The sequence below is a fragment of the Pithys albifrons genome, chromosome 32, assembly GCF_047495875.1.
Source record: "Pithys albifrons albifrons isolate INPA30051 chromosome 32, PitAlb_v1, whole genome shotgun sequence".
Classification (NCBI taxonomy): Eukaryota; Metazoa; Chordata; class Aves; order Passeriformes; family Thamnophilidae; genus Pithys; species Pithys albifrons.
In genome coordinates, this window is record NC_092489.1 from 1772482 (window position 1) to 1839366 (window position 66885).

General features: G+C 49.1%; 3 protein-coding genes across 5 annotated transcripts in view; 1 reads left to right on the forward strand and 2 right to left on the reverse strand.

Moving 5' to 3' along the window:
• Positions 1-27000, forward strand: part of LOC139684146 (uncharacterized) — an 800710-nt gene extending 773710 nt beyond the window's left edge. The window contains 1 exon segment of the mRNA XM_071579747.1: positions 25847-27000. Coding sequence (XP_071435848.1) covers positions 25847-26623 — 777 coding nt within the window. The 3' untranslated portion in view covers positions 26624-27000.
• LOC139684152 (zinc finger protein 300-like) lies at positions 8025-10904 on the reverse strand. The gene is made up of 2 exons (XM_071579753.1): positions 10829-10904; positions 8025-10639 (listed from the first exon to the last, which is right to left on the reverse strand). The coding sequence occupies exons 1-2, from the start codon at positions 10848-10850 to the stop codon at positions 9816-9818; spliced, it is 846 nt and encodes a 281-aa protein (XP_071435854.1). The 5' UTR covers positions 10851-10904; the 3' UTR covers positions 8025-9815.
• A 16468-nt stretch (positions 27001-43468) lies between the features above and the next one.
• LOC139684155 (zinc finger and SCAN domain-containing protein 30-like) lies at positions 43469-59321 on the reverse strand. 3 transcript variants are annotated; one of them, XR_011699860.1, is made up of 5 exons: positions 59134-59321; positions 52029-52107; positions 51144-51840; positions 47804-47882; positions 43469-44849 (listed from the first exon to the last, which is right to left on the reverse strand). XR_011699860.1 is itself a non-coding variant. In XM_071579758.1 (4 exons), exons 2-3 carry the CDS (start codon positions 52078-52080, stop codon positions 51179-51181), a joined length of 714 nt encoding a protein of 237 aa, XP_071435859.1. In that variant the 5' UTR covers positions 52081-52107; positions 59134-59321; the 3' UTR covers positions 43469-44849; positions 51144-51178. The 3 variants fall into 3 exon arrangements, 2 of the variants coding, with proteins under 2 accessions (XP_071435859.1, XP_071435857.1); XM_071579758.1 differs by lacking the exon at positions 47804-47882; XM_071579756.1 differs by lacking the exons at positions 43469-44849; positions 47804-47882 and having other exon boundaries at positions 50356-51840.
• Between the last annotated feature and the right edge of the window lie 7564 nt (positions 59322-66885).

Consider the following 66885-nt stretch of genomic DNA (forward strand, 5'->3'; position numbering starts at 1 on the left):
AATCCCAGGGAAAAAAGAAGATAGCCTACAAACGCTGGAATTAGCAGCTATTGCCTGGGCACTGATGCAATGGAAAGCAGAACCCTTGAATGTGGTGTCAGACTTGCAGTATGCAGTGGGAGTTGCAAATCGCATAGAAGATGCCCTAATAAAACCAGTGAGGAATCAAAGACTGTTAGAATTGTTTTTACTTTTGCAGCGTGCGCTCGAGTTAAGATTACATCCATGTTGTATAATGCATATACGGAGTCATCAGACCTCCTTGGGTCTTGTGGAAGGCAATGCAAAGGCAGATTCCCTGGTTAGCTTAGGGATGCAGAAGCCAGCTAGTTCTTTTAGTATGGCTCAAGACAGTCATTTAATGTTCCATCAAAGCGCTAGGTCCTTCAGATGTCAGCTTGGGGTTCTATGGGAAGATGCAAAAAGCATAGTAAAAGCATACCATCAATGTTGTCAGTTTGGACCCACTCTGGGTATGGGGGTGAATCCCCGAGGCCTACAGGCAGAAATACGGCAGATGGATTTTACACATGTTCCTGAATTTGGGCGACTCAAGTACGTCCATGTGTCCATAGACACTTATTCTAGCTTGGTTTGGGCAACAGCTCAGACAGGAGAGAAAGGCCTACACATCATTAGGCACTTGACAAACTATTTTGCCATTATGGGAGTGCCACAAACCATAAAGACAGAACACTCCTGCTTATGTAGGGGAGCAAGTTCAGAGATTCCTTATTACATGGAGTGTTAAGAATGTAACTGGCATCCCCCACCTCTCAACAGGTCAAGCAGTAGTGGAGCGTGGTAACAGAACCCTTAAAATGTAGAAACAGAAAGGGTCAGAAATTCTTGACCCCCAAACTCACCTGTGCAAGGTGCTGTTTACCCTAAATTATCTGAGCCTAAGCAGAGATTCAGAACAAACCCCAGTGCAGTTACACTATAGCTCCCGGCAGATATCACCCATATAGGAGGTGCAAGTAACATATAAAGACTCCCAAACAGGTCAATGGGTAGGTCCTAAGCCTCTATTATTCTCTGGACAAGGTTATAGTTGTGTCTCCACAGATACCAGACTTGTGTGGGTGCCCAGCAAGTAGACTCAACCTGCTCCAGCTGCTGCACCTCCGAATGAGCCTGCCCACATATCAAGCAACAACGAGGAATACAGCAGCTAGGTGAAGAAGTGGCCGAGTCCGCCAGTACACCAGGCCTTTTTAATGAAGACCCACGTATCAAGATGTTAAAGGTTCTTGGACATGGGGGACCAGGTGAAGTGTGGGAACTAAACAGAAAAATATATAAAAAATTGTGTATGTCTCACCAATTAAGGGTGTTTGCTGTCATAGATATAGTGTAGTGAGAGTAAAGCAATAATATCGTGTCTCACATTAGCAATCACCACCCAAGGTGGCCTTCTGAAAGTTATTATCAAGATAATCTGTCTCTATTTTGTAGTATAGCTAGAACTCTTTTTAATATCCTAGGTAAAGAAGTTAATCTCGCCACTTTTGAGAATCCCCAAAATTTTGAGTAATCCCCACCAATATCTGCATTGAAGTAAGTTTTGTTGCAGGTACAATGAACCAAAGAGTTATTAATTGCTTCTATTGTGTGTATTTGTTGTGGATCTTACTTAGCCCCGGTACAGCCACAACCCTTCAAAGAACAGAGCCTGTTAGCAACATTTGGGTTACTAACAAAACTGGAGAGAATTTTTTCTGTCTCTCTATGGCAACACCCGGAGACTCGTTTAAGACATGCTTAATAGGGGTCCCAACATTTCCCCCTGAATGGTTTAAAGGACACGTAAAGAATGAAACATTGTGTACAATGAGCGATGCCACAGCCAAAGCCAACAAACCAATATCTGCATATAACTACACTGCTTGGTGGCAGGGCGCGTTAATTATGGCGTTAAATAGAACTACAGTAGAACCCCAAGAGTTAGATCTTATTGCATCAGCATTCCCAAGTTTTGGAGCTGTGCTGTTCAAAGGAAATAAAGAGATTTTCACCCTATTAGAGTCCAGTGAAATTCGACTGTCAGCCATACAGACAGTATCACCGAAGTCTTCCGTCTGTAGAGAGGTTCAAGAAAACAGCTATTGTCCTCCAGAATGTCTGTACTCCGACATTTGGGGAAACAATACTGCAGGACTAGCATTACCAAGAGGCATGTTTTTAATTTGTGGAGATAGAGCATGGCCTGGTATCCCCAGTAATCCAGTTGGAGGCCCTTGCTATCTTGGTAAACATACTCTGTTCAAGCCTACCATAGCTCAAATGTTGAATAACACCTTATGGAACTGCACCAAGGTATGGCGTAGTAAACGATCAGTATAGCAACTAGGGCAAGAGTGTGATAGCAAAGTAACCTTTTGGAGCACTCCCGTCAATATCATCACATCAATAATATCTGGAATAGGCACTGCAAAATCTTTATGGGTAATTCAACAATTGGCTTTCTGGACAGCAAAAGAACTGAACATAACATCAAAAGTCCTTTCACCACTGATGTAGATGGTGTCAGGCATGCAGTGTTGCAAAATAGGGCGGTCACAGACTTCCTGCTGTTAGCTCAAGACCATTGGTGCAAAGACTTTGAAGGAATGTGTTCTATGAACTTATCTTGTCATTCCCAATCTATACATAAAAGCCTTGAGCAACTGCAGGAAGGTTTCCGACAATTGACAGTTTCAACTTCTCCCTTCAGTGATTGGCCTAAATCATTGGGCATTACTGGGTGCCTGCAAGATTTGCTTTGACAAGGTATTGTGTGTTTAGTTGCTGTTTTAATTTGCTTGCTTGTGCTTTAGGTTGTGTAAAACAACTACTGTTAAAGGCAATCAACCAGGCCTGGGTTGTGCAAAAAGAAAAGAGGGGATTTATAGAAGAATATTTGAATAGCACAGGCCACAGCATGTTGCTTGAGGCCTGCTTGCACAACCCTGCCTGTGCAGATTGCAGCAAGCCCATCGAGTCCTTGAGTCTGTGTCAAAAGTAAACAAAACTTGCAGCAAACAATAGCAGCAGACAGATAGCAAGATGCAGGTGGCCACAAACCGGCACGGACAGTGACACAGAGGCTCGTGGCTCAGCGGGAAGCACCAATAGAACTGTTAAGTTAGAGGCATGCCCTAAGTGCAGGAACCAATCAAAGTGTGTTGTGAGGCACATGGACAGTAGCTATTATCCAATAGAGCGCTTGTATTATCCGCGTGCTTTTAAAAGTGTGAGATATAAGAAAGTATGTAATAAACAATAAACTGAGCATTGATGATTACCTCTGTGAGGAGAAAATCTTTGACTCTGGTGCCAGAACTCCAGGGCTCTATCGACCTTTTTTCTATACCTCCATCTCTTGCCTGGCAGCTCAGAGTACCATGATGCTGAGGTCACTGAGGGTGCAACAAAGACCATGATACTCCCGGGGAGCACTGTGGTCTGCTGACACCTGAGCAGGCGCAGGTGCCCATCACGGGCAGAGTGGGAGCTTTAGATAAGGTTCATCAGGGAGATCCTCCCACTGAGTGACGAGGTTCCAGAGATTATTGCTGCTTCATAGATCCTTATGGTAATAGGTTTTAAAGATTGTTTTTGTTACAAAGATTTGTAGAATGGAAATACCTTCTGGAGTTTGTTGGTTTTGCTGCTCTGCTGTAAATAAATCCTCTTGGTTTTTCACAGCCCAGCTCTCTCTGCATTTGCTTTGGGCACACACAATGTTTGCAGAGTTGTGGTTTCCACTTGCTCTGGGTTCCCAGGGCTGGAGGTGTCTGGGGGTGCTGGCACAGCCCCCCGGGGTGGGGGTCCCTATGCACAGAGGGCTCCCACTGTGGAAGGTCCCAGCCCTGGGCACTGCTGGTGTCCATGGGCTGGGGCAGAGCAGTGTCCCCAAGAGCAAAGCTATCACCAGCAGAGAGGGGGCTCTGCCATGGGTGACCCCTGCAGCGCTGCCCCCAAAGCAGGCAGGAAACCTCCTGCTGCCCTTCCTGCTGCAGCCAAAGGGACTTCTGGGCCGAGAGCAGGATCAGACCACAGGGATGCAAATCCCAGTGGATGCCCCAAAGGCCATGCCAGCCTTGGGAATTGCTGGAGGTGGGATCTAACGCACCGCCCAGCATGGATCACCTGGATTGTGGGTCACCAGGTCTGTGGCCAACATGGATCACTGTCCTAAAGCAATTGTTGAAGCAATTATACTAAAGCTACCAAAGAAAAAATAATTATTAAGTAGGGATTTTGATAAGTGAAAACACTGTGAAAATAACTGCTAAGAGAAGGGCTTTGCATCTGTTAGCAGCAGGTATTTATTTCTGTGCAGGAAGCAAGGCAGCAAAACGCTGCAGAGGCTTGCTCACCTGGCAGGTGTCAAAGTAGGCTATTTTATACATTTAAACATAATTGATTACAACATCTCACTGGATATTGATTACAGGTGGGGTCTGGGCGGAGCTGGGGCCGTGTTTTCTTCTGGCATCAATTTTGGGCAGGAGTCCTTCTGTTCTTCATCCCCAAAAGGAGGGTCCCAGGTAGTCTTCCTCTCCTTGACCCAGCTCGCTTCCTTTCATAGGTGACCCAGCCAAAACTAATAGAAAAAATCTTGGCTAGCTACCATTTTGCTGTATCCAAATGTCCACCATTACCTGATTAATTCAGCTCTAGGCTACGGTACAGAGAACTGAGCAACAATCATGTCCTAGTAAAGAGAACAGAACATGCTTGGTAATAAGGCTGGAGCAAACAGGCCTGAAACTTAGGGAGGGGGTTTGGGTATTGGCCCTTGTTCCTTCTCAATTTGTTGTAACTTGCTCAGACCAAGGCTCCTGGGGAGATCTCTGCTCTCATCTTCAGAAGTGACCCTGGGAGGACAACTTCACCCAAGGGAGGAATCTCCACACCCATAGCCCAAAAAGGGATTTCTTGGAAGATCCTGTCCCTATGAAAGTGGATTGGACCTTTACAGTGTAAAGAGATTGACTGACAGTCATTGGACTCCAGTGGCTGCCTCACCATCAGGATGTTGATTTGGCATTGAACCCAGACTGGTTTCAACATCTCCTGCCTTGGCCTGTGTGGGGGGTGACAGTGAGTGCATCCCTTAAGGAAAGCTGTTTGGAGTGCACCTTAAAGAGATGAGAGCTACCCATTGGGTGTGTGTGGCTTGTAGCCAATGAGAGGCTGTGGTGTATGTAAGGTGAAGTGGTTAACCAATTATGTGGTAGCATGTTGGATGTGAGAGGGTATAAGAAGTGTGGATGTTACTGAGAGCTGGATGTGAGATGATGTGATAGGAACTGCTTCTTCTACTACTACTACTAATGAGCTGTGAGGATCTGTCATCTATCTTGAATAAACTCTCTAAGTTATAAGCCTTCTGGTCAAAGTCTTCTGATGTCTGCTGTGCCTGAGCTCTTCTGACCATCGATCCACCGTGCACCCCTGCTCGGGACTAAAAGGTGACCCCAATAGGCCTGACCCCCTCTCAGCTCCCCACCCACACATTTGCAAATGGGACATTGTCTTGGTCACATTCCAGGGGGGGATGTCCTGCCACAGTGTCCCAGTATGTCTTGAATTCCAGGAGGCCCTGTAGTGTCCCAGTGGCCCCTTCATGCCATGCAGGGCCAGGCAGAGGAACCCCAAACCGGAGCCCCCAAACCCCGTCAGCACCTTGGAGGGGGAGGGGGGCGGTGTCCAGTGACAGCTCTGGGGGTGGGGTGGGACAGGATCTGGGAAACGGCAGTGGCTGCCGTGAAGGGAGCGGGATGGAGTGGGATGCACTGGGGTGGAGTGGGATAGACAGGGATGGTTTGGGGTTGAATGGAACACCAGTATATACTTGGACTAGGACTAGGACCGAGCGGGACCAAAACTAGGCAAAAGGATCATACTGGGAGAAACTGGACCATGTTGACGGTGACTGGGATCCTACTGGGAGTGACTGGGAGCATATTGGAGGCAGCTGAGTCCATGTTGGGAGTAGTAAGGATGTACTTGGAGCAAATAGAAATTATATTGGAATGGAGGTAAGTGGTCTCACACTGGGAGCACCTGGGACTGCATTGGGGGTTACCGGGAGTAGCTTAGAGCACCTGGGATCATGGTAGAAAGACACAGGGAAAAACAGAGAGTGAGTGGGAGCAGACTGGTGGCAACTAGGGTATATTGGGAGAGACCAGGTGTGACTGCTGTCATACTGAGACTAACTGGGACTTGTGAAAGATATGGAAGTTTCTAGAGTGGCTGTTTGAACTGAGCTCTGGAAAACTGTCCTGCCTGTGCAGGGCAGCAAGTCCTGATGTTCTCCAGGAGCCCAGCTCTGCTCTCTGGCTGGTGGTTTCCCTCATGCTGGGCAGTTTGAACCCAGGCAGGTGAAGGCCTACAGGAGGTTGTGGGGCTGCAGTGCCGAGGGGCTGTGCCCCGAGGAACTCCTGCACCAAGGACTGAGAGACCTGCCAGTCTCTGCTGCTGGGGCAGGATCATGTCCCGTGCTGGGCACCTGAGTCCAGAGGAGCAAGGAGAAAAACAGGTTTGGTGCCCAGGATTGTGTCAGGAGGTTCAACAGCCTGGGGTGGGTGTGGTGGCCTGGGGGGTGCGGGGTGGTCTCTCTTTGGCCTTGGTTGTGAGATCTGCAGGGGGCAGTTTCTCCTGCCGTGTTTGCACCCTGGTGCTACCCCACTGCTGGGCCCCCGGGCAGCTGGGTGTTTGTGGCCTGAAGTGTTCTCACATACACCAGATGTACATGAGGGGGACACTGAGGTGTGTTCTCTTTCCCCAGACCCTGTGTCTGGGAAACACTTCAACCTTCCCTGCAGCTGAGCCCCAAACCAGAACACCAGGGAGTTCTCCCTGCAGGCACACAAATGCTCCCTTGCTCTTCTCCAGGGCATCCCCTTCCCCAGGTGAGTGTGTCCACTTCAGCCTGAGCAGTTGGTCCTGGGTCCCACCCTGTGATCCCTGCAGGGCCCTAAGCTGGAAGTGCTGCCCTGGAGAGGGAGGGTTAGTGGTGTCCTGGGGCCATATCACAGGTACAAAGGGAAAGAACATTGAGGAAAAGAAAAGGACAGGGAGCCACGAGGACAGACTCCTCTGACAAAGTCACACCAATTTTCAGGTAAATCTGCCCCAGACAGAAATGCATTTCCTTCTCTTGTCTGTGCTGGCTGAGTGTGGTGTTGTGCTGGTTTAAATATAAACAGGCAGGAGAAATGGACCAATCACAAGAGAGATTATAAGTCAGAGTTACAATTTAATGAGAGATGTTGCCATAAATACACAGACACAAAGAGAAATTGCTTTAAACTCACAAAACCCAGCAGTATAACCCAGTGTCCTGGGGCACAAAACCAAAGGGGTTTGTTAGCCCTTGTGCTGAGACCTGCGTGGTTCCCCCCAAGTCCAAAGCAGAAAGAAGTGAGAAACCTGTTGGTGCAGATGATGGCTGTAGTCTGGCCGAGAGTGGCGGTTGTACTCTAGCCAAGAGCGGTGGTCTTCTCCTGTTGAGGTCCTGCCACTCCTCTGGATCCAACAAAACCCTTCCCAAGGTCTTACCAACCACTTATGTGCCCTCAGGGAGCACCCAGTCCCTCCCCCTGGGCGGGGACTCACACAATGGGTGATTAACTCTGGGAGCCAGGGGGTATTGTTGAACTGTTGATGGCCCATTAGCAGCCAGACATGTCAGGCCAGAAGATTGAAAGGGATGCTTCCCTTTCACTTAAGTCCTGCTTTAATGTCTCCCCTTAAATGTGCCCTGGGAACTGTCTGGGGTTGATGTGGGGGCTGTGAGCAGTCCTGAGCCCTGCAGCAGTCCCTGAGTAAGACAAGGAGCCCTCCCAGGGGCTGCTCCTTCCCCCCAGCCCTGTGAGCAGCTCCCTGGGCCGGCTGAGAGCTGCCCCTGGCAGGCAGCAGAGTCCCTGCCCCAGCACAGTACCCTGGGCTGAAGGACCCTGCTCTGCCCCACAGCCCTGGGCATGCCTGGCTGCACCCCCCGGCTCCACAGCTACTCCAAAGTGCCCCCCAACAGCCCCCTCCTCACACATCCCATCAGCTGGGGCTGGGCCAGCTTTAGGAGGTGCTTCCAGGAGCTCCCCAGAGCAGTGGGCACAGCCCCAAGCCTGACAGAGCTCCAGGAGTGTTTGGATGATGCCCTGGGGCACAGGGTGTGACTCTTGGGGATGGGCCTGTGCAGGGCTGAGGGTTGGACTCCATGATCCTTGGGGGTCCCTTCCCACTCAGCACATTTTGACATTCTGTGACACCAGCTGGGCTGGTCCCAGTGCAGGAGGAGCCTCATCCCCCAGAAAGAACTGTGGGTGCCCCCTGTGTGGGGAGGGGTCCCAGCCCCACCACAACAGGCCTGGAGGAAGGGGGGACACCCTCCTGTAGGTGGGATGTCCATCAAACCTGGGCACACCACAAGCCACTTTTAACACCTCAGAATTGGGGATTATAACCCCCCTCAGCCTCCAGTGGAGCCAGGGGGTCCCTGCAACCCGCAGAATGACGGGGGGACTCCCAAGAGCCATTTTAAACCCCTAAAATTTGGTTGAAAACAGCAGGATCCACCTCTAAATTGGGTCATCTCACTCCACCCCAAAATGTGAGGGATTGACCTCAGCCCTTGAAATAGAATGGGGACCCCCAAAAGATTTTTTTAGCGCCCAAAATTGGTGGAAAGCAAGAGGATCCCCCCAAAAAGAGGATCACTGGGTCCCTCCCTGTGGTGCCCCACTCCAAGTGCTGGAGACACACGTCACCTCCCCATCTCCCAGTACCCCCTCAGGAACTGGGGGCACTGCAAAAACTCCCTCGGGATTACAAACTAACCCAAAGCCTCCTCAGGAACAAGAACTACCCCAAAATCCCTTCAGGAAAGTGGTGCCCCCTGGCCTCATCATCCCCAACATTCGGCTGTCCTATTCCACACCTCATGCCATCCCCCTCTAGGTCCCATCTTAACCTTCCCAGCCACATCCTCCCCTTTCAGTTTAAATCCACTCCTCCAAATTTCCTCCCATCCCGTTTATCTTGGATATGAAGTCTCCCCTCTCTAGTTGTGACTTCCCACAGGTGTGTTTTCAGTGGCTGTTGGAGAGGATTGAGTCCTTTTGAGGTTGCATTGAGCCATAATTGATCCTTCTCAGCTGATGGAGTGCAAAGTCTTAGAGAGAACTCAGCCTGGACCCTGCATTCCATCTAAAACTCCCCCAAATACCCCCAGAACCCTGAAATCCTCCCAAATATCCCCTTGAAACCCAAATTCCCCTCCAAAATACCAGAAGATAGTCAGGATTTAGATGTCTTTGTTCAGTTTCTTTAGTTTTACTCTAATTTCATGAAGGGATGAAGATGGATCAAAAGAATATCAAAGCAAAAAAAGGCACCATGTGATTATCTGTGGGCTCAGGTTGGGTGGCCCTTAGAGAAGGGAGGGACAGAGAGAATTCTAGTCATGGAATTATCTACACTGGAAAAGACCTCGAAGATCATCCAGGGTTGCTGGATGCCACCAGAAGAAACAATTGAACACAGCACTTGACATTTTTGGGGGAACTAAAATTAAAACATCCGCTCTTCCCAATGAATTTCCCATGTTGGTCTGTGTCCTGATGGATGTTCCTCCCACTGCACTCTCCTAAGTGCTCACAGAAAACCAGGAGGATGTGGAGACCACCAGCCAGGTGTGTTCCCAGTGTGGACCACCGGGAAAGTGGGTGCCCAGGTCTGTTCCCAACGTGGGTTCTCCAATGGGTGATGGAGAAGCAGCCGAAGCTTTTCCCGCAGTCACGGCACTCATAGGGCTTCCCTTACTGGTGGGTCCGTTGGTGTTTGGTCAAGGCAGACCTCTGGGTGAAACAATACCCACACTCATCACACACGTATGGCATCTCCCCAGTGTGGATGTGCTGGTGGGTGATTAGGGTGGCTTTATGTTTGAAGCTCTTCCCGCAGTCGGTGCAGTGGAAGGGCCTCTCCCTCGTGTGTGTGTGCTGATGTATAAGCAGACAGGACCTACTCCGAAACCCCTTCCCACACTGAAAACACCCATAGGGACGTTCCCCAGTGTGGATCATCTGGTGACAGGTCAGGTAGGCGCTTTTGCTGAAACTCTTCCCACATTCTAAGCACTTGTAGGGCTTAGTGTGGCTGCGCTGGTGGAGGATCAGGTGTGAGTTCCAGATGAAGCTCTTCCCACATTCCAAGCACTTGTAGGTCTGTTTCCTGGTGTGTTTCTTTTGATGGCAGATCAGGTCAGATCTCCAGCTGAAGCTCTTCCCACATTCCAAGCACTCATAGGGCCTCTCACCCGTGTGTATCCGTTGGTGGATGAAGAGTCTGGAGGTCTGGCTAAAGCACTGCCCACATTCCAAGCACTTGTAGGGCTTCTCCCCAGGGAGAAACTGAACATGGACCACCAGATCAGGGCACCAGCTCAACCTCTGGCCTCCTCCCTGGCCCAGGCTGGGACCCTCCTCCTCAGAGCATCCTGGGTGGGGGTTAAAGCTTCTCCTCCTCAGGGATCTCTGTGACTTTTCCTCCCTGGTGACTTCCTGTGCCATGGAGCTGTTCAAAATGGCCTCTGCCACCACGTTCTGCTGGGGGGATTTGTCCTCCATTCTCAGCTCGGGGCCTGGGGCAGGAAGGAACAAGGACACTCAGGGCATTTGCCTCCGGCCCACAAGGGAAGGCCAAGGACATCCCCCCAAACCCGGCCCCGGCAGGACGGCGTCGGCAGTGGGGTTGTCCTGCAGCCGGGGCCATGCTGGGCTGGAAGATGCAGCACAAGAGAGGGGCAAAGGGGCACTGACTTCCTCCTCACCTGCCTGGGGGTCCCGGGGCATCTTCCTCTTCCTTGCAGCCTCCTCCTCCACCCTGCCAAGCTTTGGGAAGGAGAAATCCTGGTTTGTGGGGAAAAACAAGGTGTGAGTGCCTTGGCTTGAGAGTTCCTCCTGCCCAAGTCCATCTCTAGGAGTCACCGGGCAACTTTTGTCCATAAAAACCTTCAAAACACCAAAATTCAGCCCAAAACAAGCCATGATTATACTGGGAGAGACTGGAGGTGACTGGGATCGTCTGGGGAATGTATGGAACCATACTGGGGGTGACTGGGACCACAGTGGGAGCAAGTGGGACTCTGCTAGTGGGGAACTGAGATCATACTAGGAACAATTGGGAGCAAGTGGGAGTGACTGGATCTATACTGGTGGCTACTGGGCATGACTGAGACCATGGTGGGACAGACTGGGATCATACTAGGACTGTACTAGGGGCAACTGAGTGGGATTAAAACTGGGAGGACCGGGGAGCAACTGGAACCATGCTGGGGGCAACAGGAATCATACTGGGATCACACTGGGAGCAGTCAGGACCATGCTGGGGGTGACTGGGACATACTGGGAGCAAATGGCATCATGTTGGAGGTGACTGGGATCATACTGTGAGTGACTGGGAACATGCTGGTGGCAACTGAGATATACTGGGACTGAGTGGAACCATAGTGGGAGTAAAATGAAGCAGCTGGGAGCATGTGGGGGGGGCAACTGGGTTAATATTGGGAGCAATGGGATACAGACTGGGGTCATACTGGGATCATACTGGGAGTAACTGGAATCATACTGTGAGTATCTGGGAGTGACTGGAAAAAAATCACCCTGGGAGCTAATAGCATCCTACTAGGATAATCCTGGAAGTAAGTGGGACCATGTTGGAGGCAACTGGGATAAGACTGGCAGAACACCTGGAGGAGCTGGGCCCAAGCTGGAGGACACTGGGATCACAGTGAAGGTGATTGGGATCATACTGTGAGTGACTGAGACAACACAAGGTTGGGGAGAACTGGGATATACTGGGAGCAAGTGAGAATATGCTGGAGGTTACTGGGACAGCACTGAGAGTGACTGGAAGGGGCTATGAGCAACTGGAATAATGCTGGAGGCAACAGGGAACATGCTGGAAGAAACTGGGACTCACTGAGGGCCATGTACTAAGACCACAACTGGGGCAACTGGAGTCATACTGGGAGCAACTGGGCCCATATTCAGGTCCACACTGGGAATGTTTGTAACCATACTGGAAGTGACTGGAATCACACTAGAAGTGACTGCGATCAACTGACAGTAACTGGGTCTAAACTGGGGACACTGAAGAGGGACTGGGACCCTGGTGGCGGAAACTGGAACCACATCTGGAGTGACTGGCACTATACTGGGGCCAACTGGGGCCATGTTGTGAGTAAGTGAGATAGAGTGGGAGCAGCTGGGCTCATACTGGGAGTGACTGGGCTCATACTGGGAGTGGCTGGGCTCACACTGGGAGTGGCTGGGCTCTGGGAAGCACAGGATGGGCAGCAGGGGTAGGGAAATCCCCTCCTGCTGCTCTGCATTCCCAAAATCCTTGTTCCCAGTTCCAGCTCTGGCCCTGACCAGCAAATCTGCTCCAGGATCCCTTTCCCTGAGGACACTTCCCTGCCCTCTCCCCACCTTGCTGCCTCTGGAAATCAGAACTTTGGAGCCTCATCCCATTGTTTCCTCCTCTTCTTTCCTATTATTTTGGGATCCCACTGCATCCCCTTTACCCAAGCACTGGGATTCCCCTGCCCTGCCATTCTTTGTTTTGCAGCCCCCACACTCCTTTCTTTGACTTCGGGATCCTCCTGCCCCCCCTTTCCTGCACATCCTGCCTTTCCCAGCCCCTAGATCCCCATTTTCCTTGACCCCAGGGACCCTCAGGCCCCCATTCCCAGCCATCCCAGCTCACCTCACCCCCACACCCCCTGTATTTGACTCCAGGACCCCCTTGCTCCCCCTGCCCACCCATCCCACCTCTCCCAGACTCCAGAACTCCAAAGTGGAGAGACCACAGAGAGCAAATTTCTGGGAGGGTTTTTTGGATCTGAATCTTGGTGCTTTGAATTTCTTTAGCTTTCATCTGCATATTTTGGAGGAGTAGTTTGCCCAGTTTTGATGGTTTGGGGTTTCAGGGGATCTGTGCCAGGCACCTCCATTTGGAGGCATGGGAGGATCCCAGGATTTTCCAGCATCCATGGATGCTCCCCAAGCAAAGCCCCTTTGGGGGTGACTCCCTTCGTTCCCTACACTGTGGTTGCTCCTCACGCAATCACACCATTCCCTTCTCCAAGAGCATCATCCCCAATTTCCCCCTTTCAGCTTCTAAAAAAAACCACAAAACAAATAAATCCCATTTTCCTTTTTGGGGGTGCCCACATGTCTCCCTCAGCTTCAGTTCTCTTTGTTTCAGCTGTGACTTCAAGGTCCCAGTTTGGGGCTCCTGGATTGGTTTGAAGGATCTGAGAGGGATTTGGGGGCCTTGAGGTGGTTTTAGGAGGTCTGGGGGCAGTTTGGGGGCCCTGGATTTGTTTGAAGAAACTGGGAGGGAGTTTAGGGGTGTCTTGAAGTGGTTTGGGTGTCCTGGGGTAGTTTGGGAGGCTCTGGGATGGAGTCAGGGCGGAGGCTGAGGGAATTTCGAAAGGTCTGGGTGCCCTAGAAGGGGTTTTGGCGGGTCCTGCGGAGTCTGGGGGGGGAGGGAGGGGTGTCGAGGAGGGGACTTAGGGCAGTCTGGGGGCAGTTTAGAGGTCCGGGGCAGTTTAGACAGTCTGCGACAGATTTTGGCGTCTGGGAGGGGGTTTAGGGGGTTTGTGGGGTGTTTGGGAACCCTCGGGGTGTTTCAGGGGTTCGGGAGAGTTCGGGAGAGGATTTGAGGCATCCTGAGGGTCCGAGAAAGTTCGTGGAATACCAGGTGGAGGATTTGGGGCTCTCAGGGGTATTTTCGGGGGGGATTTGGGGCGTTCTGAGGCGCATCCCGGGGTGGGGGGAGGGGCTAACCCGGCTTCGTCACCTTCACGGCCAGCAAGGCCCCGAGGGGGTCCCGGGGGTCTGTGAGGGGTGGTTGGGTCCCCCCCAAAACCCGCCATGAATCCCCGAATGCCCCCCCAAATATTCCCATATCTTTCCGAAATCACCCGAAACTCGCCGCCATTGCTCACCTGTTCCGGCAGCGCCCTCGAGTCCCGCCCTCCCCCTGCGCCGCCTCTGATTGGGCGCTGCGCCTGCCTCTCAAAGGTGTAGCCAATCAGCGTTCAGAAACGCAGCGCGCGGTGACGGCTAATGAAAGCCCGCGCCATTTTGAGCCTGTCCCGTACTACAACTCCCGTCATGCACCGCGGCCCGTTCTGGCCAATCACAGGCGAGACTACAACTCCCGTCTCCCCCGCGCCCAATCGGGTCGGTCCCAGCCGGTTTGCGGACCCCCCAAGTGCCCCCGGACCCCAAAATGCCTCAGAAGTGCCCCCGTGACCCCAAACTGCCCCAGAAGTGCCCCACGAACCCCAAACTGCCCCAGAAGTGCCCCCAGAACCCCCAAGTGCTCCACCAATACCCACTGAGGACCCTCAAATTCCTCCTCGGACGCCTCAATGCCCCCCCAATTTTATCCAGGACTCACAAGTGTCCCCTGAAAGACTCTTCGGAGCCCCAGACTCCATCCTCGGACCCCCAAGTGCCCCCCAAGTGTCTCCTCAGACCCCCAAGTGCCCCCCCAAGTGCTTCATAAATTCCCCCCCAGACCTACATGAGATCTCCAAGTGCCCCCCAACTGACCCTCAGACCCCAATTCCACCCCAACCCCCCCTCCAATCTCCCCAGCCCCCCTTCCCATGGGGCCCTTTCCCAGGATTTGGGGCTCTAAAGGATGCACTTGGGGGGCCAGGAGGAATTTGGGGGCACTTGAGGGGCTGGTGAGTTCGGGACGGGATTTGGGGCAGGATTTACAATTTGGAGTGGGATTAAGGGAATTTTAGGTGGAATTCAGGGAATTTTGGGTGGGATTCAGGGAATTTAAAGTAGAATTCAGGGGATTTAAAATGAAATTAGAAGAGATTGGGTGGAATTAAAGGAATTTAGGGTGGAATTAAATAATCTTTGTGTGAAAGTAAGGGGGGGGTTGTTGAATTTTAGGGATTTGCGATGAAATCCTGGGGATTCTAAGAAACATTCATGTATTTTTGAGAGGAGTTAAGAGATTTGGGGTAGATTTAGGGATATTTGGGTAGAAATAAAAAAATTGATGGAATTAGGAAGTTTTGAGGTGGAAATAGGGAGATTTGGAGAATTTTAGGACAAATTAAAGTAATTTTGGGTGAAATAAATGGGATTGGAGAGATTTAAAATTAATTAAGGGAGTTCTGGGTTCAATTAATGGGGATCTTCAGTAAAATTAAGGGGATTTGGGATGAAATTGAAAATTTGGGGTGAAATGAGATCAATTTTATGTGAGGGAATTTCCAGTGGAATTCAGGAGATTTATGGTAAAATCTCAGGATTTTGATGCATTTATAGGGGTTTGAGGTGGAATTAAGGCAACTTTGAGTACAACCAGTGTGGTGTGAGGTGAAAGTCAGGGGAGGTTTCAGTGAAATTAAAGGAAATTTGAGAGGAGTTACGAGACCTTGAGGGGAATCTTGGAGATTTGGGGAAAAACTGGGGGGATTTGAGGTGAAATTCTGGGGATTCAAGAACTGATTAAGGGACTTTTGAATGGAATGAAGGGATTTGGGAAGGAACCAGGAGGCTTGATGGCACCATAGGAGATGATGGGACAGAGCAGGTGAGATTTTTTGGGGTGTGAAGTCAATAAATCCCCTTTTCCCAATGATTTCCCAATATCTGTCTGTGTCCTGATGGATTTTCCTCCCCTGAACTCACCAAAGTGTGCACGGAGAACCAGGAGGATGTGGAGACCTCCAGCCAGGTGTGTTCCCAAGGTGGGTGTAATGGTTTTGACCCATGGCTTCCTCAGTAACTAGGTGTAACTAAGGAAGCAGACATCACAAGTATTCCACACCTGTTTTCCACGTAACAGAGGAGGAGTTTAGTTTCCTTTTTCTGGGGAGCTGGGTGTGGGAGAAGCCTGGATGGTCTGTTCTGTTCTTGTGGTGTTCCTGACCTGGGACGTGGGTGAGATCATTTCATGCTTGCTCTCCTTTAATTACATTTGTCTGTGTCATTTATTTAGGTTTAGTTTTGTTTCTTCCTCTTTTCTGGTTAACAAGTTGTTTGGTTTGTTTTTCCCTTTTTTCCCTTCTCCCTTTTCCCTGGGGGTGGGGTCCCACGTGGTGTGTACACATGGTATATATGTGTTTGCAAATGTCAGGAAAATATAATTCCTTTTTAATTCAGTTCAGTTTCTTTTGAGTTCTTCTCTTTTCAGTTTTTTTCAGTTTTTTTTTTCCTTTGCTACGGGGACTCAAGGGGGAGGGGGAGGGAGAGGGCAGTCCAGGTTTGGTAAGAAGCTACTGGAATCCCAGTCACTGGGAATGTGGGTCACCAGGTTGTCCCCAATGTTCCAGGTTCAGGAGGATTCTCAGCACAAAGCAAAAGACACTAAAACACAGCTGAGGTAGCAAAGCAAATTTCTTGGTGAGCAAAGCCAATGGATCCTGTTCCTTGGCACACAAACAGCACATCCCCAATCCCTGGAATGTCCCCAAGCCAATGGATCCTGTTCCTTGGCCCAGCAAACAGCACATCCCCAGCCCTGCAATCTCCCCAAGCCAATGGATCCTGTTCCTTGGCACACAAACAGCACATCCCCAGCCCTGCAATCTCCCCAAGCCAATGGATCCTGTTCCTTGGCAAACAAACAGCACATCCCCAATCCCTGGAATGTCCCCAAGCCAATGGATCCTGTTCCTTGGCCCAGCAAAGAGCACATCCCCACCCTGCAATCTCCCCAAGCCAATGGATCCTGTTCCTTGGCACACAAACAGCACATCCCCAGCCCTGCAATCTCCCCAGCCCGCGGGGCAGGAGCAGCAGGTGCAGCGGCACTGGCGGCAGGGCAGGCAGGCAGTGCCCCTTCAGGCCGGGCCCTGCACCAAACCAGGCCCAGCTGGGCCTCCTCACCCCCAGCCCAGCCCACCCCTCCTGGCTCCTCTCTCTGCAGGGCAGCTTTGCCAACTGCAGCACCAGCCCCTGAGTGCCCATCGCACCAGCCCAGGCTGCAGCAGCTCAAGGGGCTGACTCCGGGACAACAACGGCTCTGCCCGTCATTCTTCCTGGGGCACAGCCCAAGCTCTCAGCACTTCCAGCTCACACTGATGGCTCTTTCTCCAGGCCTCAGTTCTCCACAGGCAAACTCTGCACTGTTTTCTCACACCACATTGACGAGCACAACCATAGACCAAACATGACAGGCCCAGACACGATTCTGGTCCCTGACACAAGTGCCACCACGTGGGCCGTGGCTGGAACACGTCGATGTTCTGCCATGAGAACAACATGGGATGGAACACATATCCTGTTGAGAGTCACATTAATGATACTGAACAAGGAATAGAACAGATAATGCATAAACCCCAACAACTAAAGCACAAACAACGCCAATCCCTTCCTTAACCAATCCCAGCCCCATGTCCATCCAATAAATGGATTCCAGCTGTAATTCTCTATGAGGTGTTGACTGAGTTTCTGTAGTTCCTGTAGTTGTACATGAACAGAGTTACAATGGTCACTTAAGATCATACAACATAACCCTGCAAAGTCTCCATGTCCAGGCAAATGTGCTAAAAGCAAACCCTCAATTGCTCCCCCATTTTGTAGCGTAGCGTGTCTAATGCTGTCTGCATCCATTAACAAGTCACACAGAGCTGTGCTGGGGTGTTGCTGAGTTTTGGTCACCAACAGCCAAGTCTATTGGAGTTTTTGAGGGATTGAGCACTCGCTACCACAGGAACCAGCAAAGAGGCAGCAATGACTTGGGGAGTGCCCCAAAACTCAGCTGTATCTTGGTAATCAGGTGCAAAGCATGAATGTCTCAGGTATGCAGGTGGTGAGTTTGGTTTTGTTGAACAGTTACATTTGGAGATAAGAGACTTGGCTTCCCCAAGGTACAGGGGCCACCTTTAATTGCCATTGGCACATTGGCCCAGGCTCGTCCCCACAGGTTAAAGAGGCACCTTGTGGGATTTGCACATGTGTGCTGGAACTTCTGGCTGGATTGGCTGTGGTTGGATTACACCAGTGGGAAGCACTTTGATACCACGGTATGGTGGCATTAACCCACCAGGACACAGTGCCATCTCTCGTGCTGGTGAATTTAAAGGCAGCACCATTGTCTGCATTCCAGGTGTCCGGGATACACAGCTCTTGTGGGGGTAAGGCAGGAGATTTCCTGAGCTGGGACAGCTGTGGCCGCAGTTGATGTCCAGCAGGCTGGAAATGCAGCAGTGCTGCTGCAGGACTGCTGTAACTCGACACTGGTGAGAGGAGCACCCACCAGGCACGTCGTGAGCGGGTTCCGAGCTGTGGCGGTGCCAAGGCACACGGTGTCCTGTCCGGTGGCATTAGCCAGGGTCACCCAGACGTTTTGGTCCAGAGGGGTGTGAGTCTGGAGTCAATACAACAGCAGTGACCTCCCCACTCCTCCCACTCCCACCCGTCACTCCTGCCAACGTCAGTGCTGAGCAGGCTGAATGTACAGCACAATGCGAGTCTAACATGAACTTTTGGTCACACACTAAGAATGTTTTACGTGGTGCAATAATCCCAGCAACTGGCACAACACATCCATTAGATCTCCTTACCAAAATGGGCTGCTGATTAGCGAAAGAAGCGAATGCCACTAGTTCTGCCCTGGAAGAATTGCTATTAGACACACAAGACAATAAGAAAGCCTTGCTGCAAAATTGTGCTGCAATTGTCTTTCTGCTTTTGCTCAATGGACAGGGATGTCAGGAGTCTGAAGGCCTCTGCTGCCTTAACTTCTCAGATCATTCTACCTCCTTTCACTCCCATATCAATCAGCTGAAACCTTTAGTTCATTAAATTCGCCAAGATGATTGTTTAACCCTTGATGAACTTTTCAACTGGCTTCCCTTTAAAGGCCTTTCCTCCACTATGAGAAAAATCATATTTCTCTTACTAGGACTTTTTATAGTCACTCTCTTTAGGTGTGTTTTTCCATGTCTGCTCAGTTGTGCCAGGAGGTTCCAATCAATAAAACATATCCAGCTTTAGAAAATAAAAATGGAAGATCTGTAGGAATTGATTCACAATATCTAGCATGGAGAAAGTCCTGCCAGAAATTGATTTCTGAAGGAGATCAACAAGCCACTGATAATGCTTTAACAACTGATGTTTTTAATTTTGTTTGAATGCACAGAATGTTTGGTGAAATGTCTTTTTGCAAAGTCACTGTTTCTTATCCCCAGAATACCCTGTTATCTCAGGGTCTGGAGGAAGACTGCCACATGTCTGTTACATGAACCCCTCTCCTACTGAATGCAAATCCCTTTACTCCCATTGGCCCAGAGCCAAACCCCCTCTTGTCTCTTATTTGTGGGTTTTGAATCCCTCCAAGGTCCATATAAACAAACCCCTGACCATGAATAAACTCTCATTGTACTTCTCCCTCTCTGGGTGATCTCCGTGTGTCCTTCTCTGGGGCTCTCAGTGACCACATGGTAAGGAAGGCAGGGAGCACATTTTCTCCTAGGTTATGGAATAAACTCCAGGACCAGGAGATCCATTCATACCATTGCAGTTTGCATGCCCACAACAGACAGCACCAACAAGGCAGAAAGAACCCCCAGAAGAGACAAGCCCCTTGAGCTGCTGCAGTCTGGGCTGGTATGATGGGCACGCAGGGGCTGGTGCTGCAGCTGGCAAAGCTGCCCTGCAGAGAGAGGAGCCAGGAGGGGTGGGCTGGACTGGGGGTGAGGAGGCCCAGCTGGGCCTGGTTTGGTGCAGGGCACGGCCTGAAGGGGCACTGCCTGCCTGCCCTGCCGCCAGTGCCGCTGCACCTGCTGCTCCTGCCCCGCGGGCTGGGGAGATTGCAGGGCTGGGGATGTGCTGTTTGTGTGCCAAGGAACAGGATCCATTGGCCTGGGGAGATTGCAGGGGTGGGGATGTGCTGTTTGTGTGCCAAGGAACAGGATCCATTGGCTTGGGGAGATTGCAGGGCTGGGGATGTGCTGTTTGTGTGCCAAGGAACAGGATCCATTGGCTTGGGGAGATTGCAGGGCTGGGGATGTGCTGTTTGTGTGCCAAGGAACAGGATCCATTGGCTTGGGGAGATTGCAGGGCTGGGGATGTGCTGTTTGTGTGCCAAGGAACAGGATCCATTGGCTTGGGGAGATTGCAGGGCTGGGGATGTGCTGTTTGTGTGCCAAGGAACAGGATCCATTGGCTTGGGGAGATTGCAGGGCTGGGGATGTGCTGTTTGTGTGCCAAGGAACAGGATCCATTGGCTTGGGGAGATTGCAGGGCTGGGGATGTGCTGTTTGTGTGCCAAGGAACAGGATCCATTGGCTTGGGGAGATTGCAGGGCTGGGGATGTGCTGTTTGTGTGCCAAGGAACAGGATCCATTGGCTTGGGGAGATTGCAGGGCTGGGGATGTGCTGTTTGTGTGCCAAGGAACAGGATCCATTGGCTTGGGGAGATTGCAGGGCTGGGGATGTGCTGTTTGTGTGCCAAGGAACAGGATCCATTGGCTTGGGGAGATTGCAGGGCTGGGGATGTGCTGTTTGTGTGCCAAGGAACAGGATCCATTGGCTTGGGGAGATTGCAGGGCTGGGGATGTGCTGTTTGTGTGCCAAGGAACAGGATCCATTGGCTTGGGGAGATTGCAGGGCTGGGGATGTGCTGTTTGTGTGCCAAGGAACAGGATCCATTGGCTTGGGGAGATTGCAGGGCTGGGGATGTGCTGTTTGTGTGCCAAGGAACAGGATCCATTGGCTTGGGGAGATTGCAGGGCTGGGGATGTGCTGTTTGTGTGCCAAGGAACAGGATCCATTGGCTTGGGGAGATTGCAGGGCTGGGGATGTGCTGTTTGTGTGCCAAGGAACAGGATCCATTGGCTTTGCTCACCAAGAAATTTGCTTTGCTCCCTCAGCTGTGTTTTAGTGTCTTTTATTTTGTGCTGGGAATCCTCCTGAACCTGGAACATTGGGAACAACCTGGTGACCCACATTCCCAGTGACCCACATTGGGAACACACCTGGTGACCCACATTCCCAGTGACCCACATTGGGAACACACCTGGCTGGAGGTCTCCACACCCTCCTGGTTCCCTGTGGGCACTTGGGTGAGTGCAAGGGGAGGAACATCCATCAAGATACAGATAACATTAGGAATTCATTTGAAAAAGTGCATTTGTTGACATTACAATCCAAAAAATCCCATCTGCTCCATCCCATCATTTCTTCTGGTAGCATCAAACCCCCTAATTCTTCTCCAAATTCTTTAATTCCACTCTAAAGTTCCTTAATGCCTCCTAGAATCCCCAGAATTTCATCCTAAATCCCCCCAATTTTACCCCCTATCCCAAAGATTTCTCCCAAGTCCCCTTATTCCACCCAAAATTCTTTACTTCCACTGAAACATCCCCTGATTTTCACCTCATACGATAGTCGTTCTGTTCAAAGTTACCCTAATTCCACCTCAAATCCCTATGCACCCATATAAATCCTGCTGATTTTCCCCCAAATCCTCTGAATTCCACCCCAAATTTCCTTTAATTCTACATTAAATTCCCCTCATTTCTTCCCAAATTCACAAGTTAAACCTAAATCCCCTTAATTTTACTAAAAATCCCCATTAATATTGCCCCGAATTCACTTAATTCTATCTAAAATCTCCACTATCACAATTATTTCACTGAAAATTCTATTAATTCCACTTAAAATTCCCCAAATCTTCCTATTTCCAGTTCAAATCCTCTTAATTTCATCTAAAATTTCCTTATTTATACTCAAAGTAACCCTAATTCTACCCCAAATCTCTTAGTTCCACCCAAAAATACCTTAATCCGTCTTAGAATCTTCAATATTTTCTCCCAAATCCGTAAGATTCCACAAAAATCCCCATAATTTCATACAAAGGATATTGAATTCCATCTCAAATTCCTTTAATTCCACCCAACCTCCACTAATTTCACCTCAAACCCCCTTAATTCTGCAATAAAATCTTTCAATTACACTCAAAAGTCCCTTCATTCCATCTAAAATTCCCCAATTCCACCACAAATCTCTTATTCCCACCCCAAATCCTTTCCCCAACTCACGAGCTCCCCAAGTGCCCCCAAATCCCTCCCGGCCCCCCAAGTTCCCCCTTGGAGCCCCAAATCCTTGGAAAGGGCCCCATGGGAAGGGAGGGCTGGGGGGATTTGGGGGGATTGGGTTGGAACTGGGAGCTCGGGGGGCACTTGGGGGTCACTTGGGTGACCCATGCGGGTCTGAGGGGGCATTTATGGGGCAATGGGGAAGCACCTGGGGGTCCGAGGAGACACTTGGGGGGCACCTGGGCGTCCGAGGATGGAATCTGGAGGTTCGAAGAGTCTTTCAGGGGATACTTGTGAGTCCCGGATAAACTTGGGGGGCACTGAGGGCTCCGGGAAGGGGATTTGAGGGTCCTGAGTGGGTATTGGTGGAGCACTTGGGGGTTCTGCGGGCACTTCTGGGGCAGTTTGAGGTCCTGCGGGCACTTCTGGGGCAGTTTGGGGTCCGGGGGCACTTGGGCGGCCGCAAACTGGCTGGGACCGACCCGATTGGCCGCGGGGGAGACGGGAGTTGTAGTCCCGGCTGTGATTGGCCAGAAAGGGACGGCCGTGCATGACGGGAGTTGTAGTACGAGACTGGCTCAAAATGGCGCGGGTGTCACGGCCACGTTTCTGCGCTACATTTCTGGCTGCTGATTGGCTACAGGCAGTGACGGGCAGGCTCATCGACCAATCAGAGCCGGTGCCGACGGAGAGCGGGATTCGAGGGCGCTGCCGAGCGAGGTGAGCAATGGCGGCGGGTTTCGGGTGATTTCGGAAAATTTGGGAGCATTTGGGGGGCATTCGGCGACTTAGGGCGGGTTGTGGGGGTCCCTCACGACTTGCCCACCCCCCACAGACCCCTCGAGACCCCCCCCGGGGCCGTGTTGGCCGTGAAGGTGAAGAAGCCGGGTAAGCCCCTCCCCCCATCGCGGAATACGCCTTAAATCACCCCAAATTCCCCCCGAAAATACCCCTGATACCCCCAACCCCCCACCTGGGACCTCTAAAACTGCCCCGGACTCTCGGGATTCTCGAAATTCCCTTCTGAACTCTCTGGAGCCCCTGAAACACACCGGGCCCCTCCAAACACCCCGGAGACTCCTCCAAACCCCCTCCCAGCCCCCCAAACCTCTCCCAGACCATCTAAACTGCCCGCAAACTCACCTAAATTTCGCTCCCAGACTACCCAAACCACCGCAGGACCCGCCAAACTCCCTTCTAGGGCAAACAGACCTGCCTAAATTCCCTCAACCTCCTCCTCGACCCCCACTCAGAACACCCAAACCTTCCCAGGATCCCCAACCCACTTCAAGACCCCCCTAATTTCTCTCGCAGTCCCTACAAACCACACCAAGTCCTCCAAAACGCTTCCAGACCTACCCCAACCATCCCAGGATCCTCCTAAAACTCCCTCCCAGACCTCTCAAAACAACTCCAGGGCCCTCCGAACCCCTGCAAGGAATACCGAGGGTCCCAGGGGTGGCTTCTGCCCTGAGTCTCTGCTCGGGGTGCTCAGAGATCCTCCTGGGGACACTAAAACAGGGAGCCCGGAGAGTGGGGACCCATAATACATGTAGGGCCCCCAGCAAGCCCATTAGGGGACACCCCACAAAGCCCAAAGTGGAGAGACCAGAGAGCAGGAACTTCTGGGAGGCTTTTTTTGGGCTGAATCTTGGGGGTGCAGGAGGGACACAGTGCTGGGGAAGGGGGTTTTCAGGGGGCCACAGGTCCAAGGAAAGGGGAATGTAGCAGCTTTGAGAAGGGAAATGGGGGGTCCAGGGGGACGTTGTGCCCAGGAAAAAGGGGGTCAAGGACTCCCCAGTGTTGGGCAAAGAGGAATCATGGGGTAGGGAGACCCAGAGTGTCCAGGAAAAGGGATTCAAGGGATCCCACAGTGTTCCAAAAAGGGGAGGGGGGGAGGGGGCCACGTGTCTGTGGTCTGGGAAATTCAGGATTGGGGGTTTCAGGGGTCCCAGAGTAAAAGAATCAAGGACGTGTGAGAGCTGGAAGAGGTGGCATGGCCAGGAAAGGGGGTCCAGTAGGGCATTGGTGCAGGATAAGGGGGTGCAGGGGCATCCCACTGCCTGGGGAGTGGGCGATCAGGAGGGTGCCAAGGTGAAGGAAAGGCAGGACTGGGGTGGAGAGAGGTAGTTGGTGGGTCCAGGGGGTCCCTGTACCAAGAAAAGGGGAGTCCAGGGGATGGCAGGGTAGAGGAAAAAGGAGTGTGGATTGTGGGATGGGTGGGAAGGGGGCTCAGGGTTGTCCTGGAGTCATAGAATTAAGAGGTGTGGGGACAGGAAAACTGGGAATGGCCGGACAGGGCTTTCTGGAGCCCCGGCAGCCTGGAGAGGGAGAACCCTCAATAGACAGAAGACCCCCAGCAGCCAGGACAAGGGGCACCCCCAGAACCCGAAAATGGAGAGACCAAACAGGAGGAGTTCCTCTCAGTGTTTTCTTGGCTGAATCTTGCAATTTTGGAGAATTTCATGGACACAAGAAGCTCAGCGAGTTCTACAGATGGTCTTTGGCAGGAGAAACCCCCAACCCAACGCACTCACACCTTCTTTTTCCCCCCAAACCAGGATTTCTCCTTCCCAAATCTTGTTGGGATGGAGCAGGAGTCTGTGAGGAAGAGGAAGATGCCCCGGGACCCCCAGGCAGGTGAGGAGGAAGTCAGTGCCCCTTTGCCCCTCTCTTGTGCTGCATCTTCCAGCCCAGCATGGCCCCGGCTGCAGGACAACCCCACTGCCGACGCCATCCTGCCGGGGCCGCGTTTGGGGGGATGTCCTTGGCCTTCCCTGTGGGCCAGAGGCAAATGCCCTGCCTGTGCTTCCTTCCTCTCCTTCCCTCCTCTCCTTCTTCCTCCTCCTTTTTCCTCTCTCTCCTTTCTCCTTCTGCTTCTTTTCTTACTCTTTCTTCCTTTGTTTTATTCCTTTTTTGTGTTCCTTCCTCTCTTTCCTTTTCATTGCTCCTTCATTTCTCATTCCTTTCTTCTTTTTCTTTGTTCCTTCTTCTTCTTCCTCTGCTTGTTCCTTTTTCTATTTCCTTCATCTTGTTCTTCTTGTCCTTGTTCCATCCTCTCCCTGCCCTGTTTCTCTTATTCCTTCCTACTCCTTCCTCCTTCTCCAGCTTCCTTCTTCATCTTTCTCCTTCCTTTTCCTCCTTCCTTTTCTTTCTTCCTTTGTCCCTTCATCTCCTTGTTCTTTTTACTTCTTGTTGCTTCTTTTCCTTCATTTTCTTCTTTACTCCGTTTGCTTCTCCTCTTTTCTTCTTCCTTCCTTCCTCCGTCTACTTGTTTCTTTATCTTTTACTTTCTTCATTTTGTGTTTGTTCTTGTCTTTCTTCCTTTTCTTCCTTCTTTTTGTTTCTTTTTCATCTTCCTTCTCCTTGTTCCTTTCTGGTTTTGTTTCTTCCTCTATTTCTTTCTTTTGCTTCTTCCTTCCTCTCATTTTCCTTCCTGCCCCAGGCCCCGAGCTGAGCACGGAGAGCACAGAGGACAAATCCCCCCGGCAGAACCTGGTGGCAGAGGCCGTTTTGGATGGCTCTGTGGCTCAGGAAGTCACCAGGGAGGAAGAACCACAGAGATGCCTCAGAAGGAGGAGAAGCTCCAAAACCAGCACAAAGTGCTCTGAGGTCTTGAAACCCACCCAGGGGCGGGAAGGCAGACGGAGGTTCAATCGGCGCTCTGACCTGGGGGTGCAGCAGCAGCTTCAGACCAGGGAAAAGCGCTACAAGTGTCAGGAATGTGGGAAGAGCTTCAGCAAGAGCCCCCAGCTGATCCGCCATCAGATGATCCACACCGGGGAACATCCCCATGAGTGTTCCGAGTGTGGGAAGAGGTTTCCGAGCAGGTCCGATCTCCTCAGACATCAGCGCACGCACACGGGGGAGAGGCCCTTTCGCTGCACCGACTGCGGGAAGAGATTCAACCGCAAGTCCACCCTTGTCAGGCACCAGACAATCCACACTGGGGAGAGGCCTTGTCGGTGTGAGGAGTGTGGTAAGAGCTTCATCTGCAACTCTCTGCTCATCATCCACCAGAAGATCCACACTGGGGAACGTCCCTACGAGTGTTCCGAGTGTGGGAAGAGGTTTCAGAGAAGCTCCCATCTCCTCGTGCATCAGCAGACTCACACAGGTGAGAGGCCCTTCAGCTGCACTGACTGCGGGAAGAGCTTCAACCGCAAGTCCACCCTTGTCAGGCACCGGATCATCCACACCACGGAGAGGCCATACAAATGTGGGGACTGTGAGAAGAGCTTCATCCGCAACGCTGAGCTCATCATCCACCGGATGACCCACACTGGGGAACGTCCCTGCAAGTGTTCCGAGTGTGGGAAGAGGTTTCAGACCAGCTCAGATCTCCTCAAGCATCAGCGCACACACACAGGGGAAAGGCCTTTCCGCTGCACCGACTGTGGGAAGACCTTTGCCCTCAGCTCCAGCCTCGTCAAGCACCGGCGCACCCACACCGGGGAGAGGCCTTACAAATGTGGAGAGTGTGGGAAGGGCTTTACCGACAGCTCTACCTTGATCAGACACAAACGGACCCACCGGTAAGAAAAGCCCTACGACTGCCCTGACTGTGGGAAGAGCTTTGTCTTCTGCTCCAAATCCATCACCCTTTGAAGGACCCACGTTGGGAACAGAGCTGATGTCCCACATTCCCAGTGATCCATGTTGGGAATACACCTGGTTGGTGGTCTCCACATCCTCCTGGTTCACTGTAGGTGGCCTCAAGCAACCCTGAAAGATCTTCCAGATCTCTTCTGTAGTTAATATTTCCATGATTCTAATTCTCCATGGCTCTGCCTCTCTGTAGGCCACCCAACTCAACCCCATGCACAGTCATATAATGCCTTTTTTTTCTTTGATTTTCTTTGATCCATTTTCCTCCCTTTTAATTACTTGAATTTGGGGTAAAAATAAAAGCATGGAACAAAGGCATCTGAAGTCTTACTGTTTCACAGGGATTTTGTGGAAGAATTTGGGGGTTAAAGGGATATTCAGGTGGATTTCAGGGCTCTGGGGAGGTTTACCTCAAAGCTTGGGGCACCCAGGCCACGTGAGTTTTGTTCATCACTTTGCAGTCCAAAATCATTGGGGTTCAATCTGTCATCTCTTAATGCCTCAACCCCAGCCTAAAAAGTCTCAATACAACACCCAAACTTAAGACTCCCAAAACCCACCTGAGGGGTGTCAACAACTGAAGAGGAATGTGGTAGTTTTGGCTTAAGTTTCAGTATAGGTCCCATTTAGGCCTCAGTTTTTAGCAGGCCTCAAAGGATGTGACAAAGATTAGAGGGGACAGGCATCATCTGACTTAAGCGGCCAAAGAGGTATTTCATATCATCTGACATCATCAGGAAGTGTCAGAGAGTATAACAAGCAAGGAGGGAGGAGTCTCTTTCTCTTTCAGTTCCTGCTCCTAACCAGGAGGGTTCCTTGCTGCCCTGATTTTTAGAGATTAGGCCATTCCACGCTGTTGTTTGCCTAGGGAGGTGAACATTCTCCTGTTAATCTCTCTCTCTCTCTCTCGCGGGGGAGGGTTTTGCAAGGGGAAGTTTTGGGAGGTTTTCTGGGATTTGGGTGGTTTGGAAATCTGGGTTATTAGCTGGGCGATCTCGGTGAAGGTGTTTCCTTTCACTATGTGTTGTTCATGTTCTGCCTTAAGTTTTCTTCTTTTCTGTATAAATATAAAAACCTGACCGTGTTCAAAACTTAATTTCTGGTTTTTATCCCTCACTCCCCTTCTCTGGGAGTGGAGGCTCTGACTCTGTATAGGCAGTTGGCATTTTCCCAGCTCAAAAAATAACAAGGGGGAACTACATCCCCAGAAGGGTTGGGTTGAAATTTGTATGGCTTGGATGTGGATTAGAAGGGTTGGGATGGGGCTTAAAAGGTGATGGGGTAGCGTTTGCAGGCATGAGATGGGGTTTGGAATGACAGAGGGAGTTTTTGGGGTGCCGTCCTATCCTGAGGGGAAAACTGTGAGGGAGTGTGTGTGAGAGTATGCAGTAGGTCATGGCAGCCAAAAAAATTACCGAGGCCACAGTTCTTGGATGTTACACAAAACAGTTTTATTAAATCACTCCTTGATGAGAGGAAAAAAGGAAAAAATAGGTAAAAGGTAAAAGCTAACTCTAACTTCAAATTACGCAATATATATTCTTAAATCCCACCCATAGCCAAGTTCTGTAGGTTGTATCACAGTGTCTATTAACCTTATTACAGCTTTTAATTGGATGAAACATTTTGGACAGATCTTCTCTTTGCTGTGAGAAATTTATCTGTTCAACGTTCCTTTCTCATGGACAGCTTGACCCAAAACCTTCTTATCTCACTTTTTTTTTTTCCTAGCTTACTGGTTTTTCTCACAGAACTAATTTAGTACCTGCTAGTAGGCCTCAGAATCTGCCTGCAGCTCCAAAACCTTTTTTTCAACTCAAAAATCCTTCTTAATCTTCACAAGTGTGGGGGACAGCTCTGAAACACAGAGATTGGCTAACGGGGTCAGTGTCTGGTGAAGCCAGAGCCCTGAAGTACCTTGGAGAGAGCCAAGCTAATAGAGATCAGTACCCACGAAAATAAAAAGTACTTGTTTGTGAAGTCTGTGCCCTGAAACCGTTTGTGGCCAAAACTGCTTGATGGGCCAGAGTGAAACTAGTTACAAGAAGTGGAGCCTCCCCCTGTTTGGGTTTTTTTTAAGATACGTCCCTGGAAGTCTTTTCAGAAGGGACTCTGATGTCCGGGGAAACATGGAGGTAAGATCTAAGCTGTCTCTGGAGCAGAAGAACGTGCTCTGGATGATTAGGTGCTGCTTGAACAGCGTGAGCTCCAACTAAATGAGTCTCCTTTCCAACACTCCCTGCTGTGGGCACCGCTGCCCTCTGAATGTGCTGCTGCCAGTGATTGCAGCTGCCCAGCAAAGGATGCAGCAGGAGAAGCAGTTGCACCTCCCGTGCCGCTGTCACACGCAGCGTTCCTGCCCGGGGCAGAGAAAGGCCCAAAGAGCAGCAGCCCCTGCCCTGCTCTTGCCGGACCCCCCTGCAGCCCTTCCCGCCTGGGGCACTGATGCCAATGGGTGGGATGGGGGCGGAGAGAAGCCGAGCCAGGCAGAGGCAGCGCCGAGCCCGGCGCAGAGCAGAGCGGAGGATGCTGCGGGTGGGGCCGCTGCCGTCAGCCCCAGCGCTGCCGCCGCAGCCCCAGCACCCAGCGCAGCACCGCCAGAAGCTGCAGGAACAGACTGGCCCAGCCCGGCAGATCCGACAGGCACAGAAACCCATTGGCAGGAGCGGCCAGAGATGCCGAACTGGGACAGGCACAGATTCTGATCAAGCAGCAGCGCTGTTGGGTTAGTGATTGGTAGTAATATGAATATTGATTTAACTCATGATTAATTAAATATGACTTTACCTTTATCACGATTTAACAAAATATCATAACCCTTTCTAGTAAAAGGAATAATGGAAGCTGTTTCACGCCAAACAAAACTTCTGTGCCTTTTCCAAACACTATTGAATATAAGGCTTATTCCTCTTAAGAGAAGGCAAACAATAATGCCTTTAAGATAAAATCTTTCAGCAAGCTGCAAACTTGTCACCTTTCTGTATCTCAGTTTCTAACATATTTTGTAGCAGTCACGCTCTAAGATAGTGTCATGTTGTAGGTTTATTATTCCAGTTATTTCTAAAATGTATTCTTTGTTACAGCATAGAAACACAAAATTGTGCACTTTTGGAAAGTACCATTATTGTTCTTAAGACCAAAGTTTTTGTATTTGAAAAAGTTGTCATATACCAAAACTAGTATAATTTTTGATGTGGAAATTATCCATCATGTGCAGAGTACTGTCTAAATTTCAAATTGCTTTCCAAACTTCTGATGCTTTAAAAGCTTTTTCTAACCATTGGAACACCTACTGCAAATAGTAATAATTGTTAAAAAGTTTAAACAGTGTTTAAAACCTTTGTTCCTGAGCTTATTAGTATTTTCATTGTTAACAATTCCCTTCATGGTATGAACGAGTGTGTTGTTCGTTGCTTTTACTCCTACCTGCATTAACTATCAGTGTTTCAATGAGTTTCTCTATAATTTACTGCACTCTAATGGCTCAAGGAGAAGCCAACACTGGAGTTGTGGTGTTGGGAAGTGGTGAGACTCCTGCAGTGGCAGCTGAGGTGACTTGGCTGGGAAGGGTCACACAAAGCTCTCTCCTCACTCTCTTCCTTCTCGGCCTGTTTTCCTCAAAGCTGCAGCACTTGCAAGTTACATTGGAGTGACATGTAAATAATGGATAAAATCAGAATTTTAAAATTATCAACAGTTGTCTTTTTGCAGCTCACTAATGGAACCTCCACACAATTAGTAAAAACAAATTTTAGTTGTTAAGTACAAAAAAAAATATAGTATTTCTATAGAATTGGTTAATCTTTAGCATTAAGTACTAACAATTGTTTTAAGCTTTTGTTTCATTAAGTAATGATAATCTGACTAAGCAAGCAAATTCAAAGGCAGCCTTACTACCCTTTCTCTGAATTATTGATATGCACAATAGTAATCAATACAATGAAAATTTTATAGATGTAATAATTTTTATTAAATTTTGCAGTAATCATGCCAAGTTTTTTATGGATCCAAACCCAGGAAATATCTAATGATACCTCTCTTACTGGCAATGCAAGAACAAGAAAATAAGGAAGAGTATATGCTTGCATGTTTATGAAAAAGTTTTTGAATTTTAAACTGAACATGAAGCAGAGATATGTTTATGTTTTACAAAGTTCTATTCTTATCAAAGCAACAATTCAAGAACCACAGAAAAGTGTAAGGTTAAGAAGAAGACAATTTTTCATTTCATAATTATAAGACACAGCAAGTCAATTCCTAAGGTCTGTTTTCAGTGATTGCATGAATGGGGGCTGGCCTGGATGAATCATATATGAATGTGACTTCCAGATGCACTTACCCCACTGACACAGCCACACGTCCTCATCTACACACAGGCACCCATGGGTGAAAGGCAGAAGATACATAACTCTGAGCTGAACAAAGCTATTAATTTGCAGAAATACATAAATAAAAGTTTTCAAGAACAAACCCTATATTAAAACTGCCCTCAAATAAAAGTTAAAAGTCAAAGAAAACATAAACCCTAAAAAGTTGTTAAAAGCTATTAAAGTTATTTGTTGGTAAGTCAGTTTTAATAAAGATTTTTTAAGGTTAAGTTAACTAAAGATTGATAATAAATTCTGAAAGAAACAGTAATCACTCTAAATAAATACTTAAAGGCGTTAATAAGTTGAGAAAGCTTTAGATAGCTTGTCTAGTTGACTACATAGTATAAGACCCCAGTCAAAGAAAGCATTTATTCTCGTATTAACGGGTCTGTTCATATTTTTGTATTGTGCTCTGTATTCCTGGTTTATTGTCATGTAGCAAATCTATGATTAATTGCAGTTTTGCTCAAGTTTCACTTTTGTAACTTGAAAACAAGAAAGGGGGAGTTGTTGGGATTCAGGTGCTGTTTGCATTCAAGCCCTGCAGTTTTGTTATGTCTGTGTTAAGCCGGATAGACCGGCGGGCTCGGGAACAGCGTCCATAGTTCTTGTTCTTGCTCCGTTTACCTCCACCAAAGCTGGGTCTGTGGTCAGAGTTGTGGCAAAGATGAAACTTGATTATTTATCCTATTTCCAATTCACTGTTTGTCTTACATTTTATGCACAGTCTAAAAGAGGAATTTTCTTGTGTTTGCCCTTGAGCAAAATCAAGGATCCTGCAGCATCCAGTTGTCCTTTGAAAGCTCCTGTGAATGTGGAAGGGCAGAGCCCTGTGCAGACGGGAGAGAAGCAGAGTCCCAGCACAGCAGCACTGCCAGGGAGAAGCAGCACTTGGGCTTTTGCAAGCTGCTCTTTCCACTGCCCCACTCTCCTTCTGTGCCCTTGTGTTGGCCCTCAGCTCTCTGCTGCTCAGTGTCTGTCCTGCTGTGGCAGTGCTGAGACCACAGGAGGGGTGGGACACTTGGTATTCTTTGAGAGCAGACATTGTTGGGCTGATTATTGAAGTGTTTCAGAATGTTATGACTGTGTTATGAAAATCAAAGACTTACTCCAGTGAATCCCAGAGCTGACACTTTAAACATTAATAGTAGAATAAACAAAATGCAGCTTAAACATGACTTAGAAATTAACATCTGGAATGGACAGCCCAGAGATCGTGCTCTGGGAACTGTAACAAGCATATCACAATAGGGACTGCAAACCCCACTGTCTTGGGTTGAACTGGCAAAAATGCCAACTCCCCCCAATATAGAAAGTTTCCCTCCACCCGCTGAGAAAAAGGAGGAAAGGGAAAAAACTCTCAAACTACGTTTATGCTTAAACTGTATATATTTATACAGAAAAAAGTAATACTGCAATATAACACACACAGGAGTTAGAAATAACAAGGAATAATTTCCTGCTCCCTAGTGAACACACAAATCCTTCCATTTTAACTACAAATTACTTCAAAGAACTTCATCCCCAGAGAGACAGACTTAAGCAGAAATGAACTAGAACAAACATTTTACTTCCTTAAGATAACTGATGAGCCGGTGCCAGGTCTGGTCCTCCCCATCCCTCCTGAAACAGCACGGTGCATCTTCCCAGGAGGGATGCTGTGAAGCGACTGACTAAGCCACTCCCACACTGGCTCTTACTGCTCTGGAGATGATGTTGTGATACGGTATGGAATACAATACTATCGGCTAGAAGAAGTCAGCTGTTAGCTCAGCCCAGCTCAAGTCAGCCGACAGCTTCAGGCCTACCCTGAAATTTAAAGCCTAAATTTAGGCCTATCTAGGTAAACCCATAACACCCACCTAAACCCCACCAAAACCCACCTCAAGGGTGTGAAGGTGACCCTGTGGCAACCACTTGGTAATGTAGCAAAGCCATGAAGAGTGAGAAGAGCTCAGCTGCTGATATTTCTATTGGTCTAGGCTGTCATGTGATGGTTGGAAGTTTAGATCCTGAGGGAATAATTGCCCAGGGATTTCTTTGTTTGGGTCCCTCTCTTGAGGCACATTTGCCATCTTGCAAAGTGATGGAGAAAACTCACTCAGCCTGGGTGTGGCAGGAATTAAAAATTGTTGACATTTTTGGTCTGTGCTTCGGCCAGCCATCTGGGCACAGTTTATATTATTTCCTACCTTGTTGCTAGTAACAACAAGAGCTAAAGTAGAAACTTCGCCCTTGAAGACAGAGCTAGCTATAAACTAAAAATAATTGGCCTCTTTTGATTGGCTAGTTGCATTTGGAGGTCGTTTGGAGGAGAAACTGAGGGAGAAGAGGAGAAAGGCTATCCCCTAGACCCAAATAGCTGAAGACCCCCGAGCAATTACGCGCATGCTCAGGGACGTTCTGATGCCCGCGCACATGTGCAGAGAGAAAACAGTTATGTAACAAATGGGTGGAACTGGTGACTTCAGCCTAGGCGGCGTTAGGGGCAGTATTGGACACACCTGCAAAGTCAGACATCACTGGCCACCAGTATTTTAAGGGCAAATGACTGGTGCGCTGCTTTTGCTTGCCTGCACCTTGCATTTTAAAACACCGGGAGCACCTGTTACTGCAGCGAGTCAGCTCACGTACCTGGTCTCAGCTTCCTCCTTTGGAAATCTAAGAGTGTGTGGGTTGGTAAGATACTAGTATTAGCAGCACCCCCCTTGGTGAGTGGGGGGTGTTTGCACACCTGGGTTTATTGCTCTTTGAGGGGTTTTTCCCTTCCTTTTTGCTTCATCCTCCTTTTCCACCATAACACTCCTGTCATTTTAACAATCTCTGGTGAATAAAAAAAACCCATTTGTTACTCTCTTGACAGTGTGTCTGGTTCACATTATGACAATCTTTTCGAATTCCCCTAAAACACTGGGCGCCCACAGTTTTGGAGAAAACTCCCCCAAATTCCCCCGGAACCCTGAAATCCTCCTGAATAGACCTTTATTAGGAATTTAGGTAGGTGTAGGCCTCAATTTAGGCTTTAGATTTCAGAGTAGGCCTAAGACTAGCAGCTGACTTGAGCTGGGCTAGCTGACAGCTGACTACTACTGGCCACTGGTATTCCATACCATATTCCCATATCACCTCAAAATAAAAAAGTCAGAGTAGGACGTCTACTCTTGAGTTCCCATCATGACTACAGTGCTGAGAGGACATGCTGTTGCTGTGGCACTGTGCTGGGCCTTGGCTGCTGCCCACTGCTACTTTGAATATTGTTTTCGTTCAGGGAATTAGAAACATTTGTTATTCTTTCTTTCCGTTCCTTGTTAGGTGTCTATTGGGGTGCTCTATGAATCTAGAGTAATGAAATCTGGTTTTGGTGGGTAGTAGAAAATTAGTGTTATATCCAACTTGTGTAAGTGTGTGTTAGATTGTAGTTTCCTTTTAATTTTATCTTTTCTGTATAAATATATAAGCCTTTTTTCAGTTTCCATTTTTTTCCTCCCTTTTCTCAGTGTGGGGAGGGATGCTCTAACACTCTGTATTGGGCAGTTGGCATTTTACCAACTCATCCCAAGACACCCTTTCAACCCTAAATTGCTCCTAAAATCACAGTGATATGGTAAGGTTTCAAATGTCTTAGTACAATTCTTTATTTTTACCCCAGTTTCAGGTAATTTTAAGGGATAAAGATGCAACAGAAGAAAATGAAAGACAAAAGAAGGACACCATGTGAGTGTGCATGGGGCTGGGTTGGGTGGTCCATAGAGGGGCAGAGACAGAGAATTAGAACCATGAAAATATTTAGTTAAGAAAAAATGAAGACGATCATTCAAAGTTGCTTGAGGCCAACAGAAGAAACACTTGGATGGAGCAGGTGAGGTTCTTTAGAGTCAAAAATCAGTAAAACCCTTTCCAATGATTTTCTAATGTTGGTCTGAGTCCTGATGGAGGTTCCTCCCCCTGCGTTCACCCAACTGCCCACAGGGAACCAGGAGGATGTGGAGACCACCAGCCAAGTGTCTTCCCAACGTGGATCACCAGGAATGTGAACTCACTGGGTTTCTTGCATCCATATAAACTTCCAAACACCAAAATTCAGCCCAAGAAAGCTCTCTCAGGAGCTCCTCCTCTCTGGCCTCTCCACTCTGGGGTTCTGGGGGTCCCCCTGCCCCGTCTGCTGGGGGTCTCCTCTGTATTGCTGGTCCTGCCTCTCCAGGGTCCCTGCCCTCTCCAGACTGCCAGGGCTCCAGGACTCTCTTGCCCAGCCATTCCCAGTTTTTCAGCCCCCACAGTCCCTTTTTTGACTCCATGATCCTCCTACCTCCCCCTTTCTTGCCCATCCTGCCTCTCCCAGCCCCTGGATCCCCCTTTTCTTTAACCCCAGAGGCTCTCAAGCTTCCATTCCCAGCCATCCCAGCTCACGTCACAACCAGATCCCCTTTCTTTGACTCCAGGACCCCTGTGCCCTTCCTTTCCCACCCATCCCACCTGTCCCAGACTCCACACTCCCTCTTCCTTTACCCTGGCACCCCCTGAACTTCTCTTTTCTGGGCACAGGGACCACCTGGACCCACCAGTCACCTCTCCCCACCCCTAATCCTGCCTTTCCTTAACCATAGTACTTTCCTGATCCCCTTCTCCCAGGTAGTTGGACACCCCTACACCACCTTATCCTGCATCAATATCCTCCTGCACCCCCTTTCCTGGCCACCCCACGATTTCCAGCTCCAACAGCCCCCCTTTGCCTTGACTCTGGAACCCCCAGAACCCCCAGTCCAGAGTTTCCCAGACCACAGACCATTGAATCCCTTTTTCTGGCAACTCTGGGTGTCCCTACCCCATGACCCCCCTTCCCCTGACATTGGAGACCCCTGGACCCCTCTTTCCCAGGCACAGGGGCCTCATGGACCCCCCATCCCAATTCTCCAAGCCCCTACACTCCCCTTTCCTTGGACCTGCAACCTCCTTCCCCAGCACTGTGTCCCCCCTGCATCCACAAGATTCAGCCCAAAAAAACCTGCCAGGAATTCCCCTTCACTGGTCTCTCTACTTTGAGGTTCTGGGTATCTCCCCTGTACGGTCTGCTGGGGGTCCCACATGTATTGGGGATTCCTCCTCTCTGGGGTCCCCACCCTCTCCAGGATGCTGGGGGTCCCAAGGGTGCCTCTTCTCCCAGTTCCCCATTTGGGGGTGCCAGGAAGGTCCCTGAGCACCCCGAGCAGAGAGTCAGGACAGAAGTGGCCCCTGGGGCCCTCAGCATTCCTAAGCCAGAGCCTGGAGAGGGGGGAATCCCAGAACCCCAAAGGGCTCAGATCACAGAGTGGGCAACAATATCTAGCAGCCTGGAAGAGGCAGAAGTCCAGAGAGGGGCCCCCTAAACACAAATCACCCCCAACAGATGGTGAAAGAGAAAAGAGACCAAAAACCCCCTAGTTTTGTGAAATTTCTAACACTGCTTTGCAAAATGTTGTTTGCACGGCAGGGCCGCTGAACAGCCTGGAGTGCTGAATGGCTGCTCTAGTACAGACTGTCCAGCAATCATAGAAACCAGCGTACCATAGATTAGAGGTCATACATTAAACTAAGCTGGACATTTCAATAGGATGAAATGGTAAAGAGCCAAGATTTTGTAAGTAAGTAGCATAAAAACTGATGCTAAAGCAAAACAAGTTGCTGAAAATGGAAAGAACAAATAGCAGCCCTAGTACCAGAAAATAATAAAAACTGGCAGATAGTGTATCAAAAATCAGATTACAAATAAATATATGAAAAATTATAATAATTATTATAATAATGATTTAAAAAATAAAAAGTCAGTACTACCTGAAAAATTAGTTTAGCATTTTGTGAAAGCTGAGCATGACAAAACACACTAAAAATTAAATTTATCATACCAATATTTAAAAACCTGAGTAACAAAGACAAATCTGTTCACAACAATAAAACAAGTTACATCTCAATGTGAAACATGTCTAAAAGTAACTCAAATACTAAAATCTGTCTTGGCTTGAGCTGGCAAAATGCCAACTGCCCAAGTATGGAGAAAAAGTGTTCCTCTCCCCACAACCAGCCAAGAGAAAAAGAAGGAGAGGGAAAAAAACCCCTCCAAACCAGGTTTATACTGAAACTAACTATATGAATTTATACAGAAAAGAGGAAATTAAGAGAAAACTACAATACAACACACACTTACACAAGTTATATATATATAACAAGAAATAACCTCCCACTCCCCAGTTAATACAAAGTCTGTTACTCTAGATCTATAAGTACTCTAAAAGACACCCTGCAAGAAACAGAAAGAGTAACAACAAAATGTTTCTACTTCCCTGAATTCCAACAAAATGCAAGCAGCAGCAGCCGGAGCACGGACCTAGCACAGCAGAACAGCTGTAGCACATCCTTCTCTGTACTTCAGGCATGGTGGAACTGACTAAGCCACTCCCACACACTGGATTTTATCCCTTTTGAGATGATGTAATATGGTATGGAATACAATATTATTGGCCAGAAGAAGTCAGCTGTCAGCTAGCCCAGCCCAGCTCAAGCCAGCGGACAATCCCAGGCCTGCTCTGAACTTTAAAGCCTAAATTTAGACCTACTCAGCTAAAGCCATAACAAACCAAAAGACAACAAAGAGCAATAAACAAAAAACACCTTTTAAGTGAAATTTAGCAAATTGACTTTTAAGCTCTTAAGAAAGAGGGGGGAGTTTCTGTTTCTTTTCATTTTCACAGATACCTTTCCTGAGTGACCAGAAACATTCCTGTGCAAAAGTAACAAATCAAGAGAAGCTATTAAATAATATTACCTGATTGCAAACTACATTTCTGTACCCTTAGTGACTGTGTATGTTAAGAATTTTTCAGGAGACCCTCTACAAGAAAAATGAAATGGACTGTTAAAGTGTTGCTAATCCCGTTCCCAGAAGTCTGGATAAAAGAAAAGCCTACCTAGAAATCTCCTGAGAGAAAAAAATAAACCTCAGTACCTGTGAGACCAACTACTCTCGAATTCACTCAACACAAGTTGTTAAATAATAAGTACAATAACTTTAACACAAACACTTACTTTAAAATAGCCACAGTCTCAAGCTTTTTTAAGTATTTTAGTAGTGTGAAATATCAGTGTGTTTTATGTAAGCAATAGCTGTCAATGTTAGAATTTTGTTTGATTATATGTTGTATTACAATGTACCTGAATTGCAGAACTAGCATAAATATTAACCTGTTTAAAGGAAGGCTAAGACACCTGAAATGACTCAGCACATGCCATGGCAAATGAAACATGACACTGAAAGCATGAAAAGTATCTTAACCAAAGTTAAACAAGTGAAGACCCACCACTAGTGAGACATTTTTATAAGATATTTACTCACTGCCTCACAAGTCCTTAAAGCCCCTGGTACACCCAATCATAACTACAGCAGCAGCAATAATCTTGCTGGCACTGCTCAATGTGCAGCTACAGTGCAAATCAAGCACTAAAGCCAGAAAAGTATAAGTAATATCAGCAATGGAACATGTTTATCAAAATCCAATAATACTAAAAGTGAACAAAAGACGTCGTATATTTTAAAACACAGCAGGGACTGAAAGAGAAAAGAGACCAAAAACCCCCTAGTTTTGTGAAATTTCTAACACTGCTTTGCAAAATGTTGTTTGCACGGCAGGGCCGCTGAACAGCCTGGAGTGCTGAATGGCTGCTCTAGTACAGACTGTCCAGCAATCATAGAAACCAGCGTACCATAGATTAGAGGTCATACATTAAACTAAGCTGGACATTTCAATAGGATGAAATGGTAAAGAGCCAAGATTTTGTAGCATTAGAGCCAAGCTTTTACAAGTTTTACAGGTCATGTCACTGAACAAAGAAAAGGCAGAAGTCCATCAGTGATGAAGACACTTCAGGACCACCCCGAGGGATGAAGTCAGGAGAGCACCACCCAAATTCAAAGCCAAAAGGAAAGCTCCGCCCAAGATTCCACCCAGTCATTAATATGGAAATTAGAAGGTGTTAAGTATAAACTTAAAGCTATAAATGGGTTATTTTCCACAAACAAGTTAGGCAAGGTTTTGCCCAGTATGAACTGGCTTTGCCTCCAACGTTGTCCATAAATACCTTTGCTGCTATTAGAATAAAACCTTTCTCTTAGCATTTTTTTGCGGCATTTTCGCTTATCAGATGAGAAAGGGGGACCCCAAGAACCTCAAATTAGACAGATCACAGAGAGCAAATTTCTGAGAGAGTATTTTGGAGCTGAATCCTGGTGCTTTGAATTCCTTTGGCCTAAATTTTCAAAATTTCCAGGAGTTCTTTGCCAAATCTTGGTCACAGAATCACACAATTCATTGGGTTGGAAAAGACCTCCAAGATTATCAAGTCCAACCCTTGGTCCAACTTCAGTCCCTTTACCAGATCAGTGACACTTCCAACCTCTGTTTAAAAACCTCCAGGGATGGTGAATCCACCACCTCTCTGGGCAGCCCATTCCAATGCCTGATTACTCTCTCTGGAAAGAATTTATTCCTGATATCCAACTTAAGTTTCCCCTGGCAGAGCTTGAGCCCATCGTGCCCCCTTGTCCTATTGCTGAGTGCCTGGGAGAAGAGACCAATCCCCACCTGGCTGTAACTTCCCTTCAGATAGTTCTAGACAGTGATGAGGTCACCTCTGAGCCTCCTCTTCTCCAGGCTGAACACCCCCAGCTCCCTCAGCCTCTCCCCACAGGACTTGTGCTCCAGTCCCTTCTCCAGCCTCGTTGCTCTTCTCTGGCCCTGCTCCAGCCCCTCAATCTCTTTCCTGAACTGAGGGGCCCAGAACTGAACACAACACTCAAGGTGTGGCCTCCCCAAGGCAGAGTCCAGGGGAAGGGTCACTGCCCTGGGCCTGCTGGCCACGCTAGTTTGGATCCAGGCCAGGATCCCATTGGCCTTCTTGGCCACCTGGGCACACTGTTGGCTCATGTTGAGCTTCCTGTCAATCAGTCCCCCCAGGTCCCTCTGCCTGGCTGCTCTGCAGCCACTCTGTGCCCAGCCTGGAGCGCTGCAGGGGTTGGGGTGGCCAAAGGGCAGGACCTGCACTTGGCCTTGTAAATCCTCATCCCATTGGAATCAGCCCATCCCTCAAGTCTCTCCAGATCCCTCTGCAGAGCCCTCCTGCCTTCCAGCAGCTCGACACTCCCTCCCAACTTGGTGTCATCAGTAAATTTCCTGATGATGGACTCAATTCCCTCACCTAAATCATCAATAAAGATGTTAAACAGGACTGGGCCCAACACAGACTCCTGGGGGACACCACTGGTGACCGGCCACCAGCTGGACACAGCCCCGTTCACCAGCACTCTCTGGGCCCGGCCCTCCAGCCAGCTCCTGACCCAGCAGAGGGTACACCTGTCCAAGCCATGGGCTACCAGCTCTTCCAGGAGTATATTACGGGATAGAGATGGTTTTGGATGGTTTATGGTTTTAGGGAATCTGTGCCAGGCCCCTCCATTTGGGGCATGGGAGCTTCCCAGGATTTTCCAGCATCCAGGGACACTCCCCAAGCAAAGCCCCCTTTGGGGGTGACTCCCTTTGTTCCCCAGACTGTGGTCGCTCCTCACTCAATCACAACGTTCCCTTTACCAAGAGTATCATCCGCAATTTCTACCTTTTAGCTTCAAGAAAAAAACAATGAATAAATCCCATTTTCCTGTTTTTTAGGGCTGCCCACGTGTCTGACTCAGCTTCAGTTCTCTCTGTTTCAGCTCTCACTTCAAGATCCCAGTTTGAGGCTGCTGCGGTGGTTTGGGAGGGTCTAGGAGGGTTTTGGGGAACACTGGGCTGGTTTTGGCGGTACTGGAGTAGTTTGGGCATTCTGGGAGGGAGTTTTAGGGGGATCTTGGAGTGGTTTGGGGAGGCCTGGAAGCGGTTTGAGGATCCTCATGTGGTTGGGAGGGACTGGAAGGGAGTTTAGGGGGGTCTTGAGGTGGTTGCGGGGTGCTGGAAAGGTTTAGAGTGGTCTGGATGGGCGTCTGGGAGGAGGTTGAGGGAAACTGAGCAGGTCTGAGTGCCCGGGAAGGGGGTTTGGCTGGTCCTGAGGTAGTTTGGGGGGTCTGGGAGCGAAATTTAGGTGAGTTTCGTGGCAGTTTCGGGGTTCTGGACAATTTAGACGGTCTGGGAGAGGTTTGGGGGTCTGGGAGGAGGTTTGGGGGGGGGGTCTCTGCAGTGTTTGAAAAAGCCCGGGGTGTTTCAGGGGCTCCAGAGAGCTCAAAAAAGGATTTGGGGCATCCTGAGGGATCGGGGGAGTTTTGGAAGTCCCAGGTGGGGGGTTTCGGGGTCTCCGGGGGCATTTTTGGGGGCTTTTGGGAGGTCCTAAGGCCAGATCCCCGCGGTGGGCGGAGGGGCTTACCCGGCTTCTTCACCTTCACGGCCAACACGGTCCCGGGGGGGTCCCGGGGGTCTGTGGGGGGTGGACGTGTCGGGAGGGACCCCCACAACCCGCCCTGAGTCCCCGAATGGCCTCCCAAAAGGTCCCAAATTTTCAGAAATCACCCGAAACCCGCCGCCATTGCTCACCTCTGCCGGCAGCGCCGTCGAGTTCCGCCCTCCGCCTGCGCCGCCTCTGATTGGTCAATGAGCCTGCCCATCATGGGCTGTAGCCAATCAGCGGCCAGGACTGCAGCGCAGAAACGGAGCCGTGACACCCGCGCCATTTTGAGCCTGTCTTGTACTACAACTCCCGTCATGCACCGCGGCCCATTCTGGCCAATCACAGTCAGGACTACAACTCCCGTCTCCCCTTCGCCCAATCGGGTTCGTCCAAACCGGTTTGCGGCCCCCCCCAAGTGCCCCATGACCCCAAACTGCCCCCCAAGTGCCCCCCGGACCCCAAACTGCCCCAGAAGTGCCCCCGGACCCCAAACTGCCCCAGAAGTGCCCCCAGGACCCCCAAGTGCTCCCCCAATACCCACTCAGGACCCTCAACTCTCCTCCGGGGACCCCTTGTGCCCCCCAAGTTTATCCAGGACTCACAAATGTCCCCTGAGAGACTCTTCAGACTCCCAGATTCCGTCCTCGGACCCCCAAGTGCCCCCCCAGTGTCCCATTGGATCCCCAAGTGCCCCCCAGTGCTCCATAAATTCCCCCCCATGAGACCCCCAAGTGCCACCCAACTAAATCTCAGACCCCAATTCCACCCCACCCCCTCCAAAGCCCTCCAGCCCTCCCCTTCCCATGGGGCCCTTTCCGAGGATTTTGGGCTCCAAGGGGGAACTTGGGGAGCCGGTATGGGATTTGGGGGCACTTGGGTGGCTGGTGAGTTGGGAAGGGATTTGATGTGAGATTAATTGGAATTCTGAGTGGAATTAAGGAAATTTTGGGTGGAATTAAGGGAATTTAGAGAGGAATTGAGGCGATTTGATGTGAAATTAAGAGACGATGGGTGGAATGAAGGGAATTTGGGTTGGAATTAAATAATCTTTGTGTGAAATTAAGGGGATTTTTGTGGAATCTTATTGATTTGGGATTAAATACTAGGGATTGTAAAAGGGATTAAGGTATTTTTGAGTGGAGTTTAAAGATTGGCTGCAGAATTAGGGATACTTTGAATAGAAATAAAGACATTTTGGACAGAATTAAGAGGATTTTAGGTGGAAATAGGGAGATGTGGGGAATTTTAGGTGGAATTAATAGAATTTGTGGTGAAATAAATGGGATTGGGGGGATTTTGGATGGAATGAATAGAATTCTGGGTGAGATTAATGGGGATCTTCAGGAAAATTAAGGGGATTTAGGTTGAAATTGGGAACTTGGGGAGAAATGAGGGGAATTTAATGTGGAATTAAAGAAATTTGGGCTGGAATTCCTGGGGATTTGGGGCAATATCCACTATATTTTGATGAGTTTATAGGGATTTGAAGTGGAATTAAGGAAACTTTGAGAAGAATCATTGTAGTATGAGTTGAAAGTCAATGAGGGTTTTGGTGGAATTAAAGGAATTTGGGATAGAATTAAGGGGACTTTGAGTGGAATCTTTAGGTTTTGAGGGCAAAACTGGAGAGATTTGGAATGAAATTCTGGACATTCCAAGAGAGGTAAAGGGACTCTTGAGTGGAATTCCGGGATTTCGGGAGGAATTAGGAGGGTTGATGGCTCCATAAGAGCAGACGGGCCTCTGCAGGTGAGATTTTTTGGGGTGTAAAGTCAATAAATCCCCTCTTCCCAATGAATTCCCAATGCTGGTCTGTTCACAATGGATGTTCCTCCCCCTGCACTCACCCAAGTGCCCACGGGGAACCAGGAGGGTGTGGAGACCTCCAGCCAGGTGTGTTCCCAATGTGAGTCACTGGGAATGTGGGTCACCAGGTTGTTCCCAATGTTCCAGGTTCAGGAGGATTCTCAGCACAAAATAAAAGACACTGAAACACAGCTGAGGTAGCAAAGCAAATTTCTTGGTAAGCAAAGCCAATGGATCCTGTTCCTTGGCACAGCAAACAGCACATCCCCAGCCCTGCAATCTCCCCAAGCCAATGGATCCTGTTCCTTGGCACACAAACAGCACATCCCCAATCCCTGGAATGTCCCCAAGCCAAGCTCTCAGCACTTCAGCTCACACTGATGGCTCTTTCTCCAGGCATCAGCTCTCCACAGGCAAACTGCACTATTTTCTCACACCACATCAACGAGCACAACCACAGACCAAACATGACAGGCCCAGACACAACTCTGGTCCCTGACACAAGTGCCACCGCGTGGGCTGTGGCTGGAACACGTCGATGTTCTGCCATGAGAACAACATGGGCTGGAACACACTGTCTGTTGAGTCGTATTAATGATACTGTCAAGGTATACAACACAATGCATAAAAACCCAACAAATAAAGCACAAAGCAACACCAATCCCTTCTTTAACTAATTCCAGCCCCATGTCCATCCGGTAAATGGATTCCAGCTGGAGTTCTCTACAAGGTGTTGACTGAGTTTCTGTAGTTCCTGTAGTTGTACATGAACAGAGCTGGAATGGTCACTTAAGGTCATACAACATAACCCTTCAAAGTCTCCACATTCAGGCCCATGTGCTAAAAGTAAACACTCAATGGGTTCCTTATTTTGTAGTGTAGCGTGTCTAATGCTGTCTGCATCCATTAACAAGTCACACGGAGCTGTGCTTGGGCATTGCTGAGTTTTGGTCACTAACAGCCAAGTCTGTTGAAGTTTGTGAGGGATTGACCACTCACCACCCCAGGAACCAGCAGTTTGGTTTTGTTGGAGAACAGTCACATTTGGAGACAAGAGAGTTGGTTTCCCGAAGGTACAGGGGCCACCTTTAATTGCCATTGGCATACAGGCCCAGGCTTGTCCCCACAGGTTAAAGAGACACCTTGTGGGAATTGGACATGTGTGCTGGAACTTCTGGCTGGATTGGCTGTGGTTGGATTACACCAGTGGGAAGCACTTTGATACCACGGTATGGTGGCATTAACCCACCAGGACACAGTGCCATCTCTCGTGCTGGTGAATTTAAAGGCAGCACCATTGTCTGCATTCCAGGTGTCCGGGATACACAGCTCTTGTGGGGATAAGGCAGGAGATTTCCTGAGCTGGGACAGCTGTGGCCGCAGTTGATGTCCAGCAGGCTGGAAACGCAGCAGTGCTGCTGCAGGACTGCTGTAACTCGAGGCTGGTGAGAGGAGCACCCACCAGGCACGTCGTGAGCGGGTTCCGAGCTGTGGCGGTGCCAAAGCACACGGTGTCCTGTCCGGTGGCATTAGCCAGGGTCACCCAGACATTTTGGTCCAGAGGGGTGTGAGTCTGGAGCGCTCTGTGGAAACATCAACACAACAACAGTGACCTCCCCCCTCCTCCCACTCCCACCCGTCACTCCTGCCAACGTCAGTGCCGAGCAGGCACTCGGCGCCAGGGCTGTTCCCTGGAACAGCGACAGGCACGGCCTGACCCGTTTGTGCCGCTGTGACCTCAGTGGGACAGGGCAGGTTCCACAGGGGGTCACACCATACTGTGGGGCCTGAGAAGCACAACTGTGAAGAGCCTTCGATGGACAGAGAGAGCAGAATCCAGAAGGAAAGTGCCCCAGTTGTTCCACTGGGAAGTGTATGAGTAGAAGGAGCAGCATCCTGAGTGCCTGAAAGGAACGGCCCCCTCAGTCTGGGTGTACAGGATTTAACACTACAGAGCCACTTGCTGCTACAGCAGGAGTGAAAGGACAATACAAAAACACTTGTTAGTCCTCTGGAGTTTTAATCACTACGTCTGTCTTCAACCATTAGTATTATGTTGAGCTGGCAAAATGCTGATTGTCTAGCACAGAGAGTGAGATTCTGCCTCCCTGCCAAGGGAAAAGGAGGGAGGAAAAAAAAACTGAGGGAGGAAAAAAAAATAAAACCCAAATCAGCAAGCCCAAAGCATGTGACATAGATTAGAAGGGACAGGCATCACCTGACTTAAGCAACCAAAGAGGGTTTTTTTTCCTTTCTCCCTTTTCTCAGCTGGGAAGGGGAGGGGCAGTTGGCATCTTGCCAGTTCAACCCAAGAGAGATAAAACAAGACCTTTGCCTCAAAGGACTACATAAAGACTATACATATATGTATATATGCGCAAGATATACGCAAATGAAAAATATAAGTGTTGCATAGAAAAAAATAGTGTAGAATAATAAGAAGAGAATGTGATAGTTTTGATCCAGGCCCCCCTTAGTAACCAGCTGTAACTAGGGAAGTGGCCATTACCCAGGTATTCCACAATTGTGTTTTCCACATAACAGGGGAGAAGGGTTTTTCCTTTCTCCCTTTTCTCAGCAGGGGGAGAGCAAGGCTCTAACTCTCTGTGTTGGGTAGTTGGCATTTTGCCAGCTCAATCTAAGAGAGATAAATGGTGGAGACCGTGGGCAACGACCAAGGACCTTTTCAGGTGCCCTGGGAGCTTGGCAGGTTTCCTGGAAATTGTTTGTAAACTATCATGAGTTTATCTCATTGTTTTGGTACATGTAGAATATTAACAATGTTTTCTTGTTGCTGGGTGCTTGCTATAACTGTTTCATTGACTGTCTTTGTGAGTTCATACAGCTCCAATTGTACCTGCTGTGACTGTAGCCACTCCAGAGAGAGGCTTTACAGCTCAAGAGACCAGTCTTTCTCTCCTGCTTCACCTGGGCAGAGAGCAAACCCCAAGCGTGTGTCAAGTGGTGAACTGTGGTCCTTGCTGTGTGACCGGGGGAAGACATGAGGAGGTGGGACAGTGAATCTACTTCTGTGCTTGAGGCCCAAGTATGGAAATTAAAATGGAAGAAAGCTGGTATAAAGCTGTCCACATGTTGAAGCAGAGATCCCAGAAAAGAGCCAAGAACAGCAATGAGGCTGCCCTGCCTCCAGACAGGAGGAGGAGGAGAAGGAAGACAACGGAGTCTATTGGACATTGCTGAACCAGAGAGGTGGCCAAGGCTTTACCTCTACACTGACTTGTGGCTGATAGCTAGTACTTTGTAGGGATGGCTAGACTAATGGAAGAAGACTAATTGGAAGCATGGAGAGGCCCATGAGGGCTGTTGATGTGTGGTGGGACACTGTCACTTGAGTAGAATCTCTGGAGATTCATCACGTGGATGCTCATGTGCCCAAAGGCCAAGCTAATGAGGAACATCACACCTGGACTAGCATAAGGGAGAGTTGTTCCTGGCTCAATGGGCCCATAATGACTCAGGCCACCTGTAGGTGGGCAAGGCCAAGGGGTGGATTTAACCATGGACACTATTTCTAAGGTTATCCACAATTGTGAAATACGTGCTTGCTGTTGTGAAGACCCCTGAGGAGGGGATGGTGACCCCAGTGTGGGGATGGAGACCCCTGAGAAGGGGATGGTGACCCCAGTGAGGGTATGGTGACCCCTGAGCAGGTGATGGGACGATCTCAGTGTGTGCCTCAAGGACACTTAACCTTGGGAAAACAAAATAATTTGCATTTTGAGTTGTGTGTTGCAGGACATGAACCACTGGGTGAAGAAGACCTGAGCTGAACCTCATGCTGGGCAGTTTGAACCCAGGCAGGTGCAGCCTACAGGAGGTTGTGGGGCTGCAGTGCCGAGGGGCTGTGCCCGAGGAGCTCCTGCCCCAAGGACTGAGGGACCTGCCAGTCTTTGCTGCTGGGGCAGGATCGTGCCGTGTGCTGGGCTCCTGAGTCCAGCGGAGGAAGGAGAAAAACAGGTTTGGTCCCCAGGATTGTGTCAGGAGATGCAACAGCCTGGGGTGGGTGTGGTGGCCTGGGTGGTCCCTCTTTGCCCTTGGTTGTGGGGTCTGCAGGTGGAAGTTTATCCTGCCTTGTTTGCACCCTGGTGCTGCCCCACTGCTGGGCCCCCAGGCAGGTGGGTGTGTCTAGTCGGGGGTGTTCTCACACACACCAGATGTGTGTGACCAGACTTGAATCTTTGGTGATAAAGCAGCTTGGGGCAGCCAGAAGCAGCTCAGAGGACTGAAGCTTTCACCCAGTACTTCCCTGAGAAAAGAGAGAAGCTTCCAGGATTTGTATTTCCTCATTTGGAGGATATTCCAGGAAATCCAAACTTTGGAAGCAGCTTGTGAAGAGGTTTCTGTTGCCCTCCACAACCATCCACACACAGTTGCAAATTGAGAGGGCCCAGCTGGGCACTGGTGCTTGGAGCAGCACTTCAAGGTCCCTGCAGCACTTGGGCAGGGGTCTCTGGGAGGGATGGACAGGTGGGCATGGAGTGCTGGGGCAGGGGGCCCAGCAGTGAGAAGTGGGTACCTCAGGCAGCCATGGTGAGCATGGTGAGTCACCGCATCTCCGTGCCACTCTGGTTCCTGGGGTCCCCAACCAGCAGCACCTGTAGAGCAGGGAGTGCCTGGATCTGCCTGAGGCCGGGGCAGCTGTGGCTCAACATTTCCCCTCCTTCTCTGGCAGAGCCCTCCCATGGCAGAGCATCTCAGCCATGGCACTGTCAGAGCTGAGGCAGATCAGCTGTGATGCCCCCGATGTCTGCACAGGGAGCATGTGGGGGAAGAGGCTGAGTTGCCCAAGCAGCAATCGAGGGCTCTGCAGGGGCTCTCTGTCTTCCCATGAGCTTGGGGAGGACAGATAACGGCTCTGCCAGACCATCCCTTGCTTGTGCCACTCTATCTCACACCCAGCCCATTACTGGCTGTGCTGTGAAGGCAGAACAAGGCCTAAAAGAGTTAAAAGTGCCTTGTTCTGCTAAGAGGAGAAAATTGCCCAAATGACTCAGGGCATGTTCTGTCTGTTTTACCAAAGTAGTTCTGTGCTACTCACTGAACCAAAGTCTGACACAAGAGACTCCCAGGACATAAATCAAGGAAACTCAGATGTTTAAAATCAGTATGAGAGCCCAGAGCCAAGATATTGTAGAGTTAAACTAAGAGTTTACAAGTTTGACAGGTCATGACATTGAACAAAGAAAAGGCAGAAGTCCAGCAGTGATGAAGATGCTTCAAGGGCACCCAAGGGATGAAATCAGGAGATCACCACCCAAATTTCAAGCCAAAAAAGAAAGCTTTGCCCAAGATTTCACACAGTCATTAATATGGAAATTAGAAGGTGTAACTATGAACTGAAAACTGTATAAATGGCTTATTTTACACAAACAGGCCAGACAAGTTTTTGCCCAGTGGCTTTGCCTCTAATGTTGTTAAGAAATCCCTTTGATGCTGAAGGAATAAAAAACTCTCTGAGCAGTTATTTATTTCGAGGCTATTTCAGCTTCAGTGGCACAGGGGGCAGCGGTTTCCCCACACGCTTCCCGGCGGGCAGCCTGAACCGTTGGTATCAGCGGGTTTAGAAGGCAGAGATCTTTTGGGTGGATGAGCTTTTAGGGTTTCAAAGATCGCTCTCCATGGCACAAAAATACCAGCAGCCCGTTCATCCCCTTTCATGGCGGCGTCCCACGGCCTGAGTGATGCCAAAAAGGTATGGAACTAAAGGAACTGACTAGAGACAATTTATCTTTAAGCAGCAAAGGTGTTTATTTTCCAATGTTGGGGGTCAGCCAGGTCACAATGGACAAACCAGCTCCCAGGTGTCAGTGGAAATCAGGGTAATTTATACAGTCTTCCTACAAAGTTACAACATCTCAACGTACATATTCATATAATTTTGACATCTAATTATCATATTCATAATAGGTGGAGTTTGGATGGAGACTGAGGAAGAGTCCTCTTGAACCTTCTCTTGGAAGGGTTTTCAGGAGGTCATTCCAACCTCACTTTTAGGGTCTTTTGCTCTTCTTCCTTGCTTAGAACTTTAGAAATTTCTTTGTTAATTTGACTCAGGTGCTGACGCTTGTAAAACTTTTGACTCATGTCCTCTCTGTCTTCTGTGAACGTCCACTTTATTTATGATTACTGGGGTGCTTGGAGTGCATTCTCAACATCATCCATTTAGTCAGAAGGACAGAACAAGTTTTCAAAGGTTCACACAATACTTTGCAGAGCAAGGCACCAACATTATCTCAGTTAACTCTTTAAGGCCTTGTTCTTGTTTCAGTGGAACCATGAACCCGAAACTGTACAAATGGCTTATTTTACACAAATAGGTCAGGCAAGTTTTGTCCAGTATGAAGTGGCCTTGCCTCCAACGTTTTTAATAAATACCTTTCCTGCTAAAAGAATAAAAAAAATCTTTTAGAAATTCCTTTTATTCTGAGGATTTTCAGCATCAAAGGGATTTGAGTAGCCCTGGGGTGGTTTGCAGCAGGTCTGGAAACAGATTTAGGGGAGCCTCAAGGTAGTTTGGGGGCCCTGAAGTAGTTTGGGTCATCTAGAAGGTGGTTTGGAAGGTCCTGGGGTGGTTTAGGGGGATCTGCAGGGTTCAGGAAAAGATTTGGGGCATTCTGAGGGGCTGGGGGAGTTCTCTGAGTCCCAGGTGGGGAGTTTCAGGATCTCAGGGGTGTTCTGGGGAGTTCTTGGGGTTCTGGGTGTGATTTCTGGAGTACTGAGGGGGTTCCCAGGGTGGGGGGAGGGGCTCACCTGCTCTGAGTCCCTAAACCCCCCAAAATCTGCTGCCCCCATCACTGCTCAACTTAGTGCTGCTGATTCACACCTTCTGCCTCCCATTGGACTCTGCACCTGCCCATCAATACATGTGGCCAATCAGTGTCCAGGAATGTAGCTATGGGGGTGGAGCCAGGAGGCCCATGACATTTGGGGCCATTCCTGGACTACAACTCCCATTATGCCCCATGGCCCCATAGAGTTCATCACAGCCAGGTTTGCAGCCCCCCAAATGTCCCCAAATACTCTCCCTGGACCCCCAACTGCCCCCTGAGACCCCAAAGTGCCCCCCAACTCCCCCCAAAACCCACCAATTCCTCCCCACACCCACTAGGACTCAGCCCCACCTCTTCCCATGGGGTCCCTCCGCCCAAAATTTCAAAATCTAAGGGGACACTTGGGGGGTGGAGAGGGATTCGGAGGAAACTTGGAAGGCTGGGTCAGTTGGGGAATGGATTTGGATGGAACTGGGGATTTTAGGGGCTATTAAAGGGAGTTAAGGTGGGATTAAGTGCATTTGGGTCAGACATAAAAAAGGATTTGGGGTGGAAATGTGGATTTAGGTGAAATTAGAGAGATTTTAAGCTAAATTAAGAGGATTTGGGGAGAAATCAGTAAGGTTACAGGTGAAATTCAATGATATTTCATTGGACTTAAGGATATCTTGTGTGAAAGAAAGCGAATCTTGGTGGAATCTTGGAGATTTGGGGTGAAATTGGGGAGATTTGGGATCAAATTCTGGGGATTTTAGGAGGGATTAAAAGTTTTGAGTGGAATTCAGGTATTTGGCATAGAAGTATGGGGCTTGATGCCTCCAGAAGAAATGATGGCATGAAGAAGGTGACATTTTTTGAGTAATAAAGTCAACCACTCTGCTCCTCTCCATGAATTTCCAACGTCCATCTGTGTCCTGATAGTGGTTCCTCTCCCTGCACTCACTCAAGTGCCCACAGGGAACCAAAAGGATGTGGAGACCACCAGCCAGGCAGACCCACAATGCAGATCACCGAGAATGTGGGTCACCAGGTCTATTCCCAATGAGGGTCCTGTGATAGGTGATGGAGTTGGAGCTGTGGACAAACCTTTTCCTGCAGTCGGGGCACTCATCGGGCTTCCCTTACTGGTGGGTCCGGTGGTGTTGGATCAAGTTAGACCTGCGGGTGAAGCTCTTCCCACACTCCCTGCACTTGTAACGCCTCTCCCCAGTGTGGGTGAGTCGGTGCATGATGAGGGTGTCATGGCGGTTGAAGCTCTTCCCGCAGTCGGTGCAGTGGAAAGGCCTCTCCCCCGTGTGTGTCCGCTGATGCCTGACGATATTTGAGGTGGTCTGAAACCTTTTCCCACACTCAGCACATTCGTAGGGCCGTTCCCCAGTGTGAATTTTTTTGTGGCGGATCAGCTCAGAGCTGTGGCTAAATCCCTTCCCACATTCCCCACATGTGTAGGGCCATTCCCCAGTGTGGATGTGCTGGTGGCGGATCAGGATGAAGCTGGCTCTGAAGCTCTTCCCACATTCCAAGCACTGGTAACGCTTCTCTCTTCTGTGTAGCTGCTGCTGAACCACAAGGCTCGAGCTTCGACTGAAACTCTGGTTACCTTTCTGACACAGTGTGGGTTCTTCTGCCTCAGATGACTCAGGGCTGGGTTTGGACCTTCTCCTCCTGTGGGATCTCCGTGGATTTTCCTCCCCAGTGACTTCCTGTGCCGTGGAGTCATTCAAAACAGCCTCTGCCACCAGGTTCTGCTGGGGGGATTTGTCCTCCGTGCTCAGCTCGGGGCCTGGGGCAGGAAGGAAGAAGGACAGGCAGGGCATTTGCCTCCGGCCCACAGGGAAGGCCAAGGACATCCCCCCAAACCCGGCCCCGGCAGGACGGCGTCGGCAGCGGGGTTGTCCTGCAGCCGGGGCCATGCTGGGCTAGAAGATGCAGCACAAGAGAGGGGCAAAGGGGCACTGACTTCCTCCTCACCTGCCTGGGAGTCTCGGGGCATCTTCCTCTTCCTCACAGCCTCCTTTCGCATCCCAACAAGATTTAGGAAGGACAAATCCTGTTTTCAGTAAAAAAAACAAGGTGTGAGTGCATTGGGTTGAGGGTTCCACCTGGCTAAATCCATCTCTAGAACGCACTGGGCTTCCTGTGTGCATATAAACCTCCAAAACACCATGTTCAGCCCAAGAAAACCCTCGCAGGAGTTTCACCTCTGTGGCTTCTCCACTCTGGTGTTCTGCTGGTCCCCCCTGCCTGAGCTGTTGGGGGTCTCCTCTGTATTTGTTGTCCTCCCTCTCCAGGGTCCCTGCCCTCTCCAGGTTGACAGGGCTCCAGGACCACCTGCCTGGCCATTCCCATTTTCCAGCCCTCATGTTCCCCTTTCTTTGATTCCAAGATCCTCCTGCCCTCTCTTTCCTACCCATCCTATCTCTCCCAGCCCCTGGATCCCCCTTTTCTTTGACCTCAGGGACCCTCAAGCCCCCATTCCCAGACATCCCAGCTCACCTCACCCCCACACCCCCTTTCCTTGACTCCCGGACCCCCCTGCTGCCCTTTCCCACCCATCCCACCTTTCCCAGACTCCACACTCCCTGTTCCTTTACCCTGGCACCCTCTGGACTCCCATTTCCTGAGCACAGGGACACCCTGGATCCCCAAACCACCTCTCCCCACCCCCAAGTCCTGCCTACCCATGACTGTGGGCTGCTTGTGATCCCCCATTCCCAGGCTCTGGGACACCCCTGCACCCCCTTATCCTCCACCAATATCCCCCTGCACCCTCCTTCCTGGCCATCTCACCTCTTCCATTCCCCATAGCCCTCCTTTTCCTTCACTATGGGACCCCCGGGAACCCCAGTCCTGCATTTCCCAAAGAGCAGACCCCTCTTTTTTTGAACACTGGGAGACCCCTTGAACGCTTTTTTCTGGCCATTCTGGATCTCCTTACCCAATGACCTCTGTTGCAACCCTGACTTTGGTGGGTCTGAAGAACCACCTTACAAGTTTCATTTTCACCTTAAAAGGACATGTTTCCAGCCTCAACCAATTGGAGTCAAACCACTGTACCTGGGGCGGGGTCACTTGAAGTCATATATACCTGTGTTTTTGAATAAACTTGGGATTTGCTTGAACATCATATTGGTGTGTGCAGTCTCATTACAGCCTGGTCTACAACAATTGGTGGACCTCAATGTGATTTGAGGACATGAAACCCACCTGCAGACCTGCCCAGAACCTTAAGAAGTGGCCCCAAGAGCTGCTGTGCCCCAGTTTTTTGGGTGCTTTGTGGAGAAGCCTCCGAGAGCTTCTGTCTCCCGTAAACTTGGGAGTTTGTTTTAGTGGCCTTCAGAGCTGCTGGAAGAACGTGGACTGAAAGAACCATGACCTTCAAACCGGTGAGTTAAAGAAACATGGGAAATTCCAATTCGACTAAAACGAACTTATTGCTTGATAAATTTAAAAAACTAGCTCGTGTTACAAAAACAAACATTGAAAGACGAGCATTACAGGAATTTTTGGATTGGTGCCTTAGTCGGGGGCATTTAACCGATGCCAATTCCACGTTTTCCATAGAATTGTGTGGTAACATTGGGGCAGATTTGTGGAATTTAGCGCAAACTGCACCCGAAGAATTTTTGCCGCTTATTCTGTCATATACAGCTATGAGGAAAATGGTGTTAGAGGTAGAACGAGCCAGTAAAAAGCTCGAGCTACCGGAGAGAAAGGAAAAAAAGCCAGCTTCTGCAGAGTGGGGTTTCCCCTGAGCATCCTTCTGCACTGCCATGGGCACGGCCGCCCGCGGAACCCCCACTGTGGTACCCCTCTGCCACACCGCTGCCGCCTGTGCCGCTCGCGGAACCCCCGCCACGGTACCCTTTGGCACCGCCTGTGCCACCCGTCGGACCCCCGCTGCCGTTCCCTTTGGCATCGCCGCCGCCCTATCCACAAGAGCAAAGCCCGGAGCTGAGCCGCGGAGCCAGCGCTGTGCCATTCCCGTACCCACACGCGGCACCGCCCAATCCCGCTCCGGAAAACCCGACGGAATCACAGCAACCATGGAATCAAGGCTTTTCCATGCCATTCGTTGCCGCAAAAAGCCAAGAAGTCGTCTTTGCACCGCCTTATAACTACCAAGAAACAGCCTATGCACAGCAAATGAGCCCAGAGCCCACCTTTTACCTGTCTGTACCACCGGCTGCCGCTGTAGGAGCGGCTGGACCTCAGCAGCAACCCTGGAACCTCACGAGACACACCGCAGAAAACATCCAGCCATGCCAAACCGTGAGTGACTTTTATTTATATCCTGAATCTGAGAAAACCCGATGGGGAGTGCCCTCAGCCGAGAGAGAGAAGAGGGAAACCAGCTTTACTCCTGTCCGTCCACCTTCGGCGCCGCCGCCGCCGCCAATGCCCAGCGGGTACCTCGGGGCTGGAGTCGTGCCTCCGCCGCGCTCCCCACCGCCCCGTGGGTACACCGGAGTCGCTTCGTTGCTGCTGGAAACTACCGCGAGAGACATTTCAGCGGGGCTGGAAACCGCGTGGCCAGGAAAACAAAGAGACCACATGATCGCAAAGGCCGCGAAAAGTCACCACACGGCTGAGCCAAACAAAGAGGCTGCACGCGCATTCAGCAATGAGGCGCAAGGACCGCCCAACCCCCCTCCCTACTGCCTGCCAATCAAGATGCATGCGCCAGGCGCGGGTTCCCCGCAGCCCACAGGGGCCGGGGTCGGCTTCGAATTCACCCGCCCCTGGGGCGGATCAGTTCCCGCGCCACCCCCACCACCTCCTGCGTGGATGGATATGCCCATCCACTGCATCATGGAGAGGGGAGAGACTCCTCCTCAGTGGAGCAGAGCCAGCGGAGCTCCCCTTGGGTGTTCCCTTCACTGCGTGCCATCCACAGCACAAGCGTCCCGGGAACGAGTTCCCACAGTGCCGGCCTCTGCAGCGCTGGGGGGGACTCCCTCACCAACAGCCACACCCACCGGCTGTATCCCGGAATGGAGAGCAACATCACAGCCGTTTAAAGGCACGGCACCGAAAGACAAAGAAGCCTCTGTTTGGAACAGGGTGGAGGAAGCCGGGAATCGCGATGCAACAGCGCCACCTCGCGACCTCACATTTAATACCCAGCAAAGGTACACAGAGTTAGTATCCATAGCTGCTGAAGTAGGTACACCCTCACCTTCCCTGCAACCCCTGGTTTCTGCGCCTGTGATTAACACTACACAAGGCTCAAAATGGGAGCCACTTGATTGGAAAATTGCACAAAAAATACACAGTGTAGTCTTTCAATACGGCTATGACAATGCCTTGGTAAAAAACCAAATCACAGCCTTCATAAAATACAATAACATAATCCCAGCAGACACTAAGGCTTTAATGGAGTTTATTCTACCTTCTGCTGCTTATATGATATTTCTACAGAAATAGAAAGAGCAGCTAATGGAGAAACAGGCAAAAAATATACACTTAGAAACTGGACATCCCTTAAGATTAGCATCTTTAGACCAGCTAATGGGATCAGGAGCTTATAAAGACCCACAAACACAAGCTGCATTACATATTCATATTCTGCAACAGTCAAAGAATGCTGCTTTGACCGCATTCTCTAATCTGCCTAAGAAGGGAAAACCTTCTCTACCCTATATGCAGATAACGCAGAAACCTGGACAGACATTCATGGAATTTGTAGATAAAGTAACAGAAGCTTTGGATGCTTCTCCAAATATTACCCCTGAAATAAAACCAGCTTTATTGAAGGATCTGGTAACTAATAATGCCAATGCTCAGCGTAGGCAATTGATTACCTCCCTTCCTGCTACAGCTACTTTGGTACAGTTAATTGAAGCCTGTGCCAGATTGCCCTGGGTAGAAGAGGAGGAAAAAGCAAAGCTACATGCCTCTGCTCTAGCCACAGCTCTTAGCAAACAATCTACCCAAAAAAGGGGGAAAAGACCCTGGAATTTAACAACAAAATCTAGTCCAGCACAACCAAAATACAGCAGAACTCAAAGGTTCACTGGAGAATGTAACCGTTGTCACAGGCTTGGTCACAAGGCCCAGGATTGTCATTCTAAATATAAAAAGGATGGTACTCCTCTAACAAACATGGGGTGGGGAGCTGGGCCTCCAGAAAACCAGAGGGGCTGCAGACCATGGGGCGCAGCCAGTCAAATATCTCATGGAAACTGGAGCCAGGCTGCCTTCCCCATATGGCAACCACAACCACAAGCAGTGGTAGCCTAGGACTAGTCGTTAACTGTCGAATCAAACAAGAACAGTCTAGTTCAAGAGCATGTTGTTTAGCCTGTATTTTGAAATTCTGTTAACTTTCAGTTAAAGTGCAGTTTTGAGCTTACTGCACTGCCAAGTTGCTCAGCAAGCTGTAGGGATAAAGACACCTGTCCCCTCAGCTGCTGAACATTTTCTGCAAAATGTAAGTAGTTATGTTTAGCCTTTGTGAATTTCCTCTGTGAATTCACACTTGTTTGCTGCTTTACCAGGAGTGTATAAAGTGACTGAAAATCAAGGCTTCATTCTCAAACCTCTGTAGTGGCCACACAGAAGTTTTGAGAATTGACCTTGAACTACAGCATAAGGAGATTTAGCTCAGCTGGACTGAACTTGCTTCTTTGTCAAGTCACTCTGCACTCTTGGACACTTTGCACAAAATTTAATAAAGTTTGTAGTTTGTTTACAGTGGTCTGTGCGGTGACGACTGCACAAAAAGACCACAATTTCACACGTGAAAAAAAAGTTTCTTGTTTTGCACTAGTTGTAAGTTTGTAAATTCCAAACATACGTGTCTTGGTCATGTATTAGTTTGTGTGAGTTTACAAAGGTTACTGTACCTCCTTCCAAAGGTCTATTTTGAAAAGAGAGGGGGAGGTAGGGATGTATAACCCGCAAAATACCCTGTTAAGTATTGAATTAGCAAAGTTTAAGACTTTCAAAATGTTTTTTCTCAATTTTCAAAATTTTCAGCCTTTCTGTTCAAATTGCAATATGCATGATCCTAATGGTAACAATTTCCCCATTGGATAAGTTAGCTAAGGAGTTATGTGTATTATGTTGTTTGTATTTTTGCTTTGTTCTTTGAAACAAAAGGGGGAGATGTTGCAGTCCCTGATTTTGGTGGGTCTGAAGAACCACCTTACAAGTTTCATTTTCACCTTAAAAGGACATGTTTCCAGCCTCAACCAATTGGAGTCAAACCACTGTACCTGGGGCGGGGTCACTTGAGGTCATATATACCTGTGTTTTTGAATAAACTTGGGATTTGCTTGAACATCATATTGGTGTGTGTGATCTCACTAGAGCCTGGTCGGCAACAGACCTCCCTTTCCCCATATCGAGGATTCCTGGATCCCCCTTTCCTGGGAACAGGGTCCCTCCAGAACCCCCATCCCACTTCTCTAAGCCCCTACACGTCCCTTTCCTTGGACCTGTGACCTCTGAAATCCCCCTCCCCCAGCACTGTGTCCCTCCTGCACCCCCAACATTCAGCCCAAAACACCAAGATTCAGCAAAGAAAAGCCCTGCCATGAGTTTCTCCCTCTTTGGTCTCTCCATTCTGAGGGTCCTCCTTATCTGGGGTCCCCCAGGATAGGAGTTTCAGGGGGATTTGGGGCCCCAGGAGTCCCTCCCCCCTGACTCTCTGCTTGGGGTGGTGGTTCTCAATGGCCTCCCCTCTCCAGGATGCCAAGGGTCCCGAGGGTGTCCCAACTCCAGGCTGTCCATTTGGAGTCACAGGGGGATCCCCAAGCACCCCAAGCAGAGGGTCAGAGGAGAAATGACCCCCGGGACCCTCAGTATTCCTAAGCCGGACCCTGGAGAGGGAGGAATCCCAGAACCCCAAAGGGGTCAGATCACAGAGTGGGGCACTCCTGGCATTCCTGGGATCTCCACCAGCCTGGAAAACGCAGAACCCCAGAGAGGGGCCCCCAAAGCACAAGGCACACCCAGCAGCCCAGACAGGGAGGAGCCCCAGAACCCCAAAGTGGAGACAGCAAAGACAGCAAATTTCTGGGAGGGTTTTTTGGAAGTGAATGTTGGCTCTTTGAAATTTTTTCCCTTTATTTTTCATATTTTGAAAGGATATTTTTGCTGAATCTTGATGGTTTGGGGTTTCAGGGGATCTGTGCCAGGCACCTCCATGTGGGGGCATGGGAGCTTCCCAGGATTTTCCAGCATCCAGGGATGCTCCACAAGCAAAGCCCCCTTTAGATGTGACTCCCTTTGTTCCCCACACTGTGGTTGCCCCTCACTCGCTCACACTGTTCCCTTTTCCAAAAGCATCACCCCCAATTTCCCCCTTTCAGCTTCTAGAAAAAAACAATCAATAAATCCCCTTTTCCTGCTTTTTAGGGATGCCCAAATGTCTCACTCTGCTTCAGTTCTCTCTGTTTCAGTTGCCACTTCGAGATCCCAGTTTGAGGGACCCTGGGGTGGTTTGGGGGATCTTGGAGTAGTTTGGGCATTCTGGGAGGGAGTTTAGGGAGATCCTGGGGTGGTTTGGGGAGGTCTGGAAGCGGTTTGGGGGTCCTGGCGTAGTTTGTAATGACTAGGAGAGAGTTTAGGGGGGTCTTCAAGTGGTTTGGGGGTCCTGGAGAGGTTTAGGGTGGTCTGGGTGGGGGTCTGGGAGGAGGTTGAGGCAATTTGGGCAGGTCTGGGTGCTCTAGAAGGGGGTTTGGCGGGTTCTGCGGTGGTTTGGGGGGTCTGGTACAGGATTTTTGAGATTCTGAGGTGAGTATTGTAAGTACTGCACAGTTTAGACGTTCTGTGACCTTTTGAGGGGTCTGGAAAGGGATTTAGGGCAGTCTGGGGGTAGTTCGGTGGGTTCTGGGACGATCTAGGAGAGGTTTGGGGCTGGGAAGGGGGTTTGGGGGTCTCTGGTGTGTTAGAAAAAGACTGGGGTGTTTCAGGGGTTCGGGAGAGTTCAGGAAAGGGTTTTGGAGCATCCTGGGGGTCCGAGAAAGTTTTGGGGGTCCCAGATGGGCGGTTTGAGGGTCTCAGGGGTATTTTCGGGGGGGATTTGGGACGTTCTGAGGCGGATCCCGCGTTGGGGGGAGGGGCTTACCCGGCTTCTTCACCTTCACGGCCAACACGGCCCCGGAGGGGTCCCGGGGGTCTGTGGGGGGTGGGCGGGTCGGGAGGAACCCCCAAAACCCGCCCTGAGTCTCCGAATGCCCCCCCAAATGCTCCCAAATTTTCAGAAATCACCCGAAACTCGCCGCCATTTTCCCACATCTTCCCGCTGTGCCTTCGAATCCCGCCCTCCGTCTGCTTTGCCTCTGATTGGTCGCAGCGCCTGCCCGTCAACAGCCGCAGCCAATCAGCGTTCAGGAATGCAGCGCGCAGTGACGGTGCATCGTAACTTGCGCCATTTTGAGCCTGTCTCGTACTACAACTCCCGTCATGCACCGACCCGTTCCGGCCAATCACAGCCGGGACTCCAACTCCCGTCTCCTCCGCGCCCAATCGGGTCGGTCCCAGCCGCTTTGCTGCCCCCCAACTGCCCCCCGGACCCCAAACTGCCCCAGAAGTGCCCCCAGAACCCCCAAGTCCTCCCCCAAGACCCACTCAGAACCCTGAAATCCTTTCTTCGGAGCCCTCAGTGACCCCCCAAGTTCCTCCAGGATTCCCAAGTGCCCCCTAAAAGCCTCTTCAGACCCCCAGATGCCGTCCTCGATCCCCCAAAAGTGTCTCCTCGGACCCCCAGGTGCTCATCCAGTGCCCCATAAATGCCCCCTCAGACCCGCATGGGTCTCCCAAGTGCCCTTTAAGTGCCCCCCGAGACCCCAATTCCAACCCAACCCCCTCAAAACCCCCCAAAGCCCCCTTCCCATGGGGCCCTCTCCCGGAATTTGGGATTGGAGGAATTTTTGATGGAATTAATAGAATTCTGGGCAACATTAATGGGGAACTTCAGTAAAATTTAGGGTATTTTTGTTGAAACTGGGAACTTGGGGAGAAATGAGAGGAATTTAATGTGGAATTAAGGGAATTTGGGCTGGATTCCAGGGGATTTGGGACAATATCCACTAGATTTTGATGGGGTTATAGACATAAGAGGTAGAATTAAGGCAATTTTGAGTAGAACCATTGTAGTATGAGGTGAAAATCAGGGAATGTTTTGGTGGAATTAAAAAAATTTTGAGTGGAATTACGAGGAATTTTGAGTGGAATCTTGGAGATTTGTGGTAAAATTGGGGATATTTGGGATGAAATTCGGGAGATTCTATGAGAGACTGAGGAACTTTAGGATGGAATTAATGGACATGGGGTAGAATTTGAGCGCTTGATGCCACCAGAAGAAATGATAGAACTGAGCAGGTGAGATTTTTGGGGGTGTAAAATCAACAAATCCCATCTCCTAATGAATTCCCAACATCTGTCTGTGTCCTGATGGATGTTCCTCTCCCTGCACTCACCCAAGTGCCCACAGGGAACCAGGAGGGTGTGGAGACCTCCAGCCAGGTGTGTTCCCAATGTGGGTCACTGGGAATGTGGGTCACCATGTTTTTCCCAGGATTCCAGGTTCAGGAGGATTCCCAGCACAAAATGAAAGACACTAAAACACAGCTGAGGTAGCAAAGCAAATTTCTTGGTGAGCAAAGCCAATGGATCGTGTTCCTTGGCACACAAACAGCACATCCCCAGCCCTGCAATCTCCCCAAGCCAATGGATCGTGTTCCTTGGCACACAAACAGCACATCCCCAGCCCTGCAATCTCCCCAAGCCAATGGATCCTGTTCCTTGGCACACAAACAGCACATCCCCAGCCCTGCAATCTCCCCAAGCCAATGGATCCTGTTCCTTGGCACACAAACAGCACATCCCCAGCCCTGCAATCTCCCCAAGCCAATGGATCCTGTTCCTTGGCACACAAACAGCACATCCCCAGCCCTGCAATCTCCCCAAGCCAATGGATCCTGTTCCTTGGCACACAAACAGCACATCCCCAGCCCTGCAATCTCCCCAAGCCAATGGATCCTGTTCCTTGGCACACAAACAGCACATCCCCAGCCCTGCAATCTCCCCAGGCCAATGGATCCTGTTCCTTGGCACACAAACAGCACATCCCCAGCCCTGCAATCTCCCCAGGCCAATGGATCCTGTTCCTTGGCACACAAACAGCACATCCCCAGCCCTGCAATCTCCCCAAGCCAATGGATCCTGTTCCTTGGCACACAAACAGCACATCCCCAGCCCTGCAATCTCCCCAGGCCAATGGATCCTGTTCCTTGGCACACAAACAGCACATCCCCAGCCCTGCAATCTCCCCAGGCCAATGGATCCTGTTCCTTGGCACACAAACAGCACATCCCCAGCCCTGCAATCTCCCCAAGCCAATGGATCCTGTTCCTTGGCATAGCAAACAGCACATCCCTAATTTAAACAATCTTCTGCGGAGAGAAAGGACTTCACCCGATAAGCCTATGAGGTTTACAGTGAAGACCTTTTATTACACACAGCACACGGTTTATATGGGGTTAATGCTACATCTTATTGGCTAAATTGAGTCTCACACCATCAGGCCAGAAGCTTTAATTGGTTAAAAACCATATCTCACAAGTCCAATGTTTATATTGTCTCATCCTTGGTGTTTTCAGGTGCATCTCCAGAGTTCTGTGAGAAAGTCAAGGCGTTCTCATGAGAAAAATTCTAGAGAGTCATTGAAAGCTCCTCTGGAGTAATTCTCACTTAATGAACAACAGCAAGTGTGTGTCCTTGTTGCCTGTTAGCCGATATCTGTTCCAGTCTCACAGAGTTGGTGCAGGCTGATTGTTCACAAGCCTATTTTCTGAAAGAAACCCCTCAACAAATCCCCTCTCTTTATTTTGAGCAATCCAGACCTGCTTCACAGACTTGTGAACCATATTAACCACACATTGAAAATACAAGGCAAGAAAACTACAGCAGCTACAAAAACTACAACAATTGTTAGGCCTTCTTTCAAAAAATTAAATGACCAACCATTAAATCCCAACTATTTCAACCAATCAACAAAAGCAGATGTTGTTACGGTCAGTTTTTTCATGTTGCCCTTCAACTTTCTCAAATGTGCATAAATGGACACACAGTGGCCTGACAAATTCGTGCAGCACATTCCATCAAATTCCTCACACCCAAGGCCTTGAGCTAAAAGCTCTACTGAAAGCAAAGGACATTAAAAGCAACTCTATTTTGCAATAATTCAATAATGCCTAATACTATCTACATCAGTGGTAAGCTCTTTTATTATTCTCAAGGTTATGTTCAACTGGCTACCTAGTGCCTTGGTGAACTCTAAGGCCTTTGTGGCTCCTACTGTAGTTCCACACTGTTTTATTCGTATTTTCTGCCATAGAGGGTTTTAACATGATCAGTTTACCTAAACAGCATGGACCTCCAACAGGATAGCTGGGTATCCCTGGCCTGTCTCGATGGCGATGGGAACCCAAATATTCTGCCCAGGTGGTGTGTTAGCAGCAGGATGACTTGTCACAATCCTAACACAAATGAGAAACGTGAACTCTTTTAGCCATTTGCTGTCCCTGTGGTATTGTGTTTCTGTTTCCACAGCTTGGTCCATTGTATCAGTACCCATCATGTTCCACAGGCTGTAAGTAAGCACACATATCTACAACCAGTAAGTTTAACTTCTGCTGGACCCTCCCATTGTCCTGTCTGGGGATTTTTAAACCTTACCAAGATTTTCTCTTGAATGTTTAAATCTGAAATCAAGGATTTACCATGAACTAACATTGGAGGTTCTACTCTGGTACCTGTAAATCTCAAGTAATTTAAAACATAGAGGGCTTTATGAGGTCGTTCAGCAGGTCTTTTAGGGTACGGTGTGCGCATTCAATCATTGCCTGGCCTGTGGGGTTGTGGGGTATGCCTCTAGTGTGCTGAATGCCCCATAGATTACAAATATCAAAAAATCATTTGGAACTAAATGCTGGACCATTATCTGTCTTGATAGAGTGAGGGCCTCCTAAAACAGCAAAACACATGTAAGGCTGTTTGATGACGTCGTGTTGTTTCTCCTGTTTCTGCAGTAGCCCATATGGCCATGGAACAGGTATCAATGCACACATGAAGGTATTTCAAACCACCAAATTCAGAAAAGTGTGTCACATCCATTTGCCACAATTCTAAGGACTGTAGTCTACTGGGATTAACTCCCACACCTAGGCCAAGATCTAACCTCTCACAGTCAGGGCAAGATTTTACAATCCCTTGAGTATGATGTAAGGAAACGTGAAACTGTCATGCCAACACCTTTGCAGACTGATGGAAAAAGGAATGGGATTGCCTTGCCTGGACAAAACTGTCCAAGGGAGGACCAGTCCATGCTGGGGCTGTTACTAAAGCATCAGCTCTGTTGTTTCCTATTGCAGGACCCCCTTTCATTAAGTGACTATGCAAACGGGTAATAAAATAGGGTTCAGTTCTCTGGTTCAACAATTGTAACAGATGTAGCAAAATCTCATATAATTTTGTGTTTTTCACCTCTCTAAACATAGCTTGTTCCAGTCATAATACAACTCCTACCACATATAATGCATCTGACACAATATTCACTGGTCTGTGATACCAAGTTTGAATAGTCCACACTACAGTTTTAAGTTCTAGTGTATGTAAGGAATCCTGAGGCTGACCTTCAATGATGTTCTCATGCCACTGGCCATCAGCAGTTTGCCAAGTACTAACAGCTTTGTGAGAATTCTTTCCTGCATCAGTGAAAACTGTTTCTCCTTCTACAGGACCCTCAGAGTCTCAGGAGCCTGCTCAAAAGCCTGATCTTGCAATAAAGCAAGCAACTTCTGAGGAGGATAGTGATTTGTAGTCACACCCCCAAATCCTGCAAGAGTCACCTGAACGGCATTGAAAGTCGCAGTAACCATTCCAAATAATTTTGCACAGTGGGAACAATAATTGTCTGAGAATCTAAGCCTGATAACTCCTGACAGCGAGCTCGGCCCTCAATAATCAGCTGAGATAACAATTCAATCCGAGGCATGACTGTCTTTTTAGGCTGAATTGACAAAAATACCCACTCTAGCACCCTCAATGGATTAGAACCAGATTTCTGCCATTGTGTTATTAAGGCAAAAAGATGATTTCTTGTTTCCAAACATACCTCTACATTTTGAACTTGTCCTGAGTTAATGACCACCCAAATGAAGGGACAGCCCTCTGCCATACGGGCAGCGTGGCAGTTTTGAATTTTTTCCTGAATTGTCTGAAGTGCTTGTTTCTGCCTGCAGCCCAAGTACCTGAGATCCCCAGCCCATGTAGAAGTACCAAGTAGACAAACCAATGGCTCCAGATCATCAATGGTAATTCCACACAAAGTTCTGACCCACTGCATATCTCCTACCAATCTCTGGACATCAGTAAGAGTGCAAACATCCCTTCCTCCTCTTCTTTCTTCTCTCTTTCACTTCCATGCACTAATATAGATATTACGATGTGAATATAATATATATTATATATTATCTATAATATTCTATCATTATTATACTTACTAAAATATTAATATTGTATTAGGATATTAATAAAATATTCTTTTAAATAGCAGTTAAATTATATTTTTTTATTATATTGTCATTGCATAATCTATTTATTTATTTGTAACTTTGTATATTATATATATTTATATTTATATTTATATTTATAATAAATACTATTTTACATAATAGTTTAATTCTGATTATTTGTTTATATTTCCATTGCATTTTTTATTTTTTATTTACTTATTATTTTTTCTATATTTTATATATTTTTATATATTTTATATATATTGTTATTTATTTATTTTAATAATTTATTTTATTCACTTATTAATTAAATCTATATTTATTTTTCTTTTCACTTATTAAATCTATTTTATACTTAAATTAATCATTATTCAATTGTTGTTGATCAATTATCATCCCCCTGTGCCCTGTGACCCCCATGTGCCACAGAACCGACCCCACTGTGCCCTGTGCCCCCAGCCCTTGCTCTGCAGAGCGTTGCCAGAGGAACAGGAAACCTTTGCACAGACCCCAAAAACTCAGGGAGAGGGATCAGGGCACAAAATGGGGCTGAAATGAAGCAAAGCTGCTTTTTTATCCCAACAGCCCTTGGACAGTCCCACCTGGGTGGTGCTGGGTGTGTTGTTCACCCGTCTCCACTCCTGCCCTGCCCTCACTCCAACCCACACTGGCTGCAGGTTCCTGCCTGGAACAGCCTTGGGCTTCTCCTGCCAAGTGGAGGTGACCAGTTGTTCCAAAAATTTCTCTGGGGAGAGTTTGATGGGATGCAAAGCCACTGAGGAAATGTGAATCCCAAATCCATGGGGCACAAGTGTCCCTGTGCCCTGAACACCACTCCAAACCCTCCTCACCCCCCTGCCCACCTGAAAACCCAGGACTTTGGGGTCCTTTTCAAGCCTCCTCCTCCCTATTTCCCATTTGGGTCTCATTCTGCAGCACCACCAGCTCACAGTGCTGATCTTCACAGCTTCTCTTGCCATCAGCCCAGTTTCCCAATTCCTTGCAGAGCCAGGAGCTGAGGGAGCTCAGGGGGTGCAGCAGCCTGGGACACAGGGCTGGAGTGGAGCACCTGGAAGCTCCTGGAATGGGCTCAGTTTGCAGCCCTTGGCAGGGCTGGGAGTCGGTGGCCGTGGGACCCTCCAGCCCTGGGCTCCTCCCTCAGCCCCTTCCCTCCCCTCCCAGCTGGGTTGGCTCCCCTGGGGCTTCCTGGGGCTGCTTTTGGCCACCAAGGGAAGGCTCTTGGAGGCAAAATTCTATTAATTCTGGAGGTTTTCCAGCTTTTCCCTGTTCTTTTCAAGCCCAGATCCTATTTTAGAGGCCACCAAACCCAACTCTCCTCATGAGTTTGGAAACCTCAACACAGGGATGGAGAAGCAAATGGACCCCAAAGGTAACAGACCCAAAAGTCTTCCCAGAGCCTGAAATAAGCATTTTTCTGCCAAAATACACTCCCTGTGACATTTCCTGGCTGGAGAAGCTCCATCCCCAAGACACCTCAGACTGCCACAAACTGTTTCCCTGGCCATGATGAGTCTGGAGAGTGACATTGACCTTGGGCATTAAATTGATTAAAAAAGACTTTAATTGAGAATCTTGTTGTGAGGTAGAAGCATGTGAGGTGCTGGAGCTCTGCAGTCACAGGCAGGTGAGCAGGATACAGGTGTATTGGCTGTTTCTTCCTCACAATATGGGCTGGGAGGAACTTGAAATGGCTTTTGCTGTTGGTTCTGACCCAATCTTTGGCCTCTCTAATCCTGTGACAGGAGTTCTGACCTTGTTCACAGGGACGGCCCCACTCCCACTGGGAAGGGATGAGTCTGGGGTTTGATTGAATTTCACTTGATCTTTTTTTTTTAATTTTCTTCTCCCCTCCCTCCCGGATCATTTTCCACTCCCCAAACTCACATTTTCCCCAGAATTGAGACACTTGGACCATTCCATGAAACAACCACCAATTCCCAACCTTGTCCCCTCCTTTTTCTTCATGTTTTTGGGTGTTAAGCCCAGTTTTGGGCTCGTCCCAGAACCTTCCAGCAGTACCTGTTTATAGAGTACAATGATTTCTTTTCTCATGTATCCAAAAAAAAAAGGGGGGAAAAAATTCAGGAATTTGCCCATTTCTTCCAGCAGAAAATGGGGTAAAAAAGGATAAGCCCAAAACCCCAACAGGAAAAGCTCTGTCATTACTTTGATTTTTTTTAAAGTTTATTTATTTTAATTTCCTTTTATTGTGCTTTTATTTTATGTTTCATTTTTTTTACTCTTCTGATTTTATTCACTTTTTCATGTTTTGTTTGTAT

Bases quoted from the DNA above. Each gene is read 5' to 3' on its own strand.
- LOC139684155 (XM_071579758.1), bottom strand. From the start codon at position 52,080: ATGCGAAAGGAGGCTGTGAGGAAGAGGAAGATGCCCCGAGACTCCCAG. The intron at 51,841-52,028 runs GTGAGGAGGAAG...TTCCTGCCCCAG, and splicing joins GCCCCGAGACTCCCAGGCAG to GCCCCGAGCTGAGCACGGAG.
- LOC139684152 (XM_071579753.1), bottom strand. From the start codon at position 10,850: ATGCCCCGGGACCCCCAGGCAG. The intron at 10,640-10,828 runs GTGAGGAGGAAG...TTCCTGCCCCAG, and splicing joins GCCCCGGGACCCCCAGGCAG to GCCCCGAGCTGAGAATGGAG.